Below are 57377 nucleotides of genomic sequence, written 5' to 3'. Positions count from 1 at the left end.
ACAATCAGGTGTTTTGTCTTTTTAGATTTCACACAGCTGATTATTTGCACAGCCCTTGGATTTGTCAAGGCCCCTCTGCCCTGGAGGAAGTCAACAGCTCCTTAGGGTTGTCTGTAAACTTAATTGGTATTTCAAGTCCTTAATAAGAGCAGAAAAGAACTAGACCTAAAATGGAGCCCTGCATAATCCCACAAGCAGTTGGCCACTCGCCTGATGTAACCCCACTTGATATAACCCTTGAGCTAGAGCCATCCACCAGTTGTCCACATTATTTTTTTGCCAAGATATTTTGTCCATGAGCATGCTGTGAGAAGCAGCATCAAAATCTTAACTCCAAAAGGTTTACATCAGCTGGCTTCCCCTGGTCGACTGGATGTGTAACACTGATGTCAAAGGAGATTAAATTCATTAAATTCACTTCTTGCTATTCTTGAGAACTGGCACAATGCTTGCTGGCTTACATCCACCTTAGGGCCTTAGAAGATTTCCAAGAGCACTGAAAAATAATTGACTTTGTTTCCTCTGTGAGTACAATGGAACATATCACATTCAGCCCTGTAAATTGACGTGCATCCAGCTGGAGCAGCGTGTTCTGCATAAGGTGAGGGCTGGCCGTCAGCCTATTATTACCGCAGTCGTGATCCTCCAACTTGTAGCTTCAGGAGCATCATGAACCATAACTCGTATTGAACACAGAGATGAACAAGGCATTGAACACTTTGCATTGTGTCTGCAGCCATCAGTAACTGTTAATCTCTCTCTAGTCCATTTCCTGTTAACGTGTTTTAACAAAAAAACCATTTTGTTGTCCTCACAATACTGCACAAACTCTCCCTGCGGTGCCCAACAGCTTCTCTGTAGTTCCACACCGCCCTGCCTCTCGCAGAGGCCGGACCTTGTGACGTTTTATATTCCGGAGGTACTTAAAAGCGAGCAACACGTACCACAACCAGTTTCTCACGGTAACTTGCAAACTACTTCCCCGCCCGCGGCTCCCCTCCCGGCCGGGCGGGGCAGAGGCACAAACGCCGCCCTTCCTGCCGCTCCCCGCGCCCCACGAGCGGGGCCGTCTCCGCCGCTCCCGCATCGCCGCCGCTGTGCCGTTGCCTCCGCTTCTCGCCGCCGCCGCCGCCGCCGCCTACCGCTCCAGCGCACACAGTAAGTGCCGCCGCCAGGCGGGAGGCGTGGGACGGCGGCGGCCCGGGTGGGAGTGGGATTGGGGGGCAGGCTCGCCGTCCTTCCTTGGCGATGGGGCGGCGGGCCGGAGAGCGCGGTTTGGCTCGGGGCGACGGCTGTGGAGCGGGATACAGATGGTTCCGAGCCCACCGAGGCTGTGCGGAGGGATTCGGGGCGGAGCGCGCCCCGTCATGTCCCAGACGGCGATGCTGCTGGACGCTGGTAAAATACCACTTCGGGAATGGGTGAGATAGCGTTACCGAAAACGTGGCTGGTAAAAGTTTCAGCCCTCTTCCCATACACTGAGAAGGTGGACCGTGGTTCTGCGAGCATCCTTCCAGTGAGGAGCTTTGTTGATTCTGCTGCTCCGTCTGCCTGTCGAGCCGCCCGGAGCTCCTGGCAGCACGGCTGTGGGGTGGACAAAACGCCGTCATAGCGTGACAGGAGGGCAGCCAGCTCTTTGAAAGGGTAGATAACAGTAGGACAAGGGGCAATGGCTTTAAGTTGAAGGAGAAAAGATTTAGGTTGGATGTCTGGGGGAAGTTCTTTACAGAGAGAGTGGTGAGGTGCTGGAACAGGCTGCCCAGAGAGGAACTCCATCCCTGGAGGTGTTCAAGGCCAGATTGGATGGGGCCCTGGGCAGCCTGGTCTAGCATTAGGTGGGAAGGTTGGTGGCCCTGCGTGTGGCAGGGGGGTTGGAGATTCATGATCCTTGAAGTCCCTTCCAACCCTGGCCATTCTTTCTTCCTTTCCTTGTCACAGTGCTGGCATTGCTGCCATGCATTTATAGTGCAGGATGGTCACTGCATGTGCTTGCAAACCTCATTTTTATCTTAAATAAGCATGTACTGAGTGTTAAACGAACACAATAGATAAGCTTTCTACTGTCTTGTTTAAAGAATGAGAATGAAGAGAAGAACCCTCCATAATGGATCAGCTGCTCAGATACCCCAAGAAGCTGTTCTTTGCTTCTTTCCAGGGGTCTGTTTCTGAGCTGTGGGAAGCACTGTCTGTCAGATAACATACATAAATGTGTGTTGGGATCAGGTAGGAAACCAAGTCCAGAGTGAAAGCATTCCTTGGTAGAAGGAGGACTGAGGCCTTTCTTTGAGAGGCAAAGCTGGGGGAACTGTGAAGATGAGTGGAAGTGGGAAGAAGGAAGTTGAATGTTGAATACTCTTGTTCATTTGTATAACATTTGTATCACCAGAACAGAAGTTAAACGGCAGGTCTTTAGAGGAGCAGTAACTGCATAGGCTTGAAATGGAAGTTGCTTCAGGTTTGCCTTGACAAAAGGAAGCTGCTTGCTTCCATTGAATAGCAACCAGCATCATCTGACTGCAGCTATAGGCATCAGCACACCATGTGGCTTTGTTGGCCTCTTCTGAGTTATCTTTGAATTCTTGGTGCTGGGTGAGGAAATGATTGCTGCTTTGAACAACCAAGCACAGAATCGAGTGGTTGAGGAGCCCCAGCCTCGGTCATCTTCTTGTTAGGCCAACATGATATGTCTGATACCTCATAGTCCTTAAGCACGTAACGCCCTGCCTGATATTTTTATACAATTGACAGAAGCACCAAATAACAAATGATAATACTTAAATGGTACCTGAATAATAACAGCTACAGCTTTATGATGAATTTTCTCCTAAATAGCTTGTATTTACTCTTAAGTTTACCTCTCAATAGCTTTCCCTAGAATTTCCCTTGGGTTATTTTAAGTTGTTCTTTCACTGAGACAGATCCAGAAAAAGGTATTTAAGGGGATTTTGTCAAAGTCGCTCAGTGTTATTTGTGGTGGTTTAGAATTGGGTATATTCAGCTGCATTACCTGCTTCATCTAGATGGCTGGACGTATTGTTTTCAGTAGTTGAGTACTTTCTATCTGCTTCTGCCTGGTTAAGTTGATTAAGTTTATTAAGTTTATTATAGCTGTGTGTATCCCAGAGATGAAATACAAGGCACTTGGACAGTCATTCCTTCCCTCCCTTTTTTCTTGCTGTTTTTTGTATTTCCCTTGTCTAGTTGGACTATTCAAACCAATTTATTTTCATCTACCCCAAGTGACAAATTTATCATCCTTTCCTTAGTTAGGTTTTGGTTATCAGGTTGATCAGATCACAGGGAAAATGCACAGCATAGATCCGAACAGGCTATGGTGATATCATTTCAGCTTTGCAGCGTAGATTAATAAATTCTAATACTTCCATCTCTCTTTTGGAAGTTCCATTTAGAAAATTTTGTGCTCTAGGAGCTGAAGAGTAACACAGGGACTTTGTTAAGATTGTGTTCTCTTGGCTTTTCTTTTCTTTCTGTTCTTGCAGCGTTTCTCAACTGTGATGCAGCAGAAAGTCCAGTCCTCTATTTCAGGCTGGCTTTGCAATCAAAGCAAGTGAGCATGTCTTCATATTAGTTATGGTTTGCTTATTTACCCTCGCCTCCAGCATTCTCTGATCACAGGACCCAAGGAGCCTTCTCTATGGTTGCCTACAAATTAGTGCTCACACCAGCACTTCTTTTGTAGCTTGGCTTAATCAAAGATCTCATTTTATTCTCAGCGATTGGGCTGAGTATTTGTAAGCCTTCAGAATATTTCACTTTGAAGCCTAGTTTCTACAATAGGATCAACAAAACTTGGAAATCTTTTGACTTGCTTGAATAGTAATGACTTTGGCAATTTGAAATCACCTAATTATTTGAAATTACCTATTTCAAGGAAATACCTTTTTTTTTTTTTTTTTTTTTTTCCCCCTTCAGTGAAAGGCTTTGGTGTAACTTTATTTTTGCTTCTGCTTTGATAGCTGAGTGCTGTGGGAGTGCCTGAATGCTGTGCCTGCTCAAATGGGCTGATCTTGAGAGATCAATTCAGGAAATAGGAGAATGAAGCAAAAGAAGAGTGGCTGCTGTTCCGTAGTTCATGATTTTCATACTTTCTTTCTTTTAGTATTTTATTTATTTGATATTTATACTTCAGCTCCTTGCTAATGAAATATTATAATAGAAATAATGAGGTTTGTCCTATGTATTGCACGGTCTGCAGAAGCTGCTGAAGCCCAGGTTTATTCTGAATTGTCTGCACTAAATCATTGAGCTGAAGGAAAGCAAATAGATCTGCTCAGTGCTTTTCCTCTGTGCAGGAAATATGTGGAAAACGATGGAATACATTACTGAAAGTGCTGAGAGGTGGAGAAGGAGCCCTGAGAGAGCATACCTGCACGGCAGGATTGAGGAAATCTTTTGAACTTGAAAGCTGAATACAAGTGCCAGTGGAGTTCTGGAAATTAAAAAACAATAAATAAAAAAACAAAACATACTTCAGGTGGCCAGAACTGTTCTCTGTCACATCTCTGTTGGACGGAGGTGTTACTGAGCACTCCAGATATCAGTGCATCACTGCACTCATGCAGTCCTACAAGAAACAAATTCTACCTTTGTGGTGCTCCGGCCATAACTCATTGATGTCACTGTTGGGTGGGGGGAGGGGAGGGAAGTCTTTTTTCTTAGGAGTATTGGCACAGAAAATGTCAGCCTTTGTACTGGGACTTGGCTGCCAAAGTGAAGAGTGTGTCTGGATTCATAACTGTTGGTGAGATTTCACTTTCTAAGTCTGTTAGGCTGCAGCCCCTTTGCTCCTCTAAATGGCCCATTATTAGCAGAAAGCCTATTCCCTGTCGGATGTAAACAGCAGCATGGTCCTAAAATATGTCCTTTTCAATATCTTTATTGATGACCTGGATGAGGGCATTGAGTGCACCCTCAGTAAGTTTGCAGATGACACCAAGATTGCTGGAAGTGTCGATCTGCCTGGGGGTAGCAAGGCCCTACAGAGGGATCTGGACAGGCTGGATAGCTGGGCTGAAGCCAATGGGATGAGGTTTAATAAGACCAAATGCCGGGTCCTTCACTTTGGCCACAGCAACCCCAAACAACGCTACAGGCTTGGGGCGGAGTGGCTAGAAGACTGTGTAGAGGAAATGGACCTGGGGGTGTTGGTTGACGCTTGGCTAAACATGAGCCAGCAGTGTGCCTGAGTGGCCAAGAAGGCCAATGGCATCCTGGCTTGTATCAGAAGTAGTGTGACCAGAAGGAGTAGGGAAGTAATTGTTCCCCTGTACTCAGCTCTGGTGAGGCCGCACCTTGAGTACTGTGTCCAGTTCTGGGCCCCTCTCTGCAAGAAAGACGTTGAGGCCCTGAAGCATGTCCAAAGAAGGGCAACAAAGCTGGTGAGGGGTCTGGAGCACAGGCCTTATGAGGAGCGGCTGAGGGAGCTGGGATTGTTCAGTCTGGAGAAGAGGAGGCTCAGGGGAGACCTTATTGCTCTCTATAACTACCTGAAGGGAGGTTGTAGCGAGCTGGGGGTCGGCCTCTTCTCCCGTATAACCGGTGACAGGACTAGAGGGAATGGTTTCAAGCTGCGCCAGGGAAGATTCAGGCTGGATATTAGGAAATACTACTTCTCTGAAAGGGTGGTCAGGCGCTGGAATGGGCTGCCCAGGGAGGTGGTGGAATCCACCTTCCCTGGAGGTGTTCAAGGAACGTTTGGATGTTGTGTTGAGGGATATGGTTTAGCGAGAACCATTGGTCATAGGTGGATGGTTGGACTGGATGATCTTATAGGTCTTTTCCAACCTTAGTGATTCTGTGATACTGTGAAAATGTAATTCAGCTTTTCTGATTGTATCCACAGTGAGTAACAGCTGCTTGACTTGCTGAAAGTAGCGTAGGCTTGGTCTTAGTTATGGTATTACTAGCACTTCTGACTGCTCTGCCTTTTTGGAAGCATGTGGTAATGGTGTTTGTGTCATCTGAGGCTTAATTATTAGAAGATATTAAGATATGATTAGAAGATAGAAAGTAAAAGCAAACCATATAAGAGGAGAGGAAAAATATAAATAGAGGATGAAGTGTGAGAGACAAAGCAGAGCTTATGTCAGGAGTCTGCTTAGCTATTGGAATGGCCACAAGTAAAGTTAGAACAGGCAGTCAGTACCTTTGGATTTAATACAGTGAGATATGCAGTAACATGGCTCAGCAGCTTTTTTTCTGCCTGTGCTAGCCTTGAAATACTGCATTGTTTGTGTGACTAATGCTGTCATCTAATATTTCAGCTTGTGATACAAACTGACTGCCATGCATCTGAGGTGAAGGACAGATCTGCATGGGCAGGATGACAAGTTAAAGATTTCGCTCTTGTTTTTCTTTCCATCCCTCATGCTTTTCAGAAGTTAGTAGAAGCAATTACTTAAGACGTGTGCAGTTCTTCTGAAGTGCTCTCTCCTAATGAACTCACAGGTGGATTCAGGATGAGTGTAACAAATTAGCACTGTAATTTTCAACGTATCTGAAAACAGAATCAGAAAACAACTGTGTTGGCACAGCCTGCAGGGATCATTGTGTCTAAATCCTGACTACACACAGGACCACAGAAAAACCAAACTGTACATCTGAGAGTGCTGGCCAAGTCACATTGTGGTGAGTTTCAGGATTGTGTAAACACGCTGAAGGGAAATTGATGTATTTCCCTTTGTTTGACTTCTGTTTTTTTCTATCACTGAGTAGCATTTAATATTAATAATGGAACGGATAAATGACAGAATCCTTTAGTATTCCATATGATGAAATCATATAATGGAGTGGATTTGTCTAATAAAGGTGTATATGATACTTCTGTATTTCCATGAGTTTCTTATTTCCTACCATAGGTAAATTTATTTCATGCTTCTAGTTACACTGACTTAATTTATTATCCATTAAAATGTTCTCTGTAGTACTTTAATGTATTAAATTGGCTTCTTTGAATCCTTTTTTGCTTGAAAGTTTGAAGATTTATTAAAAGAGACGTGTAACATTGGATAGCAGCTGACAATGCAGGTAATCACTGAATCACAGGATAGCTTGGATCGGAAAAGAACCTAAAAGCCTGTTCATTTCCAGCCCCCTCAGCAGTTCAGGTTGCCCAGGGCCCATCCAGCCTGTCCTGCAGCACCTCCAGGAATGGAGCACCCACAGCTCTGGGCAGCTGTGCCAGGACCCTCTGAGTAAAGAATTTTCTGCTAACATCTAATCTGAATCTCTTCTCTTTTAGTTTGAAACCATTCCCCCATATCCCAATCTTCAAACTGCTGAGAAATTTTTGTAAAACAAGTTGTGAATTTGCATTGTGCTGATCTGCAGAGCACTGTGCTGATCAGGGGAAAAGAAAGCATGCTGATTGCCACTAAATGCTTTCATGCAGTTTTACCGACAGTATTTGATGTGTGAGCCATCATCAGTGTGGAGCTAGATAGCTGTGAGCTGCTTAGAATGCCAGGAAGGTGACTGGGAACAGATGAGGAGTGCTGGTGGTGAGCTCAGTGATAAGTGCCAAAGTGCTGTGTGTACTTTTGTTGTTTATTCCTGTGAGGTATTCTTTAATTTCACTGGGCTGGTTAGCAGAGAGCATGGGCAAGCTGGAATTTTTGTGAAAATGTCTTTAGAAAACATTCTAGGTGATGTTAAAATATGAAGAACACAGGATCTGATTCTGACCATTAACTGCAATTTGAACAGAGTTGCCCATCTGATCTGGCATCTCTAAAACTTGATTAAGTTTACTGAGATTTCTAATGGGCTTTGTGCAAATTATTTTTTCTCCTTTTTCTTTTTAAGAAGTTCTACAGTATTTGAACATTGTCGTTTGTAATTGCTTGTTTAAAATTTAAAAGCTGTGGGACTTCTGCTGAGGATCCTGCTTTATGAGAACTATGCAGTTCTGTTCATCAAGCCAGGCTTTGGGTTTGGGTCATTGTAGTGTAAGGTATTTTGAAAGTCTTTTTGAGTATTTGAGTCCAGCTCAGAGGAGGTGTGATGCAACATATCTATAAAATCTGTCAGAACATGAGACCTAAAACCAGAGTGTGCACTGCTGTGGTGTACACAGGAAATTGTGTCACAAAAACAACCCTTTTTTTGCTCAAGCCCCAAGTATCTCAGTGACTGACTTTGCGTATCATTACAGTAGACTTTGAAATTTAAGTATAAAGTGATAATAAAACAGTCCTATCATAGAGCTATCATAAAGTGGAGCTGTATTATCATAGAATCACAGAGCCTTCCCTACAGATAGGCTGAAGCAGCCCAGCTCCCTCAGCCTTCCTTCATAGGAGGGACACTGCAGTATAACACAGGATTGTACCTCCTGCATTCAGGTGGGTCACGAAGTACAGATCTTCAAAGGTCATACTGTACAGCTAAGGGGCATAAGAACTTTTTCAGTGTCTGCTGCACAGATGGCATGAAGAATGGTGAGACCACTGCTTGGTTTCCTCTCCTCACATAAATTTGGCTGTAGTTCCCTCAAGAGCAGCACTATTTTGCCTGGCTAATTTGGAGGCTGTTTGTTAAGGTGTTTAATGTCTCTGAAGGATACTAATGCAAATAGCATGCTTACAGCTTCATTATACCTTACTGTATTGTAATTAGGAATTTCGGACTGTGAAGTGAATGCCTCTTGCTGAAATCTGCATGTTCAGTGGTCAGGAACCTTCACAGTCAGTGCTGGGGAAATGTAAGTGCACTGGATAACACTCATTTCACTATGAATCCATTTGATTAAAAGAAAGCAATATGAGAGCAATGTGTTTCTCCAAAAATATACATACAGAGCCCTGCTAGAGCCTGCTAGAATTTTAAGTTAAAAAGCAAACTGTGACATTATCACTTCTATTCTCTATGTACGGCTGCAGATCATCTTTGGCTTGGTTCTGTCCCCAGTCCCCATCACCTGAGTTTGTCATGGCAGTCCTTTGGAAGCAGGTGAAGATTGAATCACAGAAATAGGTCTGCTTGAGGAGTGTATTGCTCTGCAGTATGAGTATGAGGATATTCAGATACCTGGCTGGTAAATCTGTTGCTACGTATGTCACAACAGCATTGTTGTTGATTGTAGATGAAGAACTTCTCAGACCTGCCTGTGCAAAAATCATATCCTAAGTATGCCCAGTCTGAGAGCCAGAGCATGTCTTCTGTCTGGTGACAGGTAGAAGCAGCTCTTGTTAGGAGAAACTGCAGATATTGTGACTGCACCCTGGAAAGGAAGAAAAAGATCTTGTTTTGTTTCGGCCCTGTATGTGTACATTACATGTTTACTCTGAACTCTCAGTTTTGCAGTTCCTTTTGTATCTGCACAGGACTTGTACAAAGCATTTCTTTTCCATGCTCTTCTTATCCACAAAATCCCTGAAGAATGCAAGAGGAAGGCAGCCCAAGAGGACCCAGGAATCATCGCAGAAGGAAAATGTCTCAGCTTTGAGCACAGTGAATCTATTGACAGCAGGGGTGTGTGGGGTGTGTGATGCTGGAGGCTATATAGCTGGTTGTGTGTTGCAGAGTGAGTGCCTTTATGGATGTCGAAGTGGAGACTGTCTTGAGCAGATCTAAACCAAGCTGGCGAGAGAAAACACTCTCTGAAATGTTAAGCTTGTTTTAAGCAATGTAAATGAAAGAATTCAAGAGTTTCTACTTGGAAAGCTTCCTTCTGCACTGCTGGGTAGAAGTACATGATTCCTGATGTGTCTTGCAATCATTAGATGAGGAGCTTTCAGAAACAGTGTTTGATTGAGGGTGCAGTTTGAAACTGTTTTCTCACGTAACACACAATCACCTTGAAGAGTGGTTTAAAACATAATATATATGAAACCGTAATGTAATAGGCAGGTAAATTTCTCAGACAAGTAAATTTATTACTTGTTTATTGATTTGATTCATTAAATGAAAACTGCTTTAAAATTTTCATTTCACCACAAGATTCACATCTCCTGATGTTAGCAGAATGCCAATTCCTTGTGAGTTTCTTTGCATTTTCATCCTCTAGTCTTCATTTGTTTTTTCCCATGCTGTAACTTCATCCCTGAATTTTCGTGGAAAAATGCCTACGTTAGAGATAATTGAAGCAATCTGTGATTGTAATTCTTTTTTCTTGACTCTGTGCTCCCGATTTTTATCCTAGTTTAAGAAATACCCTTCAGTTTCATCAGCATTCTTAAGTATTCTTATTTATAAGTTAATGTCAGTTTGGCATATTTCCAATATATCTAAACACAGATTGTTAACTCTAAGTCCCTTATTTTTAGGAACAGTGCCAACTGGTACTGTATAGATGGTGTGTTGTTTCCAAAGCACATGTGTCCAGCCCTTGGTCCACAGGCTGTGTGCAACCACACATCATCATAAACTTTCAACAATGCTGTGTGATTTTAGTGATGTTTTCTCTAGGAGCCAGCTGTGTTTGCAGCAATGGAATGCAGTGTAGGGGAGGGTGCATTGCAGTGCTAACTCATGCCTGCTGCACACAGTCAAACTGAATCTTGTATTACATATGACATACACTTGTGACGCTTGGCAAGTAAAACAAAGCGATTGCTGACTACAACATGTATTCTATATGCAGCCCTAGACAATTCCTCTTCACCTGATGTGGCCCAGGTGAGCTAAAAGGCTGGATGCCTTTGTTCTGCAGATTAAAACAACTGGAGCTTTCTGTTTAAGTTGTGTTCATTGCTTCTTTACCGTGATGGAGAAAATGCAAAGCAGTTATCTTACATTTTCCAAGTTCCCATGCTCTGCTCCCTTAGATTACCTTGCATGAACGTGAACATGTTTGCAGTTCCTTTCTCTTCCCTTAATCTTTGCAGCTCACATTTTATAAGAGAATAGCTGGTTCTCACAAAAAGGAGAAGCATGAAAATCATAAGCTACTCTGCTTGGGCTGAGCAGGAAGCTGCTGCAGCAGGGGTACTCCATCCGGTGAGAATTCCTCTGCCCTTATCAACCACGGAGCTCAGAGCCTTCAGTGCTGTCAGACTTGCTTGAGCAATGTGTGTAGGTTGAGAACTTGTTTTTCAAAGCTCAAATTGTGGAAACCTTAACCCTGCTGCCAAGTTACTTAAGTAGCCTAGAACGAGGTTCTGTCAGTAATTCAGAATAGCATCTAAACACCTCCTGTTAATTTCAACATCTGATGCAGGATAACCATGCTAGCCAGCTAATAAATAAATCTTACATAGAGTTCTTCAGATAAACATCAGTTTTGGTTTCAGATGCATCAAGCTTTGCTAACATAAGCTGGCAGTAAAGACGATTATTTACAACACATTCCAGGAAGTGCCAGTATTTGCTCTTGCAAAATATTTAATGTGTGTGTTGCAGGGGCTGTAGAAGCAGCACATCCCCGGGTGAATGCTGTTGTGTTCCTTACTGGAGAGCATGGAGCTAGGAATCTAAGCTGTTAAGAAACTGCTTCAGCCCATGCATATTAATACTGGTAGGAGCTTTCTCTGGCAAGAACTGAAAACAGCTCTCCTGCTGCAGTCATTTTCTTCCATTGTTTTTTGAATTAAAACGATAAAAAAGGTGACTTCTCAAGCTTTTTCCCTGAAGGAAGAACTTCGACTTAAGTAATTTGAACTTTGTTAAAATAATTTAAATATTGCAAAAGTAGAAAGGTCTCTGTGACTTTACAAAAATAATGATTTTTTTTAATAGGAAGGGAAGTTTAAGGAAATTTAATGTAAAGAGTGGTCTTCATATTCACAAGTGAATATGAGTAGGAATCAAACTAATGATGGGCAGTTTTGTAGGTTCAACTGGCTGTACAATTTTTTTAAAGTGTATGTTTATATTCTGAACAGCGAATTCTGTCCACTTTGTTCACATACAGTTGATTTTAATGTTTTATCACCAGGCAGCTTGGAATGCATGCCAAATAATTTTTGGTAATGTTTATGCTGTTAACTTGAGGTAAGCTGATGTGCTAGAAATTTTGCTTTTAATAATTGACTCACACTATAATAATTTTTGTAAGGTTTATAAGAAAGGAATGTTTTGCTTATGTCCTAGTCCTGCATACTTCAGCTTCTGTACACAGATACATACTTGTGTCCATTCCTGCTAATGTCACTAGATTGGTGGTGACTGTTTTCTAAGAAGAGGGGAGGTGGTTTCACAAAATCACAGAATCACAGAATGGCCTGAGTTGGAAGGGACCTCAAGGATCATGAATCTCCAACCCCCTGCCACAGGCAGGGCCACCAACCTCCACATTTAATACCAGACCAGGCTGCCCAGGGCCCCATCCAATCTGGCCTTGAACACCTCCAGGGATGGATGGGGCATCCACAACCTCTCTGGGCAGCCTGTTCCAGCACCTCACCACTCTCTCTGTAAAGAATTTCCCCCAGACATCCAACCTAAATCTTTTCTCCTTCAACTTAAAGCCATTGCCCCTTGTCCTACTGTTATCTACCCTTCAAAAGAGTGGAGTTAGAAGACAGCAGTGTGTGTCTTTTCATGCACAGAGATGCCTGTATAATCAGGCTGTGAAGAATTAGGTGTGATGTAGGAAGATATGGCAGTGTACTGGTAGCTGTGGTTGTGGGCAGAATAATTGGAGGAAATACTGTGATGTGAAGTAATAAAGTTTCAATCTCATGGATGCTCTTTTCAACCTGCTTCCAAGAAGGCAAATGACTAAAACAGTTTTTTGACCTATGTGATCTGTAATTCATTAAAAGGATTATGATCTTTGCTTACCATTGGGGTACAAAATTAAAAAACAAGGCTTTGTAAACCTGCACTGTTTATCCCTTTTGTTCATTTTAGTAGAAGAACTCAAGTTGTGGTTCACTCTTTACCCACATACCAGGTACCTGTGTCATCCTTTGTATGCACATGAGAGCCTGTTCATCCAACAGGTGTTCTGTTATCTTTGAGTGATAGCACATTACAGGTTGATTTGTCAAGATCCGGCAACACAGATTCTTTTCCTTTTGTTTCCAGTTAGTGATATCCTCTCTTTGTTGAGGGATTTAGCTGGTAAGCACTGATTTCACACACGTCTTTGGCAACCAAGAATGCCATTCAGTCCTGCTCCCATGCTCCTATCGCTTCCTTCTTTGTGTCAGCAGAAACATTCTTGTTCATCAAACTGAGGAGCTTGATCAGGAGGTGATTAGTCTTTCCTGTTAGTTCCCTTTACTATTTTCCTGTTTTTCTAAAATGTGTAGTTCATGCAGCTGTATATCTGTATCATCTACATCCATGCATAAAATTTCTTTCTTTATTTTAGGAACTGATGCATAGTGTTTGGATTCTGAAATCTTAGGAGAGCTGTTTGATTCTGTTTAAGCCAGTTTTAAAAGCCATGTTGTTGTAATGGTTTTTATTTGAATGCAATTCAGCCTTATTCCTGAAATGCAAACTGAAGTACTGAGAAAAAAGCTGCCTTTGAGGAATGCTCGTGGTCATAAAGTGCACTGTTTGCTGTGGTGTTTGACGTTTGTCAGTGCAATTTTCCATATCAAAGTGACAGAGCTGCCTTGGAATTCAGGGAACTCAACTCAGGAATGACTACTAGAGGTGCATTAAGTAAAGAATGGTGGGCACTGAGATTTCTTCATAGCCTATCTTTAGCTATTTCCAATGCTTGTATCTTTACTCTTACAAATTTTCATCCGCAAAGGCAGAACTACATACCACTATGAATATAAGAAGGGCCAAAATAGCATCTGCAATCTATATGTGCAAATTGTGTTTTGCATGAGCTCCTTGTACAAACATCTCAGTAAGTAGAAGTGTGGATGACATCCGTATGAGTCAGAGTGCAAGCAGAGGTTTTAAAATACACTTCTCTAGCAGTTAATTGTTTCTGTGTACCTTTGCAATGCAAATGACAAGTCAGTGCATGTGAAGGAAGCCCTGGGATATTTTAAATATTTGAAATGTCAACTAAAGGAATGTGAGCAGTTCCTATTTAGCCTTGATTGGCAGTTTTTTTTTTTCTTTTTTTTTTAATCAAATTCAAAAGTTAAAAGGATATTTTTACTTAAATGAGTTAGACTGAACTGTGAATCAGCTGCCGCACTTCTTATTACATTCTTTCTATAAGAGCCATAGTACAGAGGGTCACCTGAAACAGAATTAGTTGTGACAAATATGCTAGAACAAGTTAAGACAATGCATAGAAGCCACGATGCTTTGACTCACTTTCCTAATAACAATTGTACTTAATTATCATCAGAGGTGGAGGCTGGAAGCTTGACAGGCATGGTTGCCTGCTTGTATTGTCCAGGATTTTTTGTGACTTGGAGAGATGGCTGAAGTTTACATTGTTGGATTTGTAACATGTCTGTTCTGAGTAGGCTTAGATGTGAGCTGAGGATAGTTAAAAATAAAGAAGTAGAATTGCAACTGCACACACAGCTGTAGCATGCATGTCTAAATCATGTAATCCATGATTAAAAATTCAGTTTTCTAATCACCAATACTGTTGAGTGAAAGAGAAATTAGAAGGTGACTAATGTAATTGGTGAAATACAGAACAAGAAGTGAGATTAATCTACGTAATTTCAAAGATTCATGCTGTCAGTTTCCTTATGTATCACTGTTCATATAAAATCAAACTGTTGTGGTTGTTTAAGTATTCTGGTTTTCCCATGGATTTGTTTTCCTCAGTTCTTGAGAACAGTTATCTGGCAGCGCATGATATTGTGCTGAAGGATTTCTTCCTTCATTCCATGAACTTAAATTTTCGTACAACCTGATCTTCCCAACCCCAAACTCAGTCAAAAATAAAAATGAAGATGTATGCCCTAGGGAGACAGCAGATGCTGAAAAGAAACAAGCCTTATGGGTTAAGATAACAAAAGTTTAATAAGTGAAGGAGAGGAAAAAAAAGACTGGTGCTCATCCAGAACTGATGCTTTTGAAAAACTTTCCTGCCACCCCTTTTTCACTGCGGAACGCAGAGTTAGGTGATCTGTAATGTCCCTTTGGGCAGCTGTCCCTTGCCTGTGGGACAGAAATACCCTGCAGCTCTGCAGGCCCTACTCAGCCACAGCCAAAATGTATCACAAATCCAGAAGCAGCACCACTGGGGCTTTCCTTGAAGATTCACTTTATCCCAGCCAGGCACAGTGCACTTCTATTGACTCACCTGTAAGGCGACAAAAAGGGTAAATCTGAACTAACTTTGTTCACAACTTTGTTCTGAAAATCCAGATATTCTGCTCATGCTAAAAGCAGCACTATATTAGGCAAACATTTTAACTCCCAAATCGAGAACTAAATTTTAATGCCCAAAGTGGTATTTCTGAGAGCTATGTCATTCCTCGTGAACTCAAACATCCCATCTGAAGCCTTATTAAATTAAAATAAGCTGCTGTGACTGAAATGTCTGAATTCTCTTATCAGTTGTACTTAATGTTTTCTTGCTCAAATGTTGTTGGTTCTTGAGTTTTGGAGATGTGGACCAAGGTTGGCTTTTTTTTCTTACTCTCTTCCTCTGGTTCAGACTCCTCTGTTAAATATTCAGCACTTCCCATATCTCAAAATTTATTGATGAGTCTATGGTTAAACTTTCCAACACAGCCTTCTGCTGGGAACATGAACTGTTCACCTTCCATTGCACGCTGCACTGTGCTATTCAGAGTACAGCAGCAACTAAAACCTGTTATTGTCATAAGGAAAATGGACCAAAAAAAGAGAGAAATCTGTAACTTACTCAAATGAGAGCTTATTTTTCAATGTGGCATTATGAATTGAGGATATACATAATTTGATGTGATGTGCTCAGTGGTATAATAGCAATGATGTAAAAGTGCAAGAATAATTTATATCTTCCTTCTAGTAGTGTAAAGTCCTCAATCTTTTCCTGGGTTATGATCTCAAAATTCAAAGAAAATACAAAAATGCAAGTGAAAAAACAACAGGTTTCTGAGTTAGATCTGAAACTTTGGGACTGGGCATCCAATTGACAACATAAATGTTCCAGAAAATAGCTGTTTAGCTTGCGTATTGTTGAGAGGGGTTTAAACCCATTTACATAGGTTGGATGAGTTGTAAGCAAACAAGCCATCCTTAAGTGATATGATGTGTGCCTGGCTTATCTCAAAAGCCTAGATTAGCATGCCCTACAAGATGCATTTTCTAGAGTATGGGCTGCCTCCACAAGTTTTCCATGGATTTATTTATTTAGGGAACAGGTTTTATTGTTTAGTGACCAGGTTCATATTGTGAACAGGTTGTATTAGGCCAGCACAACTCTGCCTACAGAGATGTATGTTTTGGAGTCCTTTGTCTGAGAACTAATTGGAGTGTGGAGCCAGATCTGTAGGAAAGACAATACTTTACTTGGCTGCCCACCAGAAAGGACATACAGAAATTGGTCCTTGTGGAATACAGAGTTCAAGGGCACTCAGGTCTTTGATCAGAGCTGGTACATGATTCTTCACAATCACAAATGATTGCCTAAAGTGAGGAATATATATACTTATACATGAAGTATATATGAATCTTGTATATGAAATATAACTATTAGCAAACCTGGGTTTTAAGAATAATTTATGTTTACAGTAACAGAAGCCCTTCATGCATGTGCTTTCCAGCAACTCTAAATTTTTTTTTATCACTTCGCCAAACAGTTCAGTCTGAAATAGCACATTAACTGGGACATTTCCAGTGCTCTTGCAGTGTGTTTGTTTTCAAATGTAGAGCTAGAGCAAACATCAGTCGCTGCTGAATGGGCAAGAGAAGTGCTGACAAACAGAAGGCTGAGGTGATCAGTGCCTTCTTTGCTTCTGCCTTTATCAGTAGGATGGGCCTTCAAAAAGTCCCAGGCCCCTAGGGCCAGAAGGGAAGTCTGGAGCAAGGAAGACATTCCCGTGGTGTCGGAGGACCAGAATCTTTCCCACATATTCTGAAATACATGGTGGCAAAACTGAGGAAACTTGTAGAACTCTAGGTGTTTGTCTTCATACCCTATTGCTATGGAGAGATGAGTAGATGGTGATAGGATAAAGGAGAATGGTTTTTAACTAAAAGAGGGGAAATTTAGATCAGATGTGGGGGACATTTTTCATGGGAGGGTGGTTCAAAAGGCTGTGTGGGGCCTTAGCAACATGATCTAGAGGGTGCTCTCTTAAATACCTCCAGGGATGGGAATGCCTCTACTTCAATGGGCAGTCCATTCCAGTGTTGGACCACTCTCTGTGAATAAACTCTTTCTAATATCCAATTTAACATCCCCTGGTGTAAATTGAAGCTTCTTTGTGCCCAAGTGCTTGTCACCTGAGAAAAGGGACTAACCCTCTCTTTACCGCAACCTCCTTTCAGCTAGACATAGGAGTGATGAGGTCTCTCAGCCAGTCTGTGTAACTCTTGTTTTCTCATCTCTCCACCAGCTCTACTGCTCTTCTCTACGCACACTTGATAAACTCAATATCCTTCATGTAGTGAGGGGTCCAAAACCAGCAATTTCTGCGTGCAGATGAACAATCACTTCTTTAGTCATATTGGCCTATTTCTGATAGGCGGAGAGGACCTCTTGGCTTCCTTGGCCACTTAGGCACACTCCTGGCTCATGTTTGCTAGCACCTGTTCTGCTGGGCAGCTTTCCAGCCACTCTGCCACGATCCTGTACCACTGCATAAGGTTGCTGTGACCCAGGTCTCAGCATTAAGCTGTGTTGCATGTTATGCAATTGGACTTGGCCCATGAATTCGCCTGTACAGACAAGATCCCTTGGCAAAGCCTTTCTCCGTCAAGCAATTCAACAATCCTGCCTCAATCATCCACAATGTGGTATTGTCTATTCAATAGTCTTAATGCTATTAAAGGTTGGAACTAGATGACCATTGCGGTCCTTTTCAACCCAGGCCATTCTATGATTCTATGATTGCATTATTCTTACAGAAGATCATTGCATTTTGGATTCTCTGTACAGTAGGTGCAGAGGTCATGGAGGGAAGGTCCTAGAGAACTCCTTGATGTCTGCACTCTGCAGTCTCTGGAAGAAACAGTTCACCCTCTCTTCAGCTGCAAATTCTGCTTGTTTAATATCGTAACTACTCATAGACATCCAGATATTCAGAAAAGGAAGCAGTGCTGTTCTGATGAGATGTTCTTTGCAGAAGGCAAAGATACCTCACGACAGCATCTTTGAATGTGTGCCAGCAAATTGGTGCAGTGTTTCTGTGATTCTGTGGTTGCATGAGAATTTTAAGTTCTGAAAATGGGAGGCCATGCATTGTGTTGGAGAGCTGTCCATCCAGATTTGGATGACATGGAACTCAGTCTCTCCAGCACAGAAGCCCTCCTGGCTAATTCAGGCATGGCATTTCTGTACCTTTTTGCACCAGAACTTTAGCACAAAGGTCTCCAGCATTTTTCCACTGAGTCATCAGCCATTTTGCTTCGCTGTTGACAGTAAAAAGTGCATCACATGAACAAAGGCAGGAGATCTTTATCCTGTGCAACAAAGTCATTGACCTTTGGGCAGTTAGAAGATAACTGAGTTTTGTTACAGGATCTGGGCTAGTAGCAAGAGATCCAGAAGAAAGGTTTAAAACATCTCATTTTGGAATAAGAAATTCTTAACGGTTGCCTTTATTTTTAGTTTAAGAAGTGATGCCTTTTTTTTCTGTTTCCAAGCCTATTCAATCTGAGAATCACAACTGGATTCCTTCTCAGTCCCCCAGTAAGGGGTGTGCCTTTCTTGCAAGCTTTTCTATCTCTTCAGAAATGCCCAGGGAGGAATTGTTGGAGTGCTGTGACATCTTTCATTCCTGAATATTTTCCTTTTTGATTCCTGGACTGTTTCTTCCTCATAAACACTTGGGTTTCTTAGCCCCGCAGGATGCATTATAAGTTTTAAATTCAGTATAACTTTATGCAAAGGATACTCCATGTCTTCCTGTCAGGCCTCACTTTTTATCCTTTGTGTCTGCTGGAGGTGGATGGAGATATTCTGTTACCCAGGGGCCTTTCCTGTCTGTAGCCATGGTGCCCTGCTGTTCTGAAAAAAAGGAGGGTAAGTATGAATAAACATGCTTTTGAGCGAGCTTTGTAGGATGTTTCTTTGTCACTGGAGGTTATTTTAGATGTGTTGTCTGTGCTCACATTACTTGTCTCGTGTCTTTCTTCCTCAATTTGGTCATCTGGTTTTGAGATTCAAAGATTATGAAGAAATGAAGAATGTGACAGTGTGCTCCTGGAGGGAGGAGAAAGGAGCAAATCCTCTCTGCCAGCAGCTCAAGTCGTGCTCAGGCGTAATGTAAGCAGACAGAATGTCTTAGAGCTAAGTCCCTGCTGATGTGCAGATGTAGGAATATTGCACAGCTGGATATGGAAAGCATGATGGTTGGTAAATGAAGTGAGCATGTTTTAGGAATATTTCTGAGATGTGTACCATATATTTGGGTGCATAATATTGCTGTCTCAGTTTATAGTAAGCTGTGATTTACACAAATCAGAATGATAGCACAGGCTTGTAGACGCAGTATATATCCCATGAGTGTTAACATGCAAAACATAGCATTGGCCTAAAATACCTTCCTTAGTTTTCATATTCAAATTAGTTCCCACTGACTTTTTAATTACTGAAATGCATGTGCAAATAGAAATGCATGTTTAATTTTTGAGAGACTATCAAATATCACAGATGCAATTAAGAGGATTCTTACAGGTGCCTTCACAGATGCTGCTGACTGTTGATATTTTTTGTTATTTTTTATATTTATATTAACCCTCTTTCTGTGGAGGCTTATCAGACACTTTGACCAACAGACAGGCTCCAGTTCAGTGCAGAAATAGATACTATTTATTTGTTGGGCAAGGGCAGTTCTCCTCAGATACAGAAGATATGGCCACATTTATCTTGTTTAGTCAAAATAACTTTGTGTCTTGTTTGAGTTTTAGTATAAAACACCAGTGAAACATTAACTTGCCTGTACAGCCAATTTTAGAGCTTATATTTATAGTTTCCAGAGATTACGGTGTTATTACACTGTTATTACCATGTGGAACCTGTTCTGGGTGAGTCTGGTTTCACTCCTTAGGGGTTTGCTATATAATGTTGGGAGAGGAGGGGAGAGCACTGCTTTCTGTCTCACCAAGAGACCTCAGCATGCAGCTATGTTCAGACATCAGGAGCCCTGAAGAGAGCTGGACAACTTCTGTGGGATACACAGCCACTAGCTGGTTGGTAAGGGTTTGCCTGAGCATTAGCAGGAGAAACTGATGTTTAGGAGGTCCCAGTTGCTCTCTGGAGTGAGCCATCCTACTTCAAACGGAGACACAGTGCCTCTTCCGCTCCAGATGAGTGACCTGGGGCTTTTGTCTGTGAAGCACTGGTATGCAACATATGGATGTGCTAGCATGTTAATCTTGATTCGTGCAAATTCATCTTTTTCATGAGAAGTGTGAAAGCATTTGTACATTCATCTAGGATGTAAAGTTTTAAAGCAAAAATGAAGGAGAAAATATGTATTTAATTTTTACTTTTGTTTTTATTTTCTTAGATTCCTGACATCATGATAGGCAGGTGTTTCTACTCAACATGGATTAAGCTAGAATATCCTAATTTAACCTATACTGCATCTGTATTACTAAAAATTAGCTTTTTAAAAATGTCAATTTAGTTTTTAATTGTCAAAAAACCACAGAAATAAAACAAATCTAAACAAACAAAAATGAAAAAGTGACTTATTGAGAAAAAGAGATAATGGGGGTGTCCCCCCAGACAATCTGTTTCAGAGCATACAGAGAAAGGACTACTATTACCTAATACAAGGTATATCTTATTTTCTCTGTCATTTCAGTTGTTCTTCATTTTCCAAGGACCCTCATACAAAATGACTGAGACTTTATCTTTCCTTGGAAGGGATACACAGGAAAAGGAGTGTTCAGAATGCAGCAGCCCTAGAGATATTTATATGTGCAGTCTTCATCCATTACATCCCTTGCTTGTGATGGGTAACCTGGTCTGAATTCTGCACAGTAGCGTGGTATTTCTTGGCACTGGACTGTGTGTCTTTGTCGGATATTAGGGGGGAGCTTTCAAACATAACTGTATTGCAGTTGGGAATAACGCAGGCATGTTCAATCTGCAGCCCACCTGCACCCATCACTCCGCAACAGCCAAACCATCAGTGCACTGTTAACACTGCATCAACAGAAAACAGGGCATGGAGAGAGCAGTGCTGTGCAGTGCTGACTCAAGCGATGGCACATCACTATGCATTTTGATACGTTGGCTAAACACAGGGCTCTGAAAAGCAAGGAGAGTGTAGCCATGTTTTCTGTTTTCATGTAGGAATTTGAAAATAGAATCATAGAATCATAAAATCCTTAGAGTTGGAAGGACCTTTAAAAGGTTATCTAGGCCAACTCCCCTGCAATGAAACACCCTCACTGTAAAAAGCTTTTTCCTTAAAGACAGGAGATTTAGGTTGGATTTAAGTTTGAAACCATTTCCCTTTATCTGAGAGTGTCACCACAGACTCTGCTGAAGTCTGTCCCCTTGTTTCTTACATTCCCTTTTAGATAATGATAGGCCTCCCACAGCCTTCTCATCTCCATGCTGCACAGCCCCAGCTCTCAGCCTGTCCTCATAGGAGAGGTGTTCCATTCCTTGGATCATTTTTGTGGCCCTCCTCCACAGAGGAGAGATAGATCTATGTCTCTCCTGTACTGAGGACTCCACATCTGGACACAGTACTCCAGGTGAGCTCTCACCAACACAAAGCAGAGGGGCAGGATCACCTCCCTTGCCTTGCTGGCTATGCTGCTTTTGATGCAGCCCTAAATATGATTGTTTTTCTGGGCTCTGAGAACATGTTGCTTGATCATGTCCAGCTGCCATCCACCAGTACCCCCAGGTCATTTTTGACTAGGCTGTGCTCAATCTTTCCATCCCCTCAACTCATTAAGAATTGCAACCACTGCCATTGACAGTGTTACATACTTACTAAGTAATGATGTTGTATATTTTGTGAGGGCTGCTCCAGAAGTAATGCTTCCTACGTTATTATCTAGACCCATGACATCAGAGGCAAATGTTTGTGCTATGGCAGTAGAGGCTGAACCTTCCTACCAGTATTCCATTCCTTTTTGTTGCTATGGGACAGATGGCAGCAGAAGGGCAGTCTGACAGAATGATGCCTGGCATGGGAGTGCAAATGTGGCATTGAATTCCTCTATGCAGAAAAAAATAGCATCCATTGACACTCACAGATGCTTGCTGAATGTTTACAGAGACCAAAGAGTGGTGCAGTGAGATTCTGGGTGTTGTGTTTCAGCTGAGGTGACCATCCATGGCATTCAGTTACTTCTGCTCATGCAGATTGCTGTAGGTGCAGCATGCAGGCTCTTGTTCACCCCTGCTGAAAAAAGCTGAGCTATTGGTGGTGACTATTGAAAGATAATGTTTTGTAGCTGAGAATTTGCTTCATACAATAGTGTTCTTGTGTTCTTTGTATCTGTTGTCGTTTCCATGGAAATAAATTGAAGGTATTACTTTTGAAGCGACCTACATAAATGCAGCCCAAAACAATTTCTATTCACTAAATGCAAGCCAAAAAGTTTTACATTCATGCAATAACACACAGACCTTTTCAGCTGCTCTCTCACATGCCGACTAAATTCAGGTGTCAGATGCTACATTGAAAGCGCTCAATTCTCAGCATTTTCCATTACAGAGTGATAGATAAAGTGCATTTAAACCCTTCTTTGCAAGTTACAACATCAGATGCTGATCTGGGGCCACACACGAAACTGATCATTTTCTGTATCTGCACATTGTATCTGGTCCTGCTCTGTTCTGAATATTGAAACAAAAGGCAGTCCTGACTCCTGTGCTTTTCGAGGCACTGTTGCCACCTCGTGGTGTTGGCCAAAACTAGCAACACGAGCTCCATGACCTAAAGAAGCCAGCGGCAGAACTCACAGGAGGACATGGTTTGTTGGCTAATGGGGCTTTTGCCCATTTTTCTCTTTTTCCTACTCTGTTTGTTTTCCAAAATAGCCAAAATTACCAATTGTTGTACACAGTAAGTTTCAAATTTGGGAACTTGCAGTTGGACAGCCCCAACAGAGAAGCCACTTGAGGGAGTTAGTCATCTTAAAGTTGGGCCATAACTCAGCTTTCAGCAAACAAGACATTGAGCAAAATGTCCAAGAAGTCTGATTTGTATTACATAATACTTGAAATAGTTTTGAAGGTCTTGGGATAATCTTGTGAAGTGCTGTTTGGTTTGGCCAGGCCCCAGAGTGCATATTTGGTTGTTTTTACTGTCAAAACATTTGAAGAGCTGTCTCTAAAGAAGATAAAATTCTTCAAGGTTTTGATGTGCTTTTACAAAACAAATTAAATTGGACTCCAGCAAGAGCTCCTGACCTTTTTCTTTAAAATGGAACTTATGGCAGTCAGTCATGATCCAGTACTGATTTTTTAGTGTAATGCTAACACATTAAACACAGCTTACTGTGTTTAAAAACATTCATGCAAAAACTGAAATTTGCATGAATTGCTCACTCGTTTAAGCTTGTTTAATATCGAGAAAAATTAGTAACATATATATTTTCAGTCATTATTACACTAGAAAATTGCTCAGACTTTCTGTGAGAGGAATAATGACATTTAGTTGTAAATCATAGACTCATAGAATGGCCTGGGTTGAAAAGGACCACAATGATCATCCAGTTCCAACCCCCTGCTGTGTGCAGGGTTGCCAACCACCAGACCAGGCTGCCCAGAGCCACATCCAGCCTGGCCTTGAATGCCTCCAGGGATGGGGCATCCACAACCTCCTTAGGCAACCTGTTCCAGTGCCTCACCCACCTTCTGGGTGAAAAACTTCCTCCTGATATCTAACCTAAACCTCTCCTGTCTCAGTTTAAAACCATTCCCCTTTGTCCTCTCTCTATCCACCCTCGTAAACAGCCATTTCCCCTCCTGTTTATAAGCTCCCTGCAAATACTGGAAGGCCACAATGAGGTTTACCCAGAGCCTTCTCTTCTCCAAGCTAAACAAGCCCAGTCCCTTCAAGCTTTCTTCACTGGGTTCCGTCTATGGATTGGTATTTATAAAGAAATAAATCAGAAGTTGGCTTGGTTAAATTCTTAAATTCTTCTAGCCAATAAATAAATATGAAAGGTTATTGATAACTACTGCCTTCCTCATGCAGACACTGCTTGCCTGCACTGCATTAATGAGGCAGGAAGAAAGATGAATGCTGCCGCTTTATTAGAGAGCTGCTCAAACATGGGGAGTTTGCAGTGCTGATCTCTGAACTGTGATTTAGTTTTGAAAATATCACTGTACCCAAGATAAGCAAGTGCTGAAAATGTTTCTTCTAAGACTGCTGTAAACAGTGAGGTTTTTCAGATTGGGAATTGGTTCTCCAGCACTTGTTCAACAGCCTTAGTTAATAATTTCCCCAAAGAAATCTCGTTCTTAAGCACTTTTCCAGATTCCTAATGTGGCTTCAGTATAAGCTTTAGGCAAATAATAAACTGATTTAAAACCTATTTTGAACATGCCTAAATCAATATGGTTCTTTATATGAATCCCACATAATTAAGTACATCTGGCTTGAGAATGTAAACTGTAGCTAAACTGAATTTTCAAAGAACAAGCTCTGGTTAGATTTTAATATCCATTTAAATCCCTCTTTAAATCTCTTTTAATTAAATTTGAACTCAAGTTTTATTCTCATAGCCTGTTATTTTTCAGTCTTGTTTGATTTTAAATTTTATCTAGATCAGATTGTATTTGATACATGAGTGGTGGTGTCACTGTTTGCATGATTTGGCATAAAAAAAAAGGCATAGTTTGATTGTTACGTATTTGCAGAACTCTTTGATCATTGACTTGGAACTGGAACACAGCCCTTGCAAACCTAGACATGTGTTTTTCCATATGTACGCTGCTTTTATGTGAACAAAAACCTTTCTTTTGTAAGATAATATCCAATTTTTGGTTCCAGCAGCGTCATTACAATACAATCTTTTTGAAAAGAAGAAAGTGCCATATTAGCCATAAAACTTCAGTAGCACTGTTGAAATCATACTGTATTTAACACTAATTCAACCACTTTGTTCTCAAGTTCTTTTTCACTACTGGTTGTGCAATATTAGATTGTCTGGTTTTAATTAAAACATTCCCTTTTAATTAAAAGCACTGTGTTCCAGCACTGTGTTTTGATGCATTAGTATCTAGCAATGCCTCTTTTCTTCTGTCTTGCTGAAAGCAGATCAGATATAAGTATGTCTTCTTACAGGTTGTGGTGATGCTGCTGGTGTCTGCCTAGTTTATTGATTCTGCAGTAATTTAAGGAATCAGTGACACTTCTGTGCACTGCAAAGCTCTGACATTCATGGGGTGGTTAGTACTCTGCTGTCCTGTAAGACTTTCACTGAAAGTTCAGTGATTCAACTATGTGTATGGCAAATATGGATGTTGTAAACTGTAGAGGAGTCTGATGGGACTCAAGTTTCATTACAAAGGTCTTATAATATTAGTCCAGAAGATTGAACTTTATCATAGAATCATAGAATGGCTTGAGTTGGATGGGACCTCAAGGATGATCTAGCTCCAACTCTTCCTCAGCCCCACCACAGGCAGGCCACCAACCTCTACATTCAGTACCAGAACAGGCTTCCCATGGCCCCATCCAACCTGGCCTTGAACATCTCCAAGGACATCCACATCCACCTCTCTGGGCAGCCTGAGGCCTTTGTATATCTTCTTACCTCTCCTCTGTCCCTTTTCCTCTCTGGAGCAGAACTGCTGAGGTAATGAGCTTCCATAAGAAAAGTTTTACTACACACGTAAGGATTACTGCTGCTTCCCAACACTGTCTTTCTTCCTGCCCCAGCTTGATGGGTGCATGTTCAGTCTCCTTGTCACTGAATGGTGCTGCTTATTCTGCCAGTATGCTGACCAGACTGAAGCAGGTCTGCACACCTACTGCTTACTCTGAGGTGAAGCCACGGGCTTCGCTTGCTTTAACTGGAAGATGCGCCAGCAGTCGGGATCAGGTTCATATGTCTCTAGGTTTGCTGTCCTTCAGCCTCAAGAAACCAAGAACAGGCTGGAGAATGGATGCTGAAGAAGAGAGAATAGAGACAAGCAAAGAGGAGAGGAGAGCAAATGAGTGGAGGGCAAGAACAGGGTGAGATATCGGATATCATGCATAATATGGACAGTAGTGAGGAGTTGTTCAGCAGTGTTCAGGACTGGATTTTCTATAATTTGTTAACCACATGGTAGAAACATACACCAGCGTATTGTCTGTGGATCTTCCCAGTAGATGGGAGTATTCTGACTACTTCAACCAGGGCTACCTGCGCTATCACATGAAAGTAGTGCAAATCTTGTGCCAAGGGGAACACGGGCTTAAGAGTAAGAAATAATGCATTGAGCATCAGACCAGAACCTGAAGTAGCCACCCTTTTTAGATCTGGCTTATGGACTCAACCTGCTAATGCTTTGGTGTATTTAGTCTTTCCAGTGGACTGAGTTTTCCTAAAATGAAAACAGTAGCTTGTGTGATATATGCATACAAAGACATTTTATTTAAAAATTCTGTGCTAGAGAATCATAGAATAGCTTAGATTGGGAGGCACCTTAATGACTATCTAGTTCTATCCCCCTGCCATGGACAGGGTTGCCAAACAGTAAATCACACAGCCCAGGGCCTTGAGCATCTTCAGGGATGGGACATCCACAGCTTCTCTGGACAGCTGTGCTAGCACCTCAGCACCATCCAAATAAAATAGGGAACTGGGATGTTAGAATTGTGCTGTGTGTTGAAAGCAATCATTACAACAGCAAGCAAAACCTAATCCCTGTCTGGATTATCTTGATACATCTGTGTGATGTGTAGTCAGCAACAAATACATTGTTTTATCAGTAATGGTACTCTATAAGTAGTGCTGTTAAAATTGCATTGCTAATCAAAGCTCTTTTCAATGTAGAATAACATTAAAGCCCAAATTAACAAAATTGCATAGGAGCTGGAGATTGTTTTGTTCCACACAGACAGCAAATATTTCATTCTATTTTGCAATAATAAAATAAGAAAATTGCAGATGTTACTGCTCTACCCCTTGGTTAGGAAATACATTTAAATTAACTTCCTGATTTGCTCATTTGAATGTCTGTGTGTAGCTGTGTAAGTGCCGAACTGAAAGCAGAGGAAGTTAGGTACAGTATAAGAAAAATGAAATTTTAATTTTTCACTGTACTTGCCCTCCCTCCGCACTCTTCTTCTCCATATGCCATGGACTGATGAGGAATGCTTTAGCTGCTAGAAACCACATTCACAAAATAATTTTGCTGGTGGCCGGTTGAATTGAGTGTCCTGGCACAAAGTCAGTTATGTGACCTCCGCTGTAGAAAGAGGATGTAGAAAAGAAAACAATCAGCAATGCAAATAAAGATATCAGTTTCTAACAAGTAACTGTTTCTCATTTTTTCTTCACTTCTTAGCTCACTCTAAGTTTCCAAAACAGAATTTAGTAGAGGATTATCTGTTTGAAATCTGTCTTGTATTACAATTCTTGTATAAGTTAAATCTCCCTATTCATTGTTTTTTCCTCTTTTGAACTGTTAGTTAAAAATCTGCCTGGAAATCTGAAATCCCAAACTGCTTTTAGCACTATGGGAGTAGAATTGTGTTAGCTGGAAGTAACACATGATTCTTCCAAACAAGTCCAAGGTCTTCATTACTGAACCTGGGGAAAACAGATGTATAAGAAAAATGTATGAGCTTTGTGATGAGCATGTGTATCTCATGCTTGCTCATGAGATAAACAGTGCGGTTGTACGCAGAAGGTATTAAACAAGATTTCTACTAGAAGACTTACATGCTGTTGTGTTTATAATCCTGCTAAGGATTCTTGTTTTCTGAAATTTCTTTCATGATAATTCTGGGAAAAAAAAAAAATAAAACACAACTCTTACGAATTATTACCTAAAAGTTAGCAAGTAGTGCCACGGGTACTATTTTCTTCCTTCTCATATTCCAGAAATTATTTGGCTATTGTATAGTTGTTTTGCTTTCTGTCAACCTAAATGAAGTCTGAAGAAGGACACAAAGAATAACATGAATTCTGTATTTCAGGGAGTGTTTAATTTTGCAGCCAGCTTTTTCTCTTGTTATTCTGTTTGTCTTGTAGTAGTCTGTCCCTGATCTCTTTTTGCTCCTTGAAATGTGCTGCTGTTTTTGGAGATGTGAAAGACTGTCAAAGACTTCGTATATGCTTTTTCTAGTTCACTATTTAATGGAACTATTACACGACAGAAACACAATTCTGCACATATTTGGAACCATTGTTTGTATGATTACTTCACCCATGGACCTATGAGCAGAGCAGGCTGGCCCATGCTGAGAGGACCTGCTCAAAGCCATCCAAGGAGATGGACATCCTGTGCCTCTTATGCTATTGCTTTACATGTACCACTGTTGCTTGGCTCTGATGGCAAAAAGACACACGAGAGGAACTGTGGAGAGAGAGAAGATGAACAGAATTCTTGCTGTGGAGCTTGCAGGAAGCAGGAAGTCTAACAATCACTACTCTTGGCAATCCTTGTCCATCATGCATCCCAGGGCACAGGTGATGCCAGCCTGCACTGCTGCTTATGTCCAGTGCTCCATCATGCCAGGGGATGCCACGTGCAGCAGTATGCAGGTGGTATCTGCATGCATTGGTTTCCAAGTGACATCTGTATGGGGCAGGTGAGAGCTCCACTCTTAGGCACCTGGGAGCATACCTGGTAGGTGGGTTGGTTTCTGCATTCCCAGGAGATAAGCAGTGCTGAAGAAGGCAAAAGCTCCTTGCGGTGTGCTACAAGATCTCCTCATAGGTGCCAAAAAGCATGTCTGCCACTCTGTGCCAACAAAGGAGGGGTAAAAATCAGAAATCTCCCTTTTGAAAATCTGTGTCTGGAAAATCTGCCTGTCTGGGAAAAAATACTTGCAGAATCATAGAATCATAGAATCACAAGGTTGAAATGACTTATAAGATCATCTAGTCCAACCATCTTCACACTACCACTATTACCATAAACTACTAAACCATACCTCGCAGCTCCTTGTCCAGACACCTCTTGAACACTGCCAGAGATGGCGACTCCACCACCTCCCTTGGCAGGCCATTCCAGTGCCTGACCACTCTCTGAGAGAAAAAGTTCTTCCTTATGTCTAACCTAAATACAGGAAAGGTCCAATGGAGCAAGGCAATGGCTTGCTTCTTCTCTTGACTTTTAATCAGTAAAAATTCTTCTAGACTTCTAGAAAAAATCTTTCTGTTAAAACCTACAAGTTAACAGACACTTGCTGAAAAGCTAGTTATGGTTAATTTCGTAGTGATACCGCACTGTGGCATCCACGCTTTTGAATGTTAAATATTTGTTCTCCTTTTCCCATTGCACGTACCTTTTATCTGAGGTACTGCATGAGTGTATTGTTCCTATTTGTGTTGGGCAGCATTTCTGGGTATTGCAGAAATGTTTACACTGTTGCATTTACTTCTGCTTGGGAAATACTATTTGAGTATTGGTGAAGCACATTTAAAGTGATGGACACATCACGTAATTTCTCAGTATGTTTTGTAAATGCTGCCCTTCTTCAGGGCAGTATCTATTGTTCTTGTACTGCATGAAAGTCTGTGTTCCATGGCAGGAATCCTTTATGATTGGAGAGTAGCAGGGGGTGAGAACCACCACCCAGAAACCATGTATCAGGGACAGGTAAGCTTGTTGGAGCTACAGAAGGAAAATCATTCCTCTTGTGCTACTGCATCACTTCCTTGCTAACTAACAAAGATTTTCTAATCCTTAGGTTAGAAGTGTGGTACGTTGGAGTTCACACCATGAAAGCAGCAGGTAAAAAAGTGTTCTTTGTAGCAGCAGTGTTAAAGCTACCACTTCTTTCAACGATACAGCTTTAGGACTACAGTGTAGTGCAGGACTTCTGCTCGCTCATTGTGCAGCATTCTCATTTACCTCATCCTTGGCAATTACTGGAAAACAAGATCTTTGTCATGCTGCGTGGCATAGCATATGGGAATCCTCCTTGTGGTTCTGTGTGTGCGACTCTTTAAGGGTATTCCTGTTTCTACAGAGAGTGAGAGTGGGATACCCAAATGTCCTCTACCTCAGTATCAGTGCTGTCATGTGGCTTCAAATAACTGTGCAGTAATAGCCAGCAAAAAGACATGCAGTTGCTCATAAAGAGAAACTGTAGACAGTTTACAGGCTATTGGCTGTAGCAGGGAGTTAATGTGGGGCACGGACCTTATTTTTATGTTATAGAGACTTGCAAGCTCTTTAATGTGGTGTTCTGGAAGAACAGCAGTTATCACCAGAGAATGGGAATTACATTAATCAAAGAGAGAGAGATTTAAAGAAAATAAATAAATCCATGAGGGTGTAAGGTGTGGAATGTTGCCATACCACTTCCTTCTTGAGAACTGTGCTATGTTTTCTTTTGCAGTAGGAGATTTATTCTTGCTTCCATAGTAGCTGCTGCTTCTTGTAAGCTTCTTCCTGACGCTTTTAATTCAGTGTTGCTGCTTCCTCTTTTTTTTTTGAAGCTACACATTGCAGTCCCTTTTCACATTTCAGCACTGAGCTTCAGTATCTTGTCAGTAATTTCAGTGCTGGTTTTGGTCTACTATTATTTTTAAATTTACTTTAAATACTTTTAAAATATGCAATAATATTTTCCTGCTTAAGCTGGCCTGGCTTTGTGCTGCCACAGCTGCCTTTTAGCAGAACTTTGTTAATATTTCTAAATATGCCAATTGCTGATCAGTAACTGTTCATCGTGCAGTATTTCTACATTAGCACTATAAGAAATGGGGACGTTTTGCACGTAATTTACAAATAAAGTTGTTTGTTTTAGCAAAGAGTGTATACAGGACTGCACTTCAGTCTATCCCTCTATCTTTCGCGAACTTTGTGGCTTCCGGACTCCTAACCACTGAAATTTAGAACTAAAACCTATTTTCTATGTGTGCCATGCAAAAAAAGATTCAGTTTTCCACAGGGAACTCTACCATCCTTTCAGAAGTAGTGCCTATCCAAATACCTGGTTTGTAAGTTTTAAACCCTTCATTTTAGGAAGTAACTCTTTTTTTCCCCCAAAGTCAATATGTCCTATGAAATTTAGTTATGTTGCCAGATCCTATTTTTAGACCTGTTGTTTTGCACTGCTCACTCTGTATCACATGCATCGTTTATAAGTAAACAGTTTCTCAAGCTTCCAGGCTATGTACTCACCAGAGGACTAGAAGTCAGCCTAGGTTCTGTGGCAGCTGCAGGAAAGAAGAGTGTCATCCCTTACCTGGGCAAGGACTTCGTGCGTGGGCTCTGCTTAGCTTTTTAATAATCTATATTGTTTTGTTACTTCTACAGGTGCTCTAATGAAGTTTACTGCAGTTCATTCACAGAGTGCAGACTCTAAAGGTGATAACATCCTTATGGTCTACTGCCATTAGAAGTCACTGTTCAACACAAGATCAGAAAATCACGGAGCTGAGTGAGCAGATGTGATCTTGATCGTGTAGGGAAGAAACTAAAGTTAAACATCAGTGTTTTCTCATCTGTCCCAACAGCTCTGACTTTTCTGAGATTTCAGAAGCGTAAATATGCTGAAGTTGTTGACCTTTAGCCGCAGGTCTCATTAACTCTCCATGTCTGTCCATCATCTAAAATAATGAAGGACATCTTTTATGTAAATCTGTTCCTGGAAGGCTCATGGTACCAGGTGATCTTCTGGTTACTCTCTCTCTCTGCCAGCACTCCCTTAGATTTAATCTAAGGACCCCACAGGCTGTTGCAGTCCATCTTGACTAGCATGATGCTTCTTCCTATTCCTCCTCTATTCCACTAGGGGTTTTTTGAGTGGTTTCAGTCTACTGTCCAGTAATTACCCCAAAGCTGTGGTCAGGAAGCAGCAAGATGTGGAGGACTAATTTAATTTTTTCTGTTTTTGATTGAAAATGTGGCTTCTTTAGATAGTGTAGTAACTTTCTTTCTGTGGTGTCATGTAGGGCTTTCATATTTGTTTTCATTCTCTGTGCTTTGAAAGGTGCAACTGCCACCCTAGGGCTATGAGACCTGTGGAAGACAGCTAGCTGCTAGCCGTGGGGGAAGTACATGGCAAAAGGCAGTCCTTATCGTGAATAAAATCACTCAAAATAGCACGAGAAGTGCTCACCTGCTGAAGTTTTATTTACCCTAGTCTGCATAGCAAGTGTGCTGTGGGTGAAGAATTGAGACTAACCTTCCCAATGCTGTGCTGTTATTTGCGAGACCATCCTTCCTGCTTAGATCACCTTTTATGAATACAGATGAATGTTGCAATTCAATTTTTTTTTCCTTAATTATTTTGAATGCACCTCTATTTTGTGCAGCTCAGAGCCTTCTGGTTTCATCTTGAAGTACATCTTAACTAGGCTCTGCAGAGAAGCTCACCTCTGCTGTCATCTCAGCTGTAGCCTTTCCACTCTGCTTTTGTCCCATTCACCAAACTAAAAATAAATTCAATGAATAAGTAGGAAAATACAGTTCCTCCTGATTGTGATTTCACCGCAGACAGTGCCATTTGGAAATTCAGCTTGCTCATTGTTCCCACTGCTTTTCTGTTACAAGTGCGTGTTCTGTCTTGTTGTGTGATGAGGTGGAGTTGTTGCAGGGGACCCTTTCTCTTGCTGGGTTGTACAACAGTATTGTGTGCTATTACAAATGATGCATACAGGCATGTAGGTATTACAGGTATCACACAGGCACCAGGTGATTTTTCCAGGCAGCAGAGGTGCATTGCACTGTGCCACACTGGGCACAGATGGAAAGCAAAAAACGTCGAGCTTCAGCTTAGGCTGCCTGAACAAGACTGCTGCTGCTCCTCACCCTGTGAGCATTCATGTAGTCACTCCATGTTAGCTGGTGTCATTAAGGATAGAAGGAAGGAGAGAAGATTTAGGTTGGATGTCAGGGGGAAGTTCTTTACAGAGGGAGTGGTGAGGTGCTGGAACAGGCTGCCCAGAGAGGTTGTGGATGCCCCATCCATCCCTGGAGGTGCTCAGCGCCAGATTGGATGGGGCCCTGGGCAGCCTGATGTAGTATTAAATGTGGAGGTTGGTGGCTCTGCCTGTGGCAGGGGGGTTGGAGTTTGAGGTCCTTTCTGACCCAAGCCATTCTATGATTCTGTGAGGATACTAAAGGCCACATTCAAGATAATAGCTGCACAGTTCAGGCTTTGGAAGCAGTTGATTTAAGTTAGATGTAACTGCTGTAGTTAGCAGGGCCCTGTTTGTCAGCCAGTTGCTGCAATCACAGGCTGTTCCTTGCCAAAGGATTTTTTGGCCCCCTGTGCTTACTTTCTCATAGCCCGCTGGCGAGCTGTAACAAGTAAAACTCCACCCTTTCTAGAAACCAGGGAGAGTGAAATGCATAACCAGCAACTGCTGGCAAGGGAAGTGAGAGTTTCTGTTGAGGTGCTGCTGCTTTTCCAGACGGCGGCTGGTGTGCTTGTTCCAAAAGGGGCGGAATCTCCTGAATAGCTGAGCCCTGATTTGCTGAATTCGCAGACTTTTCCTCTTAAAATCCCAACCCTCTTTTTTTTTTTTTTTTTCCCTTTCTTCCTTTCCTCCTCTCCCCCCCCACCCCCCCCCCCCACACACACTTTATTTTTTTTTTCCTCCATTTTTTAAGCAGTTGGTTTGCAGCTCCACAGGGCACACCTCAGCTATTGGTGCCCATTTCACCATGAGCCTGGAGGCGGACGAGTCTCGAGAAGGTAGGGAAGCGGCCCCACCAGCTTCTGGGTGCACAGCGGACAGGAAGAAGTGAGCAGCAGTCCTGCCTGAACAAAATAACAGCATACAGGGAGCCAGGGATGTCTGCCTGCCCCTGGCAATGGCCTGGTGTGTGCAGCGCTGCTTCTGGGCCAAAGAGTATCGAAAGAGGAAGGTTTTGTTGGCTTTGGAAGTGCTGTATCTTTTGACAAAAGAAGAAGTGGTGTGGGGGGGAAGCGAAAGGTCGTTGTTTTGGGAATAGATGGTTCTCGCTTCCCTGCCAGGCTGTGAGCAGTGCAGGGCCAAGAGCTGTGTGTGGTGTTGGGTGGGAGGAGGGGGTTTCCTCCAAGCTCCTGCCCACAGAGGCTGCTGGTTCCGGAGGGGAGCAGAGCAGGGTGTGTGTTTCCTAGGGCACAGCCCTAGCCACAGTGTTTGGTGACTGTGAGTAGTCCTTGGAGAGGCTCGGGCTGATAGGGATCCAGTGTGGCTTAGCAGGCAGCAGGTAATCCAAGCACTTTGCATTTGGTGGAAACGAGAACTTGAGAATTTCAGCTGGCATTCCCCTCACATTCTTACAACTTCCCCTGCTTCAAGATAAACATTATTAGGAACCTCTGTCTGCTTGCTTGTACAAAAGTGTGTTTTCTTGCTGTTGGTTTGGGCTGGGTCAAACTTAGTGGTAATAATACAGTAGAACCCAGTTAATAATAGAGTATTACAAACATGTCCAGTTTTCTTATTTAATTCTCCAGTTTTCTCATTGAATGAATGGGTGAGCTCAAAGGCAACATTTCAGAGCAGCAAAAAAGTATTCCTCTGTTGAAGCTGCTTGACAAGGGAATGTGTAAGAAAGAATGTCTGTGTGAATGTTCCCCTTGGTATTTCAGGAGATCAGCAAGTGTGCCACAGCAGGACCAGCCCTCTGCTTTACTTACAGGAATCTTCAGACAATTTTACAAACTTGGCTATACTTGAAATGTAAATTTTCCTTTTTAAAAAAAGCGTTTACCTTCCTAGATGACTCAGAGTCTGAAAATGTGCTGAAAAGATTTATGTCTTTCTGTGCATATTATTTTGTTTGGTCTGATACAGATTGATATGATAGGATCTCCGTGCTGGAAAGAAAGGATTTGGAGCAGGTGGCTGAGATGGGAGAGGAGGAATAACTTCTTGGTTAGCAATTTTCAGCTGGAGAAATACTTCGGGTTTTCTGCACTGTGATTTTAATAGGCTGCAGTTGAACATAAATACATTAATAAGTGTTATGAGAAGATGAGGTGAAGATACTGGGGAGAAGGTTTTCAGTCAGTCAGTAAATGCATTCCTGGTAACTCATTCCCATCTCTGAAGGAATAATTAAGAAGTGTGAGAAAAGAGGGTTTCGGGCACATGGATAAAACTGGAATTAACAGGTGAATTTGTAGTGATAAAGTTCTTATACTGCTTTGCCTCATGAGATTGAACATGATATGAAAGATAACACTGATCACAGCACCGAAAAATGCAGTCCAGAGCCTATGCAGTTGGTTAGTGCATGCAGCATGAAATAGACTTTCAAAATCCTTCAATTGTCTCTACTTCGTTAAGAGCAGAGCTGTGTGCTTTTCTTTTTTTTTTTTTTTAAACTGTTTGTCACATTGGGTGGTTGACTGTTCCTGTGAGTGCAAAACTGAAGGTCTCTTTAAAGAGAAGTCCTGATTTGCCCATGAATTATGAGGCCCCACCAGGGGATTAGTAGGTAAAGTTCTGTGACTATAGCAAGGGATGCAAGCTGTGTTCAGGTGATTGTAAAATATGTGTTTTGCCAGATTCTGTAAATTTCAAGACCAGAGCTAGCAGTGAAAGTGCTGCGCACTAGAGAGTAAAAGGCGAAGAAAAGTTCAGGGAAAATGTTATTTTAATGTTTGCAAGCAAAGGCAGGAGGAACCACTGGCAGATGTATCAGAGATGTGCATCAGTCATTTGAAGATTTTTTGTTGCATACATAAATGCCTTGCTGCAGATAAATATCATGTGCACAGTTCTGTAAATGAAAGCAACACTTATTAACAGTTTGGAATTTTGTATCATCATTTCTGTACATTACTACAACTTATACTCAATAGGACAGCATAAAGGTAGAATATTTACTCTTGACATGGGAGATAGGAATAGGAAAAAAAATGAAGTTTATGAAAAAGAAGAAGGAATAATTGTCATCTGGATGCTGTAATGTGGTACCACAAACTTCCCAGGAGAACACTGCAAGAGGTGCAGATGGGTGCAGTTAGAAGCAGGATGTTAGCACCTGAGAGAAGGAGAAATGGTGGGAAATTTGGAGGAGATATGTCAGGTACCCTCTCAAGTCAAAATAATTTTAACGCAAGGTTTCTAGTGTAGTTTGGAGGTGGTACATTTAATGAAGCAGGGTACAGGAAGCTTGTTAAAAGTGACTTGAGGACACAGGTAAACTTCTGTGACTTGTAATATAGCTTCTGCAGCTACATCTTCATGTAGGCACTTACCACTCCCAGTCAGAGCACATAGAAAGAACGGCTGGCTTTGTTTTCCTGACTCAGGCAGGGTAATCTTTGAGATAACCTATCTGTAGACAGATTAGATGGCAACTTAGTGGTAGGTGGATGGTTGGATTATTTTAGAGGTCTTTTCCAACCTTGGTGATTCTATGATTCTGTGAGTCCCTTTGCCTCTTCTAACAGGTATTTTTCTGCTGTGTATGACATATGGAGTCCATATTGAGCAGCTGTCTCCTGCAGAGCACTTGGTGTGTCTTCATATCCCACATACCATTCCCTGTGCAGTGCAGGCCAGTAGGTGAGCGAGGTGGTAATGTGAATAGAGGCTGGGGCACGAGCACTAGCTGTGGATGAAAGGCTACTTTAGAGAACCACTGAAACTCTGAACAGGTCAGTCATTTAGCTACAGTTGCTGGGCTGAATGCTAGGTTGCTTTGAGAAAGATAATTAGGATAATTACGCTTACGCAATCAAATCTTTTAATCCATAGTGAACTGCAGGCCTTAAGTGTTTAATTGTGAATAAGGTGAAGAGAGAGCATCAGCAGGGAGAAGAAAAGAAAGGCTTTGGGGAGCTTTTGGAGGTCATGTGGCACAATCTCCTACCCAAAGCAGAGACAGCTTTGAAGCTAGATCCAAATTTGAAGTTAGCTGAAGCTGCATAGGCTATTTGCGGGCAGTCAGGTTATTGGCATCTTCAAGAGTGTTGCTCCCACAGCTTCTTTAGCTCCAATATTGGCTGCTCCTTCTGTGAAGAATTTATTCCTGACATCAAGTGAGAATTTCTTCTGCTGCAATGCATCTGTTGTCCCGTGCTCTTCTTCTGTGCATCTCCAAGAGGAATCTGGCTGCACATCTATAACCCCTCAGTAACAAGATGGATATACTAGTCAGCTGTCCTGTTAGCTTCTTCAGTCTGATCAAGCCCAACACAGTTCCCTGATTGTGCCTCCTTGGATACGCTTCAGCGTGTCAGTTCCTCTAGCAAAGAAGGTAGGCAGGAGAAAACTGGACACAATGCTCCACTACAGAAGGATGGCATTCTGTTTTAAAATTCTTTTTTTTTTCTTTTTCTTTTTTTCAATTTCCAGGAGTTCACCTGCATTCAGAAAAGCTGTGGTACTTTGACAGTGTCATTTCCAAGTTCAGGAGCTGGCTGAATAAACAGCTTCTAAGAAATATTTTGTAATCCATGAGCCAATGATATTGTAAGGAAGAACCCAGACACCAATAAAGCCATTCCTATCTTCAGACTGAATTCATCCATCATTGCTTTCATTAGTAACAATTACCATTTGGTCAAGCCTTCTGTCAAATGTGATGAGTTTGGTTTTAGTGTTCATTAGGGTTGTTAAAAGCTGCTTTCTGAGAAGAGTATTGCTTTTTCCCCCTCATTTAGAGTAGCTATAAACACATTTGGCTGATAATTAAAACAGATGAAATCTATATTTCAAGTATTATCTCAACGTTCTGAAGTGATTTTTTTTCCAGTCGTTTTTTAATCTGTGGTAAGAGACAGTCTTTCATAGAGAGGCATGAAAAAACTACTGACTTTTATGCTGCTTTTTCAACAGAACTTATATTTTCCGATGCATTACATTCAATAAAATAAGTAGAAGGTTAAAAATGACCTGATGTGCCTTGTGATGCATTTGAAATCTATGTTCATCTTTAACAATAAATTTTTCACATTTGTTCCTTGACTGGATTCTTATAATTCCAGTGGTATGCAGTAGATGTATAGCTGGTTAGCAGCAACAGTTGCTGTGTGTGACTTTGTGAGAAATTTGAGTGCTTATACAGAAAGTTCTGGCATTAATAAATCTCTCCAACCTTACAGTTTTATATATACTGCTAGTAACAATTATTTTTACTGCGTGAGGTACAAAAGTTGCTGCTTTTCAGTTTTCCTCTCATTCTGCCCCGTTCTTTGTTGTGTGAGTTGTTTACTTTTAAAAGCATATGTACAGTTTGTATTCTGTAGACACACCTCTGTAATGATTTCTGAATAGAAAAAATCGTGTGATGAATGATGCACCTGTGTCTGCCAGCAGACTGATTCCTTGTAACCACGGCGTCAGCACAAACCTTCAACTTGCTCTCTCTTGGGCACAATCTTGTTCTAGGTGAGGAAGGGAGAAACTGGAAAACCTGTTTTGTGTTCTACATTGGTGACTTTGTTATCAGTTTTTTTTTTTCTTTGTAACATTCCCTGTCTTGGAGTTTGAAGTTTGGTTTGGTTCAGTTTCTTTAGTTGATTCTAGTGGTTGACCCTGCACATAGCAGGGGGATTGAAACAAGATGATCACTGTGGTCCTTTTCACTCCAGGCCATTCTATGATTCTATGATTCCCTGTCATAGTTGTGTTTGGGTGCTGGTTTCTAGTGCTTGACTGGCCAACAGTGAAATGCGGAGAGCCCTGCATGCTGTGGCAAGTTTTGTTTGGAGAACTAAGAGTCTTTACAAATTGTATTCTGCAGGTATAGTGCAGAGAGAATCAGATGCACAATGTAGAAAGTTTCTGGGAAACCTTTTTCCTTACTTGATGCTGAACTCAGGATCGGTGTTTCTAACAGTTTAGTAAAGAACAATCAGTCTTATTTGCACACCAATAGGAGAAGTCTGTATTTTGGTTTGACACTGCAATATATGAGGGCTGCTCTGAAAGTAATGCCTCCTTTTTACAATGTTTGCCCATGATTTCACAGGTGGATGTTAGTGGGATGGCAGGAGGGGTTGAACCTTCCTGTTCCATGCTGTTGCCGTGTGACAGATGGCAGCAAAGGGCAGTCTGACAGAATGGTGTCTGGCATTGACATGTGGATGAAGCAAAGGGGTGTGCCTTATTCCTTTATTTGGAAAAAAAAGGTGCTCTCTGACATTCATCAAAGCTTAATGGAGACCAAGCAGTGGATGTGAGCACAGTGGGGCAGCTGATGGTGCGTTTCAGCCGTGGTCATGGTGACTGTGTCACCTCCACTGGTGCAGACTGTTATCAGCATGACATGTGGGCTCTTGCTCATCACTGGTGAAAATGCATAGCTAATGCTGGTGACTATGTTGAAAAATAGTGCTTTGTAGGCGAGACTTTGTTCTGTCAAACAGTGTCGTTGTGCTCTTCGTATCTGTTATTGCTTCGATGGAAATCAATAGGAAGCATTATTTTTAAAGCAACCTACATAATTTATATCTCTCCCAATGGATTCTAATACCATTTGTTACAGAAGATTAGTTTAAACACACATTCAAGATGTTTTGCACGCCAGATTTTTAAATTCCTAGTTCACAGCACTTAAGAAAGGTTGTGAGCTTGGAGAAGATTGGCTGTAAACCAGAGCCAAAGTTTTAATTCTTACCTCTTTAGAAATTATACACTGTCTCTGTTCACAGTTGCTCAAACTCGTTTTTTGTTTTTTGTTTTTTTTTTTTTGTTAAAAGTTATTTGTAGTTTAAGATGTAAAGTCTAAGACATTATTTCTGCTTAACCTTCACCATCTGCCTCTGACATCATAGTAAAATAGGAGGCATTACTTTTGGAGCCCTCATAATCAGTATTTAGTTGGTATTTACAACATCTAAAAACAGGATTGCTATTGCTTTGCTGCGTACCAGTCAGGGTTCTGTGGGCAAATTATACCACTGCCTGACATAAAAAAGTGTTATGAACATGTGTTACTTAAACAGAAGATTTAATTTTACAGAACAGTTTTCCACCATTAAAGATCAAAATTTGATTTCACTTTATATTTTACAAGGTGCATTTTAATGATGTTAATGAAAAAAAAAAACAAACTCCAGGGTATCTAGGAAGGCTGGTTTTGCTTTTACTCAAGAGCTTGGGTGCTCTCAAGTGGAATATGGGAGAGTAACACAACCAAAGCATAGGCTGCTAACCTGATCTTCCTTCATCCTTGCTCTGAAGAAGAGGTGCCAGTAGAATACCATCCTGTCTACAGGATGCAGACAGCGGAGCACAGACTGACGCCGACAACAGCAGAGGACTGGAACTAGAAATACGGGAAAAACGTTATTATTTGCACAGTCAGTGAAAGTCTCCCAGACCTTTCTCTCATTTGAACTGTCTTCTGCTGTGGGTTTCTTTACACAGTATTCAAAATACTCGCTGTTTGCATTTTGACTGTGAAATTGCTGCTTGTTCTTAGCAATTATTTTCCCTGTTCCTCTTGGGCCAGATTGTTGTCTTCTCTCTACCTTGAGGGCAGGTATCAGTTCATTGTGTTTTCTGTTACATGTATCTTTAACTTCCTCTTTTTTTCTCTTCTCCTGGGTAAAATTCTAAGTCTTTTCATGCATTTAGAGTTCCCTTGGTCTGCCTGTCATTGTGATTTTCCTTTTGCATTCAGCTCTATGTCCTGTGGCTACAGCTAAGGTTTTATTTTGCTAATGAGACGTTCTCATTGTTGTCGTGGTTTGAAAAGCAGCTGGATATCTCTTGTTCATCTGTGCACCATTTGCTTGTTCTGAAGGAATGACCTCGAATGTGCTTTATTTCACATGGAAAGATTTATGCACTATTGCTATTCAGTGTAGATATGGAGGAATTCACTGTAGCCCTAAAAAGGCCAAAAACTGAAATCTAATTCCTCAGCACCTGTTGGTACATCCCAGCAGGGATGGCACATGGTGGCAAAGGAGTGAAAGGACTCTACTCTCTGTGACTGCTGAGTTCTTGTTCTCTGTTTAATATCCAGTAAGGTTTAAAATATGCGTCTGTAGCAGTCATCAGAGATTAATATGACTTTTTTCTTATTAAAGTGACACTATTCATAGAATCACAAAATGGTTTGGGTTGGAAGGGACTTTTAAGATCATTTAGTTCCAACCCCCTGCTATAGGCAGGGACACCTCCCTCTAGACCAGGTTTCTCAGAGCCCCATCCAGCCTGGCCTCCAGTGCTTCCAGGGAGGGGGCATCCACAGCTCCTCTCTGCTACCTGTTCCAATGTCTGACCTATGAATTAAAGTACGTACAGAAGCTGTAAGAAAAAAAAGCTTCCAAGAAGGCTTTTTGAATTTCTGCATCAGCTTCAGAATGTGTTGAGTGCAGCACAGGGTGGCTCTGGGAAGCACAGGCATAACAAGAATAGCTTGTTGGCATAGACTGCTGTCGTGGGACTGCAGTACTGCACATACATTGTTGTTGGTAATAGCATCCTTCCTGCAGCACTGTCTGACTTTAACCTGCAGGTACTTTGTTTTTTTGGCAGTTCTTCTCACCTCTTTATCGCAAACAAACAAACAAAAAAACATCAAGAAAATTTGTTTTCTGTTTTCTGTAGTGTGTGCTTCTGCAACTGGAAATTGGGACCTTTTCTTGTTTTGTCATTTCAGTACTCTGAATTTATGAATTAAATTAAATAGGAAAATCATGAAGACAGAGGAAAAGTTGCTATTTTTTCTGTCCCCTGATGTCTGAGCAGTTCTGGGATTTTGGAGGACCATAACTGATGGTCACACTTACTCGGAAAAGATAGTGCCGTGCATCCAGCTTGGTTTGTCTCTTGACCTCCTTATCTGGGAAAGCAGTGCTCCATCCGCAGGGCATGCTGCTGCTGTTCTGTGCATGGGCTTCTTGCTTCATTTGCAGCCTATGCAGAGGCAAGCATGCTTGTCCACACAGGAAGCCAGGCAGGAAATCACTTGCCACATTTCTCAAAACTGTGAGAGAAACTGTGGTGCAGTCTTTCAAATGGTGCCTGAAGTGCTCGGTTAGTGCTGTTGCTTTTCTGCTACGTCTCTTTTCTCTTGAAAGTGTCCTGTGTCCCTCAACCAAACTCTCCTGTGGTTTCTGGTACTAGAGTACTAGAACAGGATGTGCCCCACCAGCCATTAAAGTGAAAGCAGTCTCATGTGACTGCATAACAGCTCTGCAGTCAAATTCTATACACCAGTACGCTGAGTGCATAAATCAGAAATGCAACCCATGTCAAAAAGTCCAGATCCTGACTTGCCCATGGTATTTAGCAGGGTTCACTGGAAGTTTTTATTGGGTGGTTTTATTATTTTTTTAAATGTCTATCCTTATGACAGCAAGCTTACAAACATTCAGTGACTAAGTGTTCATTGTCAACATGCATGAGATTGAGTACACAAAGCCTATCTACTGGCACCATTTCATCTACAGTTTCCTGTTATCTTATGGGAAAAAAAAATAATTGTATCTTGGCTTAAAGCAGTGAAGTCATCTGATTCTAGTTGTTGTTGTTGTTTCTTTTAATACGTTTTCTTTTAAGCATAAACAGAGTTGAGAAATAGGGTGTTTGGTAGTAGCTATTTTCCACAGTACGGAAGGAGAAATACTGCCTTCCACATCAGGGGAGAATGACCATTGTGCTGTGACAGCCTCCTTAGTGCTTTCACACCAGGCTCCTGAGAGCTCATTAAGATTGAATTCTCCATTTTCACTAAAAGTTCATATTTACAGCATGGTTTTAAGGGGGAAAAAAAACCAAAAGTGATATATTTGGATGAAAACGCATTTGGAATGCTGCATATGCAGTATTTCTTTATTCACCAAATAAATGATGTTAAGCATAAATACTGTTGTTTGCAAAAAATTAAGCTTTGAAATGACTGAGCTCCCAGCTTTGCAGAAGGCAGTCTCTAGAAAGTTGTTTGCTCCTCTGATGTCCCTGTAATCCCTAAGGTCCTGTGTTTCCCCCTTAGATTTGCTCTCCTCAGTCTGCCATTCTGTGCAGGGGGACACGTCCACCTCACAGGGCAGCCTCCCAAAGGAGTTTCAGGGAAATCATGAGAAAAGCAGCCCGTGAGATGCTTAGATTTAGTGAGATTACCTGCCCAGCCGCCAGCCACCAGGGAGGTTGCCTTACTGCAGCAAAGCCCATCCCGTAGGTGTACCCTCAGTGCACACACAGTGATCTACTGGACAGTTCCAAGGCCATGGCCATGGCCATCACCTTGTGCTGGGCTGCCCCCACCCACCCAATCAAGCTCCTGGTTAGTGGTAGCAGTGCCACGCTGCTTGCTCAGCATTGCAATTTCCTTCCATCTCTCTGTTAGAGGAAGTGAAACCACTGAGACATATTTTTGCGTTCTGAGGTGCCAAAGTAAAATGAAGTGCTTTGGGCAGAGGAGAAGGGTGGCTGAGAAGAGTGGCTGTTATGGAGAGCGGGAGGAAAGCGTGTCTGCTCCGTGATCATTTCTGACAGTGCTGCAAAGGGTGTGATAAAGCATGTGCTACATTCAGCAGAGTAAATAAGAGTTGTTTATCCTTGGATACTGCCGTCCGCATTGACAATTGCAGTTCCATTTGCAGAACAAGTAAGTAATTGATTTTCTTAAGAGGAAGTTTGTGTGCAGGAGTCCTGTGAGCGTTCTGGTTAAACTCAGCTTGACTGAAGTATTTGGCTGCAAAAGGTGTGCTCACTCTTTCTGGCAAAGGTGGTAAGGAAAAATGTGCTTAGGGAACAAAAGCAGCTTGCAGGTCTTTTTTGATTGACTGAGATGCTGAAGTGTGAAATTTATGCATTCTACCATTAAATTAGAAAACGTGTTCTAATCACACAGGGAAGAAGCAGCTGGTTAGTGCTGTTTTGCTCACCCTTTAATGAAGGAGTTGCAGTTATCAAATATTTTCAGTTAAGGTTGGAGAAGAAGTAGGGGTTTGTGTCTGCTTGTCCTGGAGGACAGCCTCCTTTCCCTTCCTGGGCTGGAGCCCACCTGATTGCCCAAGCACAAACAATCAAAAAGAAACTATTTTAGAATTCAGGGAGTCTCTGTTTGGCATCTGCAGAGTTTGTTTTCATTAGAAGAAGAGAAGGAAAAAAAAAAGAATTTTCAGACCCTGTGTTTACAAAGTAAACTTTATGTATGTGAAATACATGTGAATGGCTGAAGCTGGGCCTCATGGGGCTGCAGGAAGACAGTGGTCTGTCCCTGAGCTGCTGCAGGAGGTGCAAATAAGCATAGTTTTGATAGTTTTGGTGATTGAAATGTGTTCTGGGATCTACTTAAATGTTCACAGACGGATTCCTTAATGAGGTGGTATTACCAAGTGTGGTAAGAAGCCATTAACCCATCCTTTGTGGCTGTTTCCCCAGTCAGCATAAGACACGGATGAGCTTATGTGCACATATTGCATATACTTAATGCTCTGAAAACCAGCAGCCTCAGACTGCACTCAGAGAATCTCCATACTGACAAGGATTTTTGTTTACATTACGTGTATTACATATATGTGGGATCTGTAATGCATTGATTACATGAAATGTGATAGAGGAAGATTTACAGTAGTAGACACAGGGAATCAGTGTTTCTAATGGAATAGCACTGGGAATTGTCATTACTCGTGGTTTCTTAGTCCTATTAGTGTCCAGTTCATAGCTGCTCCCCTGCAAAACAGAGGCAGGAATTTGCCAAATACGAGACTGAAAATCAGATAAAGGTTACAGATCATCTAATCACATAGGATAGGTTTATTGTCCTAATCAGATATTCCATCAATCCATATATAGAAAATAATTTTGAGCAAGTTCTTTTTTTTTCTTTCCAGTTTTCTCAATCCTGTAACAATCTAAAAAGGCATAAACCTAAAACAATAGAATATTAGGGACTGAAAGATCTTTCTACAACTATATTCAGTAAGATTTTATTATTTCTGTTGTAATTACTGAGGAGTAAGATGAATGGGCAGACATGGAAATGCTTCTCAAATAGCATGTGTGTGATGAGGTATTGACTGCATATTTATCTGTTTTTTTTCCTTCTCCAGTGGCCACGGATGTCTTCAATTCAAAAAGCTTGGCCATTCAGGCCCAGAAAAAGATCCTTGGGAAAATGGTATCCAAGTCAATAGCAACTACTTTGATAGATGATACCAGCAGTGATGTTTTAGATGAGCTCTACAGAGTGACAAAGGAATACACGCAAAATAAAAAAGAAGCAGAGAAGATCATTAAAAATCTCATTAAAATAGTCCTCAAATTGGCAATTCTCTACAGGAACAATCAATTTAATCAAGATGAAATTGCACTGATGGAGAAATTCAAGAAGAAAGTTCATCAGCTGGCGAAGACGGTGGTCAGTTTCCATCAGGTGGATTATACCTTTGACAGGAATTTTTTGTCCAAACTGTTGAATGACTGTAGAGAGTTGCTTCATCAGATCATTCAGCGTCACCTAACTGCAAAATCGCATGGACGTGTCAACAATGTGTTTGATCACTTCTCTGATTGTGAATTTTTGGCTGCCTTGTATAATCCCTTTGGACCTTATAAACTTCATTTGCAGAAACTCTGTGATGGTGTCAACAGAATGCTAGATGAGGGGAACATATAAGCACCTGTGCTAAAGTTGACTGCCCGTGTGTTATTTGTAGATGGAACACTGTTGATTTATGAAGGAATAAGGGAGCATGAAAATGGGGATTTTTTTTATATTGTGACAAATATTTCAAAATAATCTTTATTAAACTGATTACTTCTTATGAGCTATCTATTGCTATTTGCAGTCCATCTGGAAGAAAAATGGCACATTACCTTCTTTTACCATGCTTTGTTTGTGGGAACAGCTGGATAAAGAGAATAGAATAGAAAGGTCCAAATAGACTACAAGTCTTGCAAGATAGATACAGAAAACAAACTAGCTTGCTGTCAGACAATCCAGATATTTACACAAATATTTATAAACCATCAGAGTCCAGTAATGTTGGTAACATAGTGTTGTGGTACACTCTATAATTTCTTCAACTTATTTGTAACATTTATATCTGATTCATTTATATTCTTTAATGCAATCTGCACAGATCACGGCTTCCTAGTTTGCTCTTGCAAAACATTAAGTTTTGCATAACACCAGTGATGCTGTCACAGCATCTGAGCTGGTTGGTGTATCTGCAGCTCAGTAATGTCTGAAAGGCTATCAGGTGATCATTGCAGATGTACGCAGATGCTTTGTTTCCTTTGTTTCAGGAACAATAAGCTACAGTGAAGTAGCCTGAGTGGGGGAAAAGTACGCCCTAGACAAAACCTGCAGTACAGGCATGTGAAACTGTAAGGTAAAACACAGTGATTTACTTTTGCAATTCCTTAAGATTGTTAGAATCCTGCTAATATGGAATAATTCTTTCAGCAAAGGTGCAGTTCAGCTTATTTTATGCATTGGGCTTATATACATTCAGAAAGCTTAATGATCTGAAAAATAAATTCCATGCCAGTTTGCTTTGTTACAGTGTATCTAGAAACAAATCATTTTGGGGTTGGATGCTCTTGAACTACTGGAGAAGTGACATCTTGAATCAATTTCTATTCTCACCTTCTCTCCTACTTTTCATTCTTCCTCTTCCTCCCTCATCTTCTCCCTGCCTGGCCCTTGGGGTAAATAAATGTGACTTTCTAGACACTGTAATGTACTTAAAAGTATGAAGCTAATACATTTCAAACACCTGAAGACTTTTGTTAGGAAGCATATATTTGCAGTTTTTTTAATTTGCAGAATTTGCAGTTTATTTAATTGCCAGTTTTTTGCTGTTTGCTGTGTCTTTTGTTTTAATAAGTAAACCAAAGAATATTTGCACTCTGAACTTTCCATGTTTTTTTTTCACCCTGTTGCAATTTGAATTACAAAGAAAGTACTTGGAGTGTGCAGGCAACCAGAACATTACAGTTTCTGACATATTGCTTCCGCATCACTTGTCAATTTTTAGAGTGCAGAGTTCACTTTAAATCATATTCACTCAGTCACTAGGCTCTGAATATCCCCAGAAAGGCAGTAGGGATTTGCCAGAGAAATGTGTGTTCAAAACACAAACTCGTTCTGTACAAGTCATTAGAATACAAGAGGGAGAGTTGATTAATATACTGTAATGCTGGAATAACATGGAAATGATGCAAGTGCCTCAAAATTAGAGAAGAGTTAGATTATTTGTTTGACATCTGAATGAGTGTGAGTTAAGGTCTGTCCCTCCTGTTTTACTGAAGTAGTAAACACATTTCATATTAGCCTACCAGAACTCATTTGTAGGGCTACAACATCATAAGGAAAATATAGTACTGGATTTCCAAAGACTGGCTTTCAAATAGCATGGCATAGCACTTATGCTGATCTGTTTTGCAGTCCTTTTATTTTTCCTGCAGCATAAATAAACAATGATTTTAAGTATCAAAACTCACAGATAAATTGATAGCAGTTTTCCTAGTCACACTTGATGTCCTTGCATCAACCCTCTAGCACAGATTTGCTACATTCTATGTCTGGCTGCGCTTAAAAATGAAAAGGTTCCAGTAGTGCTGTTTGATTATAGACAGAATAATGTCATTATTGTGTGTAAAAAAAAAAAAAAAAAAAAAAAGTAAAATTGATCCATCACTTTTAATAGTGATTGGCCAAGAATTATCAAACAATTGTTACTTCAGCCACACAGATTAAAAAGAGATGGGATGGTTATTGTGCCCATTTTATGTGTGTCATCTTAACAGTGATTCATGAGAACTTTTGATTGTCCCTTTACCATGTTTTTAAAGTGTGTGTGTGGATGCAGAAGTCGCAATTAAGCATGATAAAGGAATTACTTTCTTATTTAAGCTCTGGAGATTTTTCTCCATTTGGAAAGTACAGAAATTATCAGCAGGACTCCGGAAGCTTTCAGTGTTTGTATTTAGGAGAATGACAAATCATATCTCTTCTAAAATAAGATTCAGCCCCTCCCTTAAAGTCCTGTGGAATAAAAAAATGAAGAGATGGCCAATTGTTTTCTCACATCTCCCCCTAGAAATGGATTGCATTGTCCCAAGAAAAGAGTGGTCTCATTTTAATGCCAGTTTGATGTAGCTGCTTTCCAGCACAGGTAGTTATCACCATTCCAGTTGCAATGTGACTTGAAAGGTAAGCTGGACCCATACGTGTAACCCCCCAAGAAACTGGAACATGCTTGTTTTCATGGTCATATATTTGTAACTCCATCATGGTCAAAGATGACAGTGTTAGGAAAAAGAGGTAAGTCGCACACTGCAGGCTTAAGTGGTCACACACTGATGAACATTCATCACCCAGTAACCTACTGCCATAGCTTTCCTTCACTTTATATTGTTATCCTGACTACTAGGAAGCAGGAATACCTGCTTTTCAGCCATGTCTGATTATCTGTTTCCTGTTTGTTCATTTTGTCCCTATTATATTATGTATACATCTAAGGAGAACATTAGATGGAATTGATTACACACATAATGCAAAAAGCAGGCCTAAATATTGGTTTCCTTCTCAAAGTAATTTGAAAATCTGTAAGAGCAATCTAACACTCAATTTAGCATTTAGTACTGTTTTTTATATAATTTGTGCTTTCACCATTACCAGCTATTTCTGGTGAGTTTGTAAAATACAGGGAATGAAATACGTCTTCTACCAATCTGTAATTTTCTGCTTCTATCACCCCAGTTTCTTGAGAAGCGTCCCTTCTGGCATTTATACCTGTTAAGGAGCAAACTGAAAAGAGGCAGCTCATATCTTCGAGGTGTCTCACAGTTGTGCAGCACCAAGCAAAGAAGCAGACTAACAATTAAGAAGAATAAAGCTGAGGAGGTAAATTACTTGCCCAGTTTTCTCAAGCAACCACAATCTGTTTGCTGTTTGTTGTTTTCCCTTGTGGGAACATCGTGCTGCTATAGGTGGAGAACAGAGCTGGAGCTTCCTACAGCTGCTGTTAGATATAAATTACTGTTATCATCACCCATAAGATGTTCCACTTTCCAGCTTAAGAATGCTAGTGCTGGATTTTAAGATCATATTTCCTGTTGGCTTCAAGACAAAGTATTTCCCATTTTGATTTGAATTAAATATTTGGATTTAGAAAGTGCTTTTATTATGCACATAAGTATGAGCTGAAATAAAGGAAAAGAATGCAGCCCTGTACAATGTATCTTTTTTCCAAGGTACGTCTTTTTTTTTTTCCTTTTTTTTTTTTTTCAAATGGGCATTTTGTGATCTACAAAGACATTTTTGGGCAGTTGAAACTCTGAAGGTTTTGATATATGAAATTGTTCTGAGAGAAGACTGCTGGCTTTTCACCCACTTGTCCTCCAGTTCCTGTTGGCAGCCCCACTCACTTTAAGCGCAGTAATTTAGAGCTCATTTGCAGCAGCCTTTCTGCAGCATTTTGTATCAAGTTTTTCAGAGTTTGTTTATCTTTGATTCTTCTGGCCATGCCACAGCTAGTAGTGGATGAAAAATCTTGTTACATTTGAGCTGTGTGAAGTTTTTTAAAACAGAATTACTATGTCAGAAATCAGCCCATATTACAACACCAGTCCCTCTGTCCCCCAGCAAGGGAATGTCAGCAGACTTGTTTTACATGTTTTGAAATAGTGCTGAAAAATTGCTTGGCCTTTGTGAGTAGAATCTCCCTTCATCTGATGAATCAGTTTCTGTGTCTGAGCTTGGCTCAAGTCCTGAGGAGAATGTTCCCTGGCTGTTGGTATTGCAGTGCACCACTGTTAAATTAGGCATTCTTATGATACGAAGAGACACAGATTCCCCAGTACAGAGGTGCTTAGCTGATGCTCTCAGTTTACTTCATTGTCTGGATTTGAGATAATTTGATCTTCTTGCTTTGTTTGAGGGTTGTTTTTATTTTATAAAGTCAGTATCTATACTATATCTCATCTGCTAGACCTTCAAAGAGACTGCAGAAGTAGAGCAGACTGAGGCAGTGATTTGAGCCAGGGGAAGTGCTTTGGTCCATTTGGCCAGTGGCATGAAATTAGCTGCTCATTTCAAGAAAACTGATTCTGTATCTCAAGGATCTTGATAATTCAACAACAGTAAAATGATCTCATTCTTGGAACTAAAGGGAACCTGCCCAACTCAAAAGCTATTTGCATCAGTCATAAACTGCTTGCTTCTATTTCAATGGTACGGATACTCCCAAATGTACGTTGGCTGTGCCATCAAAAAAGGAACTGTTAGGGAAACAGGGAAAGCTCAGCACTTTCATGGGAGAAAGGGCTGTGATCAGACACCAAGATTTCATTAACTTTGCCTCGCTTTCTTCACTGTGATAAGGTCTGCCTACAGTAAGCATCTGTCTTTGTCTGGCTGAGTAAGACAATATGTTTGATCTTACAGTTCCAGTATCCCATGGCATTGCAATCTACATTTTACCCCATAGCTGAGACGGGAAAGAAAGCCTTTTACAAATTGTTACTGATGAGAATTAGTTTCCGCTTCTTTTAGAACTCTGGTTAGGGAATTAGGCTGTCCCACTTCACTCCTGATTGATTAACAAAGCAAAGGCTGAGGAGGAGTAATGGCTTCTGGAGGACAAGGAGTTTATGTAATTACTAACTTAACTCTGCCTACCCATCCTGCTTCTCAATTAATCAACTGTTCCATACTTCATTTAATTGTAACTAAAACTGCTCTTCAGGCTGGGGAGGAATCCTCATTACAGAATACATTTGATCTAGGCCAGGGCTGTTCAGATTTCATGTACGTTTTTGGGGTGGTTGAGGTGGAAGCTGGTGGACTGGGTATTTCTGAGAAACAGATGGAAGTCTGCCACAGCTGGAGATTAGACAGTGTGCAGTGTGCGCACACACACGCATTAAAAAAAAAAAAAACAAAAAAAAAAAACACCTCCTTCTGTAATAGCATCAGAAACAAGAACCCTGGAATGTGCTTGGAGGCAGCTTGAGGAAAGAACTAATTTTTGGAGGCACAGCTTGAAAACAGTTTATCTTTTGTACTGATTTTCTGTTCAGTAGAGTATCTGCTTGGGTTTATCCTAATAATGGAACCTCTTGGAATTTTTTATCCCAAAACTCAATTTGGCCATTAATTCAGGAAGCAACTCACTGAATCAGTTTTCTCGAGAGGATTTTCAACTCTTCCATCTATTCAGTAAAGATTTATCTCAAAGAATTACAGAACTTGCTTGGACGTTCTATCAGGGGAGCACAAGTACTGTATGCTGTTGACTGATGAATGTGCATCTCTATCAGGGAATTCATCCTCTTTGACCGAGTGCACAGCTTTGGGAGGGATTCATAAAGCAGTGAGGGAAGAGGGGGACACCCACCCAACCAGCCAGATCAGACAAATACACCCTGGACATCAGTGAAGCTACGGATTTCACAGCCAGACCACCCCCACATCTCAGAATCTGTAGAATCTCTTAAACCATAACTTTGTTGTAGAGCCAACACGCAGCAGATTTTCAGAGAATGCTACACATGGTTCTTTGCTTGTCTCTTTATCTCTTATTTTAGTCCATATGTTTTTTATTGTCTCCCTTTTCTTTCCTTTAAGGAGATCAATGGATTTCTAAGGAAGAAACATTTAGAGTGAAATTTAGGGCTGTGCTATAGGAGCAACCTTTTGTTGGCATCTCCCCAACATATATTTTTAAAGCTATGACTGTGCACATGCAACAAGTTTCTGTTAATGAGTTTATTATAGTAACGTTTTACTACATGCAAGCTGAGCAATCCACCAAACTCTGACTGACTCCGGGCTTCGGTCTCCATTAAACCTTGAGTCTCTCATGGAATCAAATGGAGAGCATCCACAGTGCTCTGCCTATGCTCCCAGAGTGGATTTTCCACTTAATTGAGCAGTATAGGCAACAAATCAAAAAATTAGTGTTTGTTACCAGAATAGGGGCATGAGACCTCGTATAATACAGGCTGTTGACAAAAGCTATAAAAACATTTCCATTTCCATTTGTAATTAGCTCACAAGAATACAAACCCTGCTAGCTGCACAGTGTGCTGCTCCTGAACATCACATCATGAAAACTACTTTTTGAGTGTGAAAAATGTTGGATTCAGTGAAAGAAAACCCCACTTACAAACTAGCATAGACATATGAACACAGAAGACAAGTTAGAGTGGGAATCATATACTTGGTATTTCTACAGATAAGAGAATTAACAGAATCACTATATATGCCAGCTATGAAAATTCCTAAGTGGGGAGATTATATCACATAAAATAGTATATCTAATCAAAGCAAATTGTTTTATCTGATCACTTGTACTGAGAGAGTAATAGGGTGAGGTGAGCCATCCCAGCATTGCCTGTAAGATGAGCTTTTGTGATGAGCTCAAGGCTGAGATATCTCAGTGACCTTTGTGAGCTGACAGCCAGTGCTGCGCTGCAGCAAGAGAGAAAATCGGAACGACAGTGAGACTGCACAATGGTTTTGTAGAGCAGAAAGCATCTATATTAAAAACACCTGGGACTTCTCCAGCTCTGTGACTGTTACCACATGTAGGGTGTTACCATCTCTGTCTGCCGTGCTTTTGTACTGCTTATTGAAAGCTGCCACATTTTTAGCATGGAATCAATATACAGCTGCTGGTAATGGCAAGAAATATCTGATTGTCCCCTACCACCATGAACAAAAACATTTAGAAAGCAAATTAAGTTCTTAAAAATGAGCATTATGGCTGAAGGGTATCTTTTAGCAATAGCAAAATGTTTAGAATAAAAGCAGGTCTGTCAACAGTCTTATTCTGCTCACTGTCAGTGGCAGTAGACAGTAGGAAACATTTTGAATGACATTAGAAGGCTTGCAGTATCCACAAAACATACAAACTTGAGTTAAAACAAACAAACAAACAAACAAACAAACAAAAAAAAAAACAGAGTAAAAAAACACAAACTTCCAGCTATTTAACCTCTTAGTTGAAAGAATGGTTGTACAATGTACATCAGATTTGTGTTAGTATGCAGTGTGAAAATTTACCTTTTATGAAACAACCCACCTGTTGCTGGGAAAGAGGCATAACAGAAAACAAAACAAATTATTCTCAGTGTTACAGAGCTAATGCCTGGGATTTTTTATTTCTGGAGAATTTTCATGCAATTTTTAAAGTCTACTATGCCAGTAAAAGGGTTAATGACAAATATTCATGATGAAGTTCATGCTGGTTACTAAGAGACAAAATAATGTCCTTTTTGACTCACTTATTTTGGTATTAGTTTCAACCACTTTAAACACTGTCTAGATGAGTTTGGAAACTGGATATCCTGCTATTACTCTCCCACTATGACTTACTCATTTTAAAACTGAGTTTTAAAATGATACTGAGTTTGCTATTGATTTTTGGCTTAACAGCATCACTCCATCCAATCTTCCACCTACCGTCACTTCACTGTGGTTATGAGTGGTACTGCTTTGCACTGAAACCTTTCCATTTTCTGATAGCGCTATAACTTTCGGAACAAATTATTTTCCATTGTTAAGGGAACCAAAAAATTCCTTTGCAGTTTGAGGGGCTGTCTCTATACTGATTTTTTTTTAGAGGTCATTTAAAAAAATAAAAGTGAAACATTTTCACTTTAGTACACTTTCTACTATGCTTTCCAGACACACACACAGAAATCTGTAAAGGAAAATACAATTTTATGTACAGTTCTGAAGTTTCAGATCTTTGCTGAAATAAAGAGACAAAGATCCCATGTCTCTCATGTCCCTCCTCACATTTCTCGTGTCCTTCCTACATCCATCAGGTCCCTGAACCTAGGCTAGCACTGGGTAGAAAAACTCCTCCCACCGTAGACCAGAGCAAGTCAGAGACCATGTCATGATGCTGAAAGTGTATGAATCTGTAACAGGGGCCAGGTGACAATGCATCCCAGGGTCCTGAAGGAACGGGCTGAGAGCCAAGACACTCTGATATTTGAAAAGTCATGGCTGTCAGGCAAAGTCCTTCGTGACTGCAAAAACAAAAAGTATCACTCCAATTTTCAAGTAAGAGAGAAAGGACAACCCATGTAAGTACAGGCCGATGAGCATCACCTCTATGCCTGGGAAGATATGCTAAGGCACTTGTAAGATGAGGAGGTGTTCTGTGACAGCCAACACAGCTTTGCCAGGGCAAATTGTGCCTGGCCAATCCAATGGCCTTCTATAACAGAATATCAGGGATTGGTGAACAAAGAAAGGACAACTGATGCTATATATCTGAATTTGTGTAAGGCCTTTGATGTGGTCCCACACCACATTCTTATCTCTAAACTTATGTGGATTTGAAAGATGGTCTATTTTGTGGATAAAGAATTGGTTGGATGGTCACAGCCAGAGGGCTATGGTCGCTGGCTGTATGTGAAGTTAAGGCTAGAGAGTAATGGTGTCCCCCAGGGGTCTGTCTTGGGACTGGTGCTCTTCAACATCTTTATCAGTGACACAGACAATGGGATCAAGCAAGTTTGCAGATAACACCAAGCCGAGTGGTGCACCTGAGTCAGGGAAATCCCAGGTACGTATACAGACTGGGAGAAGAACTTGAGAACCGCCCTGAGGACTTGAGGGTTCTGGAGATTGAGAAGTGGGCATGAATCAGCATTGTGTGCTTGTAGCCGAGATGGCCAACAGTATCCTAGGCTGCATGAAGAGGGGTGACCAGCAGGGAGACAGAGGTGATTGTCCCCCTCTACTCTGTCTACGTGAGGCCCCATCTGGAGCACTGTGTCCAAGTCTGGGGCCCCCAGCACAGGAAAGATGTGAAGCTGTTGGAGCAGGCCCAGAAGAGAGCCAGGAAGATGACTGGAGGGCTGGCACACCTCTGCTATGAAAAAAGGCTGAGGGAACTAGGGTTGTGCAGCCTGGATAACAGATCTCTAGAATTTGTGGCCTTCCAGTACTTGAGGGAATCTTATAATCGAGAGGGAGATTGATTTTTTACATGATCTGATGGCAATAGGACAAGGAGGTATGGCTTTAAACTCAAACAGGGGAGGTTTAGATTAGCTATTAGAAGGAGATTCTTTACTCAGAGTGTGATGAAGCACTGGAAACTGGAGTGGATTGCCCAGAGAAGTTGGGGATATGCCATCTCTGAAGGGTGCTCAAGGCCAGTTTAGACTGGGACACTGGGCAACCTGACCTGGTGGAACCTTGCCTGTGGAAAGGAGGTTGCAACTGGATGGTTCATAAGGTCCCTTCCAAGCCAGTTTATTCTGTGATTCTGTGATTCTAGTTACAGCACATACATCAAAACAAGAAAGCTATAGAAGATCCTGAGTTGTTAACAAGGTGTGTTATCCACAGGAAGAAGAAATTATGCTGTAAGAAGTACCACAAGGCCAGCCCTTATTTAGGGGCATGTAATTACTAACTTCCAATGAAATTCCTGAGTAGAGTCCTCTTCCTGAATAGCCCATCACTAACAAAAAGTGAACAGAAGCAAATGGAACCCAAATGTTTTCGTTAAGATCATGGACGAAACCAAAACCAGCCTCTAAGGACTAATTTATAACCTTCTTCTTAGAACTATGCCACTTTGGACAGTACATCCTCTATGTTAAGGATTATGCAAATACTGCTGATAATGTAAGGATGACTAAGTTAGTTCCTATCTAAGTATCTTACTATTTTCAGCCTTAATTAGGGTTTCCAGAAGTGTATTTACAGTTGACTAAGCTGGATATTTCTGCCGTTAGTTTTTATGCATTTCCCTAAGAAATGGTCTCATAAACTTGCTGGATAGTACAGAAATATGACCCTTGGCACCCGGATAAAAACTTGGGAAAGAGTGCATAGTGTTCAACAGATAGTATATTAAGTACATGTGTGCAAGGCTCTCGTCTGTGCACTGCACTGCTCCTGCAGCAGCGAGAAGCAATCTTGTCCTGGGAGACTTTCCTCTCCTCTCCCCAGTGAAGCCTGATCACACAATACAGCAACAGTAAGGACAATATCAAGAATGAGCCAAAGCTCATAGGAGCTCAATCTGTTACTTCCTCATGAAGAGCAATTGCAAAGTGACTCAGTCAGTAATATTTTTGTGGTAAAAAACAGCTGACTGCACTGATCCTCATGCTATAGGAAAATCTGCTCTTGTGTTGAGCTGCATTAAAATGAAACACAATTTCTGGAAGTAGAATTACTTCTGGTGGTATTTTATTCTGATTAATACTGTGTCAGCACAACATGCATCTACTGCAAGAGACTCACTATGCACAAAATTCAACAATATTTCTCACACTTAAAACTTTTAACAGCTGTTCTATTGTATTTTCCAGTACATGCCTATGTAGGCGGGAGGATGCCATCATGTGAGCAAACCTATTGGCTAAGCAAAACCAGTGTATATAAAAGCGGTGATGCTTTGATGTGATCTTTTCTGTGTTTGTTGGATGCAAATGTCATTACTAATATTTAATCTGTAAATGTATGGATCTCAGTTTTATTGTAGCACTGTGCTTCCTCTAGTGTCTAAACTGTAAATTGCAACTGTAGGATTTATTTCGGTCTAACTTTGCCCTTCAAACAGAACTTTATGTATTAACATCACAGGTAACACATCTCTATTCCTACTATTTCTAAAATGGCAAATGTTACTGACTACCCAAGGTCAGAAATTCTTATTTCTTGGAAGTCTTCTAGTAGCTATCATGCAGGTAACTATCAATTCTCTTAGTGTACACAATAACATACCAATAGCAAAGGAAATAATGTGAAACAACAGCTAAAAATCTTACTGCTAGCTCTGGAAATAATCTAAACAATGTGAACTGTGCAAGAAGTGTTATCATGAAGTAAGATTTGTCTGCACAGAGGGAGTATGCTGTTTCTTTCCCCAGTGAAATAAGCTTATCAGCAGCTCTGAATGTTGGGCACTCTTAATGCTGTCCTCCAGGGAGTTTACATATCCTAGAGACTAAGGCTGAGGACGCTCTCAGACAGCTGGGAAGGTGAGCAAGTAAGAAGAAAGAACTCTGTGAGATCCCTGCCCATTTTTCATCAGCTCAAAGTTGGGTAGGTAATTATAGAAAATCCTGCTTAGATCTGCCACTAGGATCCAAAGCCAATACAGTTACACTTTATCTTACACCATGTCTAACCTGCAATGATATAAAGGACAGGTATACTTGCTCCTATTTAATGCAGGTGATTGGTTTCACAAAATACATACCAGCAGCTGCTAAAAGTGAATTTTAGGGAAAAAATATTCAGATAACTACCCAGAGGTTAAATGATATACTCAGAGTTCCACAGCTGTATGTGTTATACATCCTTCTGTGGCTTCCAGCCTGTAAAAGGGAAGCTGTTCATTTTGCAGGGTTATTTAGAAGCAAATATATTTGAG

At 41.1% G+C, this 57377-nt stretch overlaps 1 protein-coding gene across 5 annotated transcripts; it reads left to right on the top strand.

Moving 5' to 3' along the window:
• Positions 1-954: 954 nt before the first annotated feature.
• TNFAIP8 (TNF alpha induced protein 8) lies at positions 955-46522 on the top strand. 5 transcript variants are annotated; one of them, XM_031601405.2, is made up of 2 exons: positions 955-1158; positions 45063-46522. In XM_031601405.2, coding segments are annotated over exons 1-2 (567 nt in total). In that variant the 5' UTR covers positions 955-1157; the 3' UTR covers positions 45629-46522. The 5 variants fall into 5 exon arrangements, with proteins under 5 accessions (XP_031457265.1, XP_089988097.1, XP_089988098.1 ...); XM_090131971.1 differs by lacking the exon at positions 955-1158 and adding an exon at positions 1180-1398; XM_090131972.1 differs by lacking the exon at positions 955-1158 and adding an exon at positions 27988-29743.
• Positions 46523-57377: the final 10855 nt, after the last annotated feature.

This window comes from Phasianus colchicus, chromosome Z (genome assembly GCF_987193195.1).
Source record: "Phasianus colchicus chromosome Z, bPhaCol1.hap1.1, whole genome shotgun sequence".
NCBI classification, from domain to species: Eukaryota; Metazoa; Chordata; class Aves; order Galliformes; family Phasianidae; genus Phasianus; species Phasianus colchicus.
This window is presented reverse-complemented; position numbering and strand designations above follow the sequence as displayed.

What these genes read in the sequence shown, in the direction of transcription:
- TNFAIP8 (XM_090131971.1), top strand. Translation starts at nt 1,311, where the DNA reads ATGGTTCCGAGCCCACCGAGGCTGTGCGGAGGGATTCGGGGCGGAGCG. An exon ending in GGCGATGCTGCTGGACGCTG is followed by an intron (nt 1,399 to 45,062) that starts GTAAAATACCAC and finishes TTCCTTCTCCAG; the next exon opens with TGGCCACGGATGTCTTCAAT.